The 72,089-nt window shown below is 38.5% G+C and overlaps 1 protein-coding gene across 1 annotated transcript; it reads right to left on the bottom strand.

The window, feature by feature from the left end:
- Positions 1-57,350: 57,350 nt before the first annotated feature.
- On the bottom strand, positions 57,351-62,038 carry LOC104249945 (root phototropism protein 3-like). The gene is made up of 3 exons (XM_009806480.2): positions 61,736-62,038; positions 60,940-61,457; positions 57,351-57,985 (listed from the first exon to the last, which is right to left on the bottom strand). Exons 1-3 carry the CDS (start codon positions 61,950-61,952, stop codon positions 57,428-57,430), a joined length of 1,293 nt encoding a protein of 430 aa, XP_009804782.1. The 5' UTR covers positions 61,953-62,038; the 3' UTR covers positions 57,351-57,427.
- Between the last annotated feature and the right edge of the window lie 10,051 nt (positions 62,039-72,089).

Here is a 72,089-nt window from a genome sequence, read left to right as displayed (position 1 = left end):
CATGGCCGAACGACGCCCCATGATAACCTGCGCGAGCTGGCTGAGCACGCATGAATGGACGGCCTCAGCCGTGCTGAAATTGACCTCTCGAAGGAGCACCTCTATAACTACCAGAACCTCGAGGCCTCTTGGCCTCCTTCTCCTCTCGCTCCTGCCAATGAATAGACTCAATCTCACGAGCAATGTCTACAACCTCCTCAAAAGTAGCACCAGTCACCCTCTCCCTCGTCATGAGAATACGAAGCTGATAAGTGAGGTCATCCACAAACCTCCTAATCCTGTCTCTATCTATCGGAACCAACCAAATAGCATGACGAGCTAACTCGGAGAACCTCATCTCATACTGCGTCACAGTTATCTCTCCCTGACGCAACCACTCAAACTGCCTGGAAATGCGATGCGTTTTCAGACAAAGAATGACGAGACAGATTTTTTTGATCCGACACTATTTAGAAAGACCAAAAACTAAATAAAAGGAGAATGTGACCGAGCCCTAGTATTTGAGCTACCTACATATCCTTGGCTATAAAGGAATCATGCCACGTGTAGTTCAAAAGTAGGAAGAGTGACAGAGTTTACCGAGGTGGAGAGCCGATTAAGATGTCGTTCCGTTGAGGTTTCGGTTCACGGTCCTGTTATTACATCAAAATCAAAAAATGAAAAAGACTAACTAAACCTGTCAGCTATGAGTTACAAGATTCCTATCTATAAGTTTTCTGAAGCTTGACCTTGAGTCTTGAATGGTTCTTCATGTGGACTTTGATCTGAATCTTGATGCTTATTAGTTGCGGGTGTTAGTTCATTCTTCCACGGCTTCTTCGGATCAAGACCGGACATGCAGTTCTCGTGACTTCAGCCTTGTCTTGAGCTATTAAGCAACTCACATCTTTCATCTTCTTCTGCATTTGGATTCACTTCCTTCTTTTTTCTTTTCTTTCTTTTTCTTCAATTGAGACTTCTTCTTTGTTCATCTCAAACCCATGTGCCTCGAGTTAAAAACCTTATTCTTCAAACAACTTGTTCTACCTACGATTTGAAACTTGAAATGAATTCTGAAATGACTTCCCCCATTCTATAGGTAGGTGCCTGCTACTGACTGGAAACTTGAAATAAATTTTCTTGTTCTTCAGGTGGGCGCCTGATGCTTAACTTTGAGATAAATTCCCTTGTTTTCCAGGTGGGCGCCTGCAACTTAAACTTGAAATGAATTCCCTTGTTTTCCAGGTGGGCTCTTGATGCTTTAAACTTGAAATGAATTCCCTTATTTTCCAGGTAGGCACCTGATGCCAAAACCTGAAATGTATTCCCTTGTTTTGCAGGTGGGCGCCTGATGCCAAAACTTGAAACCTATTCCCTTATTTTCTAGGTGGACGCCTGATGCCAAAACTTTAAGTGTATTCCCATGTTTTCCAGGTGGGAGCCTGATGCCAAAACTTGAAGTGGATTCCCTTATTTTCCAGGTGGCCGCCTGATGCCAGAACTTGAAGTGTATTCCCTTATTTTCCAGGTGGGCGCCTGATGCCAAAACTTGAAATGTATTCCCTTGTTTTCCAAGTGGACGCCTGATGCCAAAACTTGAAATGCATTCCCTTGTTTTCCAGGTGGGCGCCTAATGCCAAAACTTGAAATGCATTCCCTTATTTTCCAGGTGGGCGCCTGATGCCAAAACTTGAAATGAATTCCCTTATTTTCCAGGTGGGTGCCTGATGCCAAAACTTGAAATGTATTCCCTTGTTTTCCAGGTAGGCGCCTAATGCCAAAACTTGAAATGTATTCCCTTATTTTCCAATTGGGCACCTGATGCCAAATCTTGAAGTATATTCCCTTGTTTTCCAGTTTAGCGCTAGATGCTTATACTTGAAATGAATTTCCTTGTCTTCCAGGTGGGCGCCTGATGCCAAAACTTGAAATGTATTTCCTTGTTTTCTAGGTGGGTGCCTGATGCCAAAACTTGAAATGTATTCCCTTATTTTCTAGGTGGGTGCCTAATGCCAAAACTTGAAATTAATTCCCTTATTTTTCAGGTGGGCGCCTAATGCCAAAACTTGAAATGAATTCCCTTATTTTCCAGGTAGGCGCCTAATTCTTATACTTGAAATGAATTCCTTTGTTATCCAGGTGGGCGCCTGATGCTAATATTGAAAATGCATTCCCTTGTTATCCAAGTGGGCGCCTGATGCTGAACTTTGAAATGAATTCCCTTGTTCTCCAGGTGGGCGCCTGTCATTACAACAAAACAGACAAAACAAAAGAAACTTTTCTGCCCCAGTTTGATACTGGGAACATCTGTGAGTGTTAACCGAATCATGTTATCCAAAAAATCTATAAGAATTTAAAATCATAAATCCCTTTATCCAGGAGGGCCCTTGAAATTAAATCTTATTATCTATGAAGGTCTTAAAAACTTAAAACTAAACCACATTATCCAGGAGGGTCCTGAGAACCTGAAACTAAATCCTATTATCCAAGAGGGCCCTGAAAACCTGAAACTAAATCCCATTATCCAGGAGAGTCCTGAACACTTAAAACTAAATCTCATTATTCAGAGGGTCCTGAAAAGCCGAGAATGAACTTACCTGAGCCATGCTCTCTTCCTGGAGGATCTCTGTAGAACGAACAAAATTCCTTGCCCTCTAAACCATGCTTTCCTCATGGAGGGTTCCTGCATATCGAATAAATTTTTGTTCCCCTTCTCAAACCGCCTTTGTGCTGACAAAATTTGGGCACGACACTTGAAAAATTCAAGCTTCCAAGTTTTGATTTGGACATAGTCTTCGTCTCTATTTCAAACAAAGAAACGTGTGAGTTTAAACATGGTGGTTGGTTTGTGGCCTTGACTTTGATGGCGATTGCTCCTTCACTTCCCATGATAACTTTTATTTCAACTCAAAAGACCTTGCTTGTTTATTGACTAACCACTTTCTCTATCACCCTTATCACAAAAAATACCTCTGATCCGTTCAAAACCAACACCCTCTATCTGTTGCATTGTTCATGAATTGACATATACCGAGCCTTTGTATTTCATATGAATTCCAAAGCACGTTGATTGTTACCAACTCAGTGCACATACTATTTTTTCCTGACGTATGCCACTTTGATGTGCTAGCCAGATTCCGTTTTGTGCAATTGGAAAGCTGGTAGCAAATTTTGAAGTCATTTCTCACTTGTTATGACCAAACAGACTCAAGAAGAGGAAGTAAACAATATAAAAGGAACAGAGTAAAGGACAATGGAAAGAGATGATTCCTAACAAGAAAACTACAAAGTAGAAACTTATCAGATGTGGATACCAACTCTAATAACCATGACAGGCACCTTTGGATTAAGTGGCCTAATCTGTCAAGCAAGTCTAATATTCAACTCTCGTTGTACCTCTGAGTCGTGAAACTGGGCTTCCATGCTGCGATTATCCTATTTGATTCACGGTCCTTATTTGACTTGTAGTGCCTGAAGGGTTTTCACCATCAAGCCTCTCTCATTTTGTTCTTTCTCTCAACTTACCGTCGCCTTATGGTGCCTGTGAAGGTTTTTACCGATAAGACTCTCTCATTTTTTTCTGATTCTGCGGATAACAAGGCATTAACCACGATAGAAATATCATATGCTCCTGGCATGTCTGACTCGACACTCTCAAAGATTATCAAGGAGGTCTTTTTTGGACTATAATATGGCTTTTGGACAAGGTTAGAAAGAAAGGATATCATAAAGGCTCAAAAAAACTAAGACAACGAGGTTGATTTATTTACAACTTTTGGAATCCATTCTAAAAACTTTACCCCAATTTCTAAAACAATGGAATTTGATTCTCTTTTTTTCTATTTTTATTTTTGAAATGTAATTTCTAAGAAAGACTGCTCCACTCTCGACTTCGTGGGATTATGAAATATTTTATTTGGTGCGACCGAACCGTAAGGCTGCCTACGTATCTTGTGGTGACAAGAATCAGGTCGAACGTAGTTCACAAGACTACATTTATTTACTATTTTCCTTTTTTCTTTTTTCATTTTCCTTCTTTTTTCTTTATTTTTCTCTTCTTTTTTTTTAAAAAAAAAATTTCCTTTTGGAATGAACTTTCTAAAATAAGCCTATGGGGACATGAACTTTTTTTCGTATGACTCTAACTTGATTCCAAAAGAGGGGAGGTCAAAGAAATCAGTACAGGCTCAAAAGAGTATCGAATGGTATATGTATTTGGGTAGCTGAAAGAGGGCCTCCCAATCCCTGAAAATGCCAAGTACAACACATGCAACTCGAAATGAAAAAGGAAGAGCACACACAACAATTCTTTTACAGCTTCGGCATTGATATCACTGATATACTTTTCACTCTTTTTTAGTGCCTTGTCAAGTACAAAACTCTCGTTGGGTAATTTCTTCTTCATAATGGATACCCTCCGTCAGTTCAGAGCAAACTCCCTTGGCTTTACCTTGTTACTTGCAGTGCACTTGAACTTAAAACTGCTCGCTTCAAATTGTCTAGGATGCACTCTCCTTTAACGAATTCTTATCATCCTATTGACTTCCCAAATTATCTACCCCAGTTTCACACAGTTCGGACTTCAAATGATCTCAAAATGTCCAAATCTGTACTTATTTCCCTCAAGTGTCCCGGTCATCTTCAAAATTATTCCATTGCTTCATGATTAATCTAGCTTTTAAGACCAGGCTTAGAATTATGAGTGCATGTCATATCACTAGAGCCAGAATAAAAAGAACTATAAAAGAAAAAGGGAACTAAACAAAAACTAACTAGAATAACAGAAAACAAGAAATTGCTTTAGACAGACGGTGAAAGGGTTGAACAACAAAACAAGTAAAATAAACTGGGGTTACAACCACAGAACAAAACTAGACAACACTAAACGAGCTACTACGACTAAACAAACTAGGCAAAATAAAAGGATAGAAGGATTTGAGTCACAAGACAAAATCCGGATTACAATCCTGAAATAACCCGGACAACAGAAATGACAACAAAATAAACCACCAAAACTCATCCCTGACTAGCCAAGGAAAGAGTGTCTTTCCAATCACCAAACTCAACATCTTAACCACTGATTTCCACATCACTATCACCGGGACCTTCACCAACTTCAATCACATTGTCTTCACCAAGTGGCTCATTGACTCCTTTGACCAACCCTTCGTCATTGCAAACCATCCCAATAGTTTGTGCGTTGTCATGTACCTGTAGAGGATTATGTGTGACACTTGGGGTATTACTGCCTTGGACCACAATTATTCCTTCTTGAATTATCCTTTCTATTTCCCTTTTTAAAGCACGACAATCTTCAACATTGTGCCCATGGGTATCGGAATGGTATTCACATATTTTAGCAGGGTCAAATCTTCTCGCACGTGGGTCTATATAATTTGGAGGAATAGGTGCAACCATGTCGTAATGCTTTAATTTCTCAAACAAGCTTACATAGGACTCATCTATTGGTGCTCGTGCTCGCTTTTTGGAGTGACTCAGTGGTTGGACAAATGGCCGAACGTTGTTCGGAGGATAATACTGGGGTGGATTATGTGGAGCTCGAGTATATTCTGGGGTCAGTATTGAGGCTAAAAGTGATTAGCAGGAATGCCCACCGGATCCTTTCATTGGTGGGGCTCAACAACATCTTTTCTATCAATCGGGGGACTGACTCGAGCAACTTGTTCGTTCCATCTGATCCAAAACTCCATAAAACTTCCCTCGGGTTTCTTTTCCATTTGAGATAAGGAAGAGCAGTCTGGGATAATGTCTACATTATACCGATAGTGCCGAACAAAATCTTGAGCCATGTCATCCCATGCATGTCACTTACTGATATCTTGACAAGTATACCACTCCAAGGCTTCCCCACTAAAACTCTGACTGAAATACGCCATCAATAATTTGTCCTTCCAACCGGCACCTCTCATCTTACTGCAGTAGCCTCTCAAATGGGCCACAGAATCTCCATGTCCGTCACACAAATCAAACTTTGGCATCTTAAACCCAGCAGACAGTTGGATGTCAGGAAACAAGCACAAGTCTTTGTAAGACATGCTTATTTGGCTCCCTATACCTTGCATGTGTCTTAAATACTGCTCTAAGATTTTCACCTTCTTGGATATCTCATCTAGCTCCACTATCTTACCGGGCTTTTTAGTTTCACCAGGAGGCTCAAAATGAGGAGCGTGAGAGTATGGAACCAAGAACTTGAAAGTTGATTTTGGAGCACAGTGTTGGGCATTAGGGATTTTGAACACAGTCTCGCTATAGGATCGAGGAAAGGTAGTTGGTGGATGAGCTACAAAAACATGAGTGGTCGAAGGAGCGGGATATGAGGTGGTTTTGGGGGTGGAGTGTGAAAAGGTTATGGGGAGATATCCTGGACTTGTGGCAGTGGCGGAATGGTGACAAGGCTTTCAGTGTAGTTAGTGGGAACTGATGGTAGAGGACGCCCACTAATACAAGCTTGGTATATTTTGGTCATCTGTCCTTTAACCTAAAGACCCTTCTTTCAACTCAGATTCTGATTCAACAATTCCCTTAGAAGGATCAATAACCCCTGTGTCCAAGTCTTTGCTAGCCATGACTACCTTGCTCTTTGACCTTGTATTGTATGGATGAGTTACTTAAGAACCATAAACCAACCACCCTTCTTCAATGAAGATAACAAAAGGAACAAAATGGGGTCATCCTGTTAGCATTAGGGCATTTAATAGCTAAAAATATCACATCACGTGAAATGCACCTAGCAACAATTAACAGTTCTAGAATGACTTCGAGGGTCACAAGGTCACTTGGCATCATCCCAATTTTGTTCATTTCAATCTTCTCTTTTCTTTCTTTTCTAGCAATTCTTGGTTTTCTCATTTTCCTTCCTCTTTTTTCTTCTAATTATCACTCTTTTCTTTCCTCTCATTTCTCACATCCCATAATTCCACTTCTTTTTTTATTTTTTTCTTTTAACTTAAAAAAATTATTTGATCGAACCCTATGTAGGTTGCCTACGTATCATGACGCCGCATGAATCAGATCTTTGCGTAGTTCGAAAAAGTAATGGATAAATTAAACTAAAAAATAATAAAATATTTTTGGATTATTCGTTACAACCTTTTTTTTAATTTTAAAATACAAAACAGGAAATATGATAACGAGAGACTCAACTTAATTATACTATGACAAACTCCGACACCAACTAAAAGAATCATTACTAATGGACATGACTATAAAGTACAAGACAACATAAAAAGAAATAGACTCAAAACATAAAAAAACTCCTTAAGCAACTCCTGGATGCAACGGTTCTGTCCAGATGATCCTGGGGTAAATAGATCCACACCTGTATGAGAAAACTGAAACCAACACTATGTGAGACAATAACACTCCCTACTTGTGACGACCCAGCCAGTCGTCTCATGAGTTATCGCCCTATTTCCCCCATTTCTACTCTTTATGCTTTGTTATCAGTGTTCTGCGGTGTCGGGTTGGTCAGATTGAATCCAGAATGATTTTGGTAAGGTTTGAGATACTTAGTCTTTTTTAAGGAAGCTTAAGTTGGAAAAATCAACCGGATATTGACTTATGTGTTAGAGGGCTCAGATATGAGTTCTGATGGTTTGGTTAGCTTCGGGAGGTGATTTAGGTCTTAGGAGCGCGATCAGGATGAGTTTTAAAGGTTCGGAGTAGATTTAAGCTTGAATTGGCGAAGTTGATATTTTGGCGATTTCCGGTTGGTAGGAGAGATTTTAATATAGGGGTCGGAATGGAATTATGATAGTTGTAGTAGTTCCATTGTGTCATTTGGAATGTGTGTGCAAGATTTTAGGTCATTCGGACGTGATTTGGTTGGATTTTTTACCAAAAGCGTAATTTAGAAGATTTTGGAAACTTAAGCTTGAATCCGCTGTGTTTTGGTTGATTTGATGTTATTTGAGGTGTTTTAAAGATTTGAACAAGTTTGAATTAGGTTTTAGGATATGTTGGTGCCTTTGGTTGAGGTCCCAGGGGCCTTGGGTGAGTTTCGAGGGGTTGAACGGATCATTTTTAAGTTAAGAAAATTGCAGATTTTGGTTTCAGCTGTTGCAAACATTTTGGTCATTGCGTTCGCGAGTGGACCCTCGCGTTTGCAAAGGGTCAGGAAGGGAGGCGTCAGGTATGGTCTTCACGTTTGCGAAGGGGAGTCCCGCGTTCACGAAGGGTCGGAATGGTAAGCATCACGTTCGCGATGGTGAGGTCGTGTTTGCGAAGAAGAGTTTTGGTCAACAGAATTTTTGTGCTTCGCGAACGCGAGACGTTGACTGCATTCGTGAAGAAGGAATTAAGGCATGGGCAGAATGTTTTAATACTCGTCTTTTCCGCGATTTTGGAGTTTATTTCCTCCATTGTTGGTTGTTTTTGGAGCTTTTTGAAGGGGATTGAAGAGGGATTCAAGGGGAATCACTTGGAGGTAAGATTCTTGGACTTAAAACTCGATTCTAATGTGAATTTCACCTAAATAATCATGGAAATTAAGCCAAAATTGAAGAACTAGGGCTTGGAAATTTAGACCTTTGATTGAGAATTTGAAGGACCATTTGAGGTCGGATTTCAGAACTTTTGATATGTATGAACTTGTGGGGAGATAAGGAATCTATTGATGTAAAAATTATCGAATTACGAGACGTGGGCATGGGGGTCGGGTTTTGGTAATTTCGGGATTTATGTTGTAAATTGATTATTTTTGCTTGGGCTTCGTTCCCTTGGAATATTTTGACGTCCTTGTTCTGATTTTGGATAGATTTGATGTGAGGGGAGGCCGATTCGAGGGGCAAAGGCATCGCGAGCTAGAGATTTGACCGGTTTGAGGTGAGTAATGATTGTAAATGATATTATGAGGGTTTGAAACCCCGGATTGCACATCGTAGTGCTATATTGAGGTGAGGCACACGCTCGATGACGAGCGTGGGTCGTGCACTATTGGGGATTGCGACTTGGTCCATCCCGATTGATGATTTTACCGCGTATTTGACTGAAATCTATTTGCTATCATCATTATTTGGGCTGAATGCCATATTTGGGCCTTGTGCCAACTATTTGAACCCTTCGGGGATTTTTACTAGTATTTTCTCACTGTTTTGACTTTATACTTGAACTCAATCATGTTATATTTTACTGTTTTCGTACTCAGCCATGTTTACTGTGTTTTAAACACTTACATGATCTTTCAAATGATATTTTTGCGCTGAAAATCATGTTTTACTATTGCACGAGTGGTTTGTGATGATTTTGACTGAGTAAGGCCGAGGGCCTATGTTGTGAGGAAATATTTGATGCTGATTATGAGGCCGAGGGCCTAGTGATAATGCCACGAGGTGACTTGATATTGCGCTTGGGCCGTAAGGGGCCCCTCCAGGAGTCTGTACATCCCCAGTGAGCGCGGGTACCCATTGTGATGTGAGATTGAGCTCGAGGGGATGGTATTGTTCTAAGATAATGCCCGAGGGGCGGTTTTGTGGATATAGTGCCCGAGGGGCAAACCTTGACGTGTTTATTTTCCTTAATTGCCTGTCAGTTTCCTGTTAAATTGTTGAAAAAGGGCTTTTTCATGAAATTACATTTGAGTTAAAGGATTTTACCTGTCTTTCACTAATTTACTGCTTTGAAATGGTTTTACTGCTTCATTATAGAATGCTTTGTGCCTTACGAGATTTCTTACCTTCAGTCTTTATTTACATTTATTACTCACTGAGTTGGAGTACTCACTTTACTCCCTGCACCCTCTGTGTAGATTTAGGCATAGCTGGTCCCGTTCCCGGGTGCTGATCATTCCAGCTTTGAGCGGATCCGAGGAGTCTTTAGGTAGCTGTTGGCGTTCTCAGCCCGGAGCTCCTCCCTATCTTATCTCTTCATGTCTTTAGTTTTTGTATTAAACTCTATAGTTGCTTTGGAGTATTCCATGTCGTTAGGTGCTCGTGACTAGTGACACCCCGGTATCGAGCTGTGTTTGGGTTGTATTTCACATATTATACTATCTTTTGCTTAAACTTTGGTTTATTTACTCAACTTAGGATATTTATTACTGATTAACTATTTTAAAAGTGAATTGGGTTTATTTGGTTGGCCTTGTCTTCACAAGAGGCGCCATCACGACCGGGTTCGGGTTTAGGGTCGTGACACTACTGGACACATGCAAGACATGATTGAGGCTGTTTTGCAAAACGGCTTATGTGGCCAAAAGGTGACTAAAAGTGCAAACTCGACAAAAGTGACATCTAAGACATGGAAAAATTACTTTGCAGAAATGACCCATTTTATAGAAATGGTCTATGTGGACAAAAATGGCTAAGCATGCAAATTCAACACAATGGACCTTAAACAGAGAGAACATCTTATTGTAGACTTAGAACTCTAAAGCATGAGGCTATGTTATTCTAGGTTTAAAACCTGGGTGTATTGTTCTAAACCTGGCTTACCCGAGCGGACAACTTGAGCCGGGGGAGGGGGGAGTGGGGGCAGCGTACCGATAACCAAAAGATCATCCGGCTTTGCAACTTGTCCTAACCTCGTTCTAGATAGGGATATGACACTAAAAGAAAAGAAGTCACGCCAGTGTGCACTTCCCAGAAGATTAGAAGAGAGAGGTTTCGCAGTAGTTTATACACAGTTCAAATAATATCAAAGCGGTAAAAAGTGGCATTTAGCACATTAGGCCCAAACACGTAAAAATCAGATAATAAATAAAAGCTAACTATAACAGTTATTCTAAGCTCGAATTCTGAACCCTGAACTAGAAGTTCTAGGTTCTTTGCCTCAGCAGAGTCGCCAGAGCTGTCACACCTCCTTTTTCTACACCTAGAGGGGGTATATGGGAGTTTTTCCAATTTAAGTGACAAAAGTCGAAACAAGATTAATTATTCAAATTCAGAGTCGCCACTTGGGATAATTTATGTAGTCCCAAGTCACCAGCTTAAAATCCCGAATTAAGGAAGTTTAACTCTTATTTATGGTCTGCGTACACAGAAATTCGAGTAAGGAATTTTGTTAACCCGGGTGAAGGTGTTAGGCATTCCTGGGTTCCGTGATTTTAGCACGGTCGCTCAACTATTATTATTGGCCTAATTATCTGATTAATTGCATGTTTTATACCTATTATGCATTTTTAGCTTTTGACCACTTTTAATTATTTATGGAATTATTCTGGGAGAAGTTACGATTGTCGTACATTCGTTTGGTTTGGACACATTGCGAATAGCGTCACGGGAGCCGTACCCACGACCTACAACATGTTTAATTTTTATTATTATTAGCTATGATCGGGTCACATGAAATTCACACCCGAATTTGGAGTTATGTATCATGACTATGCCATGGGAACCGTACCCATAGTCAAGATGATTACTTACGCGCCTAAAACGTTTACCTATCTAAGTATGGTCGGCCTAAACATGCTCCTAGATAACAATGTAAAGAAATAAAAATAAGCAACTAAGAGAAACTAAAAGAAAAATTCAATTCATGATCAAGTTATTTGTTCACATATTTAACCTGACCCAATTCATAATCATGCAAGGCAAAATTTAATAGCTAAAGAGATCGTTCCTTTCCTATCCCCACAGTCCATGTCAACCAATGTTCATTCAAACAATTTTATATCAACAAAATAAGGCATCCAACAAATAACGTCCAAGCCATTTAAAGAATATGGGGAACTAAACTAAACACTACTAGAATAGAGGAAATGTGAATTAAAGTCAATAAGAAAAGCCAGTCAAAGACTACTACCCCACACCAATTCCTTCCTAGCATAACGAGTCAAATCCTAGAACTAAGGGTCAAAACTAAACTCAAAATTCAATACACTTTTTATATGAATGAGGACGCTGAGACATGGGAAACCAAATCAAGACTATGGCATTGAATGCATGACATATTGGACATAAATAATTTACTCAAATTACCACTCTGGAAAGACCTCACATTTGTATTGTGAATTTTACTCTGAAATATGTAGATTCAGTAATGGAACTCACTTTGGACCAAAAAAATATTTTAAATATTACCCGATGTCAAAATTTCTTGAAACTACTAAAAAGCTAAAATCAAAAATATTGTAAGTCTCACTTTCTGCTCGTTCTACCCTTTTATGATGAAGAAACTAATATGAAAATCACTCGTCGGCTTCTTTTCCTTTTACCTCTTTTCATTGTATTTTATCGACAATAACAAAGACAAGAAACTAATTCAAACCAGATGAAATCAGATTCAAAGAATCAAACAACTGAAAATCAACTCACAAATGTACCATAACAATTATATCACCACATAAACATATGTAAAACAAACTCATCTTAACATAGCTCTTTGATACTTAAATTCACAACAAGAAAATCGAGGAAGATGAAATAGTGAGAAAAAGAATCTGTTTAAACAAAAATTTCTTTAATATTGGTAGAAGAATTGTTAAGTGCCAAGTTTCAACTCTAATTCTGAATGAAATCATTGGCGAAAACCCGGCAGAAACCGCGGACCTTAAGCGGCGGATGGAATCGAACTCATAATCCGACGTCGAACCTCAAACGGTCTCCATTTTTACAATCAGGAGTTGAAATTCAAAAACCAAGAAAAAAATAGAACTATCTTTTATACTTTTTCTGATTTTGTAACTTAAACTAATAGAATGATAGGAGCTAACAATTTGAATAAAAGCCTTCTTCCCTAAAATCACTTGTCCGTTCTCTCTACTTTGTTCTGTCTTTCCCTCTTTTGCCTCGTTTTGTTAGGGACGGTGAGATCGCGGCGGCAGCTGGCTGTAGGTGTAGATGAATGGGGTGTGGTTGTTGGGTGCTGGTTTCCGGCGAGCTTTGTTAATGGGAAGAAGCAGAAGGGTTATCGTTTGGTGTGAGATGAAGGGCTGGTTCGTTACTTATATTTGCAGTTGCTCCTCCTTCTTTGTGAAGTTGTTTCGTATTCTTCCAAGCTAAGTGAGAAAATCTATTGGTCTTGTGAGGATGGGCGACTGGTCCAGCTTGAAGAGGAAATTGTTTGGGGTCAGGTCTATTGTTTTTGGATAAGAAGAAGTTCGTGCAGGGGGGCTCTTGGTATCTGCGGCTGATGCTTCTAGGTAGGGATTCTAGGTTTTTTATTTTAAAGGTGGAGATGAAAGGGGTTTTTAGGTTTGGGGGTATGGGCTTATGGGTTGGAGAAGACAAAAATTGGGCTTGGCCAAATTTTTGGGCCAGAAACAACTTTTATTTAAGAATGACCCTCTCTTGGACCTTCTTTTGATTTTAAAATCAAGACCATGTCCATTTTAAAATTAATTTGGTTTTTTTCTTCTTTTTTTTAAAGAACAAATTAAAAATACAACTATTACTAATTCATGCTAATTAAGTAAATAATTATAATGCAAAAATACTAAAATTACATGTTGAGGTAACAAATAAAACTATTTTTGTGTTTTTAAATTTTATGAAAGGTAAATAAACTGAAAGTAACAAGATAAAATATCAATTAGCTAAATAAAGAATTTTTTTTTTTTTGTAATTTTTATTTTTGTGACAAATGAAGTAAAAGAGTCAAAACTAATTGAAACAACGATATTATGCCTAAACTAAATATTTAAGCTAAAAATATGTAAAATCTCAGGGAGGGGCAAAAATTACATGTCTACACACCTCATGCATTATTAATAATGCAGCATTCTTCTATTCAATCAATTATTTAAAAACCTACCATATTCAATTTCTTGAGGACAATTCAAGAATAAATCGCACTCAAGCCACTTATTTTCTAAGTATAACAAAGTATCCTCTAGGCGTTACATGCTCAGGATAGCGATCGATTAGCACTAGCGGCCAATTATACACACATTGTATTTGTAGACTATGACAAACCACTCTTTGCGCACAATTTCATAAGTTACATCACATTCTAGCCAACACAAACCAACATGACCAAAATCTCAATTGTTCTCATTCAAACAATTAATCGAACATCTAGAATGAGAAAGAGGAGAGGCACAACTACACACATTATCAAAGTACAATCTTGCCCAAAATCAACCAATCCAAGAGCAATCACACCCTAAAAACACCCCTACCAACAATGCACTAAGGCAAATCATTACTGTTACGCCCCATGTTTTCGTACGCAAAAGTATGTTGTAAGTCAATTGATGTAAGGTCAGAAATGAGATCATCCTTGAAAGTACATAAAATAAGTTAATCATGTTATCTTGGGGGTTAAAAATATATAAGATCATGAATAACAAGTACCAAGATGGTTGGAAATGTTTAGAAGCTAAACAAATTGAAGAAAATAAGTTGCGTCGAAACTCGATAAGTTTGGAATGTTATAACATGCACTTTGGGGTGATACTACGGTTCTTAACATGATAAAGAGGTTATGTTATAAGTTATTTTAGGTTTATGATAGTCGTGTGTTACTTTTTGAAGTCAAGCGAGTTGTGGAACAAAAGTTGACAAAGGTCATCACAAGTTACATTCATAAATGTGCTGAAAATTAGGTCAAATAAGTGTAGCTTTTCTCCCAATATACTTAGAATTACGGGATGATACACATATCAAATTGAATATCTATAAGCATAGATTTTATTGGATTAAAAGGTTTGTCGATACAATATTGCAGTAGAGAGATATTTACAGCTTTGCGAGACTGCACAGACTGCATAGGTGACAAGTAGGTGTGTCACTAAAGCTTTTTGAGCAATATATTTCGTATATTATATGAGGTCTTTTTGGGATATATTATATACCAAATTGAAGATCTTGTAATATAATTTCCAACACTCTTACCGTTCATTCATATGAAACCCGGATAAAAAGTTATAAGCATTGGAAGAAGGACCAATGCTAGGATGCCAAGTAGCACCTTTTCAACTTTTCAAAAAAAATTATATTTATATCCTTATATCGTCTCTTTCTTCAATTTTCCAGAGAATAGGGCCAAATAAGACCCCTAACTTTAGCCTCAAACTTTCCACAAGGGTTTCCAACAAGATTATTTTCGGGGGTACGAAATCAAGTAGCGATAACATTAAAACGATCCCTACGACGTAAGTATCGCTATATTGCCTCTCTTTTTCTTTGTAGTTTGAGTTTTGGAAGGTATTGAATAGTTAATAAAATACCTTCGTTTTGTATTTAAGCTTATAAATATGAATGAAGGTTGATAAATTCGTTTCCTAATAGTTAGAACTTACGGGATGGTGATCGGAAGTCATGAGTTCGAGTTATTTGACTTGTAGTAGACTGTTTTGTGGGCCGTTTCGTGTTGTGTTTGGTCTGTATATTTTGACACTGTTTAATGGTGTTTTTGAGGATAAATGGTATGGAGAAACACCACATAATAGCGATATGGTGGGTGAGTCGTTCTTGTAACATTTTCGGGGTGTTTGACACTATTATAATTGTCGTTTTGGGTATGAAGTGATTGGGGTGTGTTGGGCTGTTGTAAGCTAAATATAACATGGATTTTGAATTGAATCCACTGTAGGAAGTAATTATATTGTGTTATTGCTTCTTCTTAAGGTTATCTTGACATTAATTAAGTTAAATGGATGGACTAGACATGAACTAGTGAATAAAGTTTCTAATTGAGGATAATTGGAGTTGTGGATTATTTTCCTTGTTATAAATATATGGTATAAGGCTGAAATCACTGATGAATTAATTCATTATCATGTTAATGATACTATTAAGTTAAATTAAGAAGTCTATAAGGGGTGACATGGGGTATACAAATTCCAATTAGAGCTTGCCGCTCGTCGTGAAGTAGTTATGACTTCTTGTTATTTTATGGTGTCTTGTTATTGATAATTATGTATTTATGGATTTCTCTGGTCATTTTTGTTGGTATATGGTACTGGAGGAGGCTCTTGTTACCGGGGAGATGCTGCCCAAATTTACATAAACAAGCTACTAGTTTAATTTGCGGACTTAGCCTTCACTCAACACTGATTTTGAATCTCCTTATGCTATGGTAGATTGAGTTAAGTTGTTTGAAGAATTTCTTGGAAGGTATTAAGGATTCAATGAAGTTAAGGTATGTTAAGGCTATCCATTCTTTCTTTTTGGCATAATCCATATGATACAAATGAAACGTGCAAACGCGGAACATTCATAAATGACTCTATTCATAGAAGTACTAGGGGTACCTATGTTCTTGATTCTCCATGTGTCCTACTATTATATCTTCTGTTCATGGGTCTAAAAAAATACGCAAGTTTCTAAAGATTATCCGAAGGCATATTGATCTTATGCCACTCCGAAAAATCTTACTGACTTACTTCATTATGCATTGCATTCATTTACACATGTACATTGACCCATGACCAGATGACGTTATATACACGTATATTATATGTATATGGGATATGGGAAAAGGTTATGGCGTTATATACGCACCACCACCTGATCAGCTGGTATTCGTTGATGATTTCTTCCACAGTGGCTGAGATGATATGATGGGATGTCCTCAGAGGCTTGATGATGTTATGTATGTATATACCTATGCATGGTATGTCATTTATACACACATGCATGACATTATAAATTTTTCATGATTCACAGAGCTATTCAGAATTACATGTTAAGTTCTTTACTCCATGTATCTTTTATGTCTTTTATATACTACTGTCATGCCTTACATACTCGATACTTTATTTGTACTGGCGTCTATTTTGCCTGGGAATGTTGCGCTTCATGCCCGTAGGTCCCCATAGACAGGTTGACAGTCGTCCTAGGAGGCTATCAACTCAGCGGAAAGTGTTGGTGAACTCCACTTGCTCCGGAGTTGCCTATTTGGTCAGTATGACTTGGGCATGTATTGATTGGTATGACGGGGCCCTGTCCCAATCTTTATGACGTTTATGTATGCTTAGAGGTTTGTAGACAGATGTCATGTATATGTTACTAGTATGGCCTTGGAGGCTAATGTTTTGAGTGTAGAAATGATCATGTCGGCCTTATATATGTCACATGTATAAGCTTATATATTATGTTGGGTCGTCCTATGTCTAGTATTTCCTTATGTTTTATTCTGGTTATCTTATGATGACCCTTTTGGCCTATTCCCCTTTTGGAAAATTCGTCCTCGAATATTGGCTGTTATGCTTAACAGTCTCATAACCTATAGCTTTTATGAATACTTTAATACTATACTTGCCATTTAGGAAACTGTTTTGTGAATAAATTCAAAGGACAGGGCATTCCCCCCTTTAGGCCTCTTTCTCATTGCCATAAATAAATTTGTGCAGTGACATTAACAAGAGCATGCTCCAGTACCATATACCAATAACAATGACCAGAGAAGTCCAGCAATAAATAATTATCAATAATAAAATACCATAAAACAACAACAAGTCACAACTACTACTTCATGACAAGCGGCAAGCTCTAATTGGAATTCGTATATCTCATATCACCCCTTATAGACTTCTTACTTTAACTTAATAGTATCATTAAAATGATAATAAATTCATTCATCAATGACTCCAGCCTTATACCATATATTTATAACAAGGAAAATAATCCACAACACCAATTATCCTCAATTAGAAACTTTATTCACTAGTTCATGTCTAGTCTATCCATTTAACTTAATCAATGTCAAGATAACTTTAAGAAGAAGCAAGAACACAATATAATTACCTCCTACAATGGATTCAAGTCGAAATCCATGTTATATTCAGCTTAAAACAGCCCAACACACCCAAATCACTTCATAACCCAAACGACAATTATAATAGTGTCAAACACCCCGAAAATGTTACAAGAACTAATAACCCACCATTTCGCTATTATGTGGTATTTCTCCAAACCATTTATCCTCAAAAACTCCATTAAATAGTATCAAAATATACAGACCAAACACAACACGAAACGGCCCACAAAACAGTCCACTACAAGTCAAATAACTCGAACTCATGACTTCCGATCACCATCCCGTAAGTTCTAACTATTAGGAAATGAATTTATCAATCTTCCTTCATATTTATAAGATTAAATACAAAACTAAGGCATTTTATTAACTATTAAATATCTTCCAAAACTCAAAACTACAAAGGAAAAGAGAGGCAATATAGCGATACTTACATCGTAGAGATCGTTTTAATGTTATTGCTACTTGATTTTGTGCCCCGGATGATAATCATGTTGGAAACTCTTGTGGAGGCTTGAGGATAAAGTTAGGGGTCTTATTTGGTCGTGTTCTATGGAAAATTGAAGAAAGAGACGATATAAGAATATAAATATCCATTTTTTTGAAAATCAAAAAGACGCTACTTGGCACCCTAGCATTGGTCCTTCTTCCAACGCGTATAACTTTTTATCCGGGTGTCATATGAATGAACGATTACAAGCATTGGAAACAAGATTCCAAAACCTTCAATTTGGTATATAATATGTCACAAAAAGACCTCATATAATACACAAATATATTATTCAAAAAGTTTTAGTGACACACCTACTTGTCACCTAAGCTCAAAAAGCTTCTTGTTTTTTTGAATAAAATCTCCTAACAATGACTACACAAAAAGAACCAAAAAGAGAGATAATAGGATACCCGGCTTCAAAAAAGAGACAAAGGAGGAAATTAAGGGAGATGGGTGGGGAACGAGAGAGAGGAGGATCTTGGGGGGGAAATGGTTCATTTTATTTTTAGGGGTTTTGGGAGAGAGTGAGGGAGGGGTCAGCAGGTTTGTGTTGATTTTATTTTGTTTTTCTCTTTTTTTTTTTCAATTTAAAAAAAAAACTTACCTGGTACAACGTATGCTGTGTCGCATAGTGAGTGCATTAGTGCATTTTACCATCTGCCAGCTCTATGAAGTTTGACAATTGTTTGATGAAAATATGTGCTAATGCGACGCATAGCGTGACATGGAGTGCGATGCACTAGTTCATTCCGTGGTCTGCCAATTCTCTAATTAATTTATGAACTCTGACGATGAATTGTACTAATGCGACGCCTTATATGTAGCACTGAGCGATGCAGGAAATGCAAAAACTTTGCACAATTCTCATTTTCCTGCTTCTTGACTACTCCCTCATGCTCGAGCTTCATTCTGCGTCAAATTCATTTCAATAACTCCTAAAATATAATTATTCTTAATCTATAATCAATTAAACTATTCTAAAACAAGAAAAAAGGTTTAGAAGTAATTCTGAGTTATAGTCGTCAGCTTGACTCCGTCACTTAGGCTCATTTGATCACGATGCTAGAGAATTGCTTGTCAAATCCCCCAACAAGGTACGGTTTTAACCTTTGCCCATTCACTTTAAAGCTATCATTCACTTCCTCATCTTGGATCTCAATAGCTCTATACGGTGATACATGTTTCACCACTTACGGACTTGTCCATCTTGACTTGAATTTTTTAGTGAACAACCTAAGTCTACTATTGTATAGTAAGACTTTGTCCCCTTCATGAAACTCCTTTGGCTTAATCAAGCAATCATGCCACCTATTTTTCTTCTCCTTAAAGATTCATGCGTTTTCTTATTCGTCCAGTCTAAACTCCTCCAATTCATTCATCTACAACAACCTATGTTCACCTGCAAGACTAAGATCAAGATTAAGAATCTTAATTGTCCAATAAGATTTATGTTCTATTTCAATAGGTAGGTGACATGATTTACCATATGATAGTTTGAATGGTGAAGTCCTTATGGTCATTTCGTACGCAGTTCTGTACGCCCATAGATATTCATCCAACTTTATAGACCAATCCTTACGAGAAGCACTAACTGTCTTTTCAAGAATTCGTTTAAATTCACGGTTAGCCACTTCAACTTGCCCACTTATTTGGGCATGGTTCGGGGTTCCTGTTTTGTGTGTGACCCCATACTTGGAAAGCAGTACAACAAGCTGCTTGTTCATAAAGTATGGCCCATTGTCACTAATAATCACTCGAGGTATCCAAAAGTAGGTAAATATGTTCTTCCCCAAGAACTCACAAGCACCCGAGCACGTTGGTCCTAGTAGGGATTGCTTCAACCCATTTAAAGACGTATTCAACGCCTAATAGGATATAGTTATAAGAATGCCACAATGGGAACGGATAAATTCCCAAACATAAAAAAATTCACATACCAGAATGGAGTTTAGCGGCATCTCATCCCTCTTGCTAATGTTACCTGCCTTTAACACTTGTCACATGCAGCTACATATGCTCGTGCATCTTTGTACAAAGTAGTCCAGTAGAAACCAGCTTTTGTGACCTTTGCTGCAGTGCAATTTCCACCATAGTGCCCTCTAGCTGCTCCATCATGACATCTCTCCTTCAGTCACACATATTCGAATCACACCATCTGCACACAGTTTAAGCAAGGAAGGTTCATTCCACAAATAACTTTTCGTCTCACCTTGAAGTTTTCTTCTTTTATCATAAGAGAGGTCGCGAGGAAACCATCCACTAGACAAAAAGTTGGATACATCAACATACCAAGGCGGCCTTTCGGAGACCGCTAGCAATGGAGAAAATTTGCTCATCAGGGAACTCTTCCCTTATTTCAACTATTTCAACTGGAGGTCTCTCAAGTCGAGATAGATGATCTGTGACTTGATTTTCTATGCCCTTCCTATCTTTGATCTCCATGTCAAACTCTTGGAGCAACAACACCCACCGCATCAGACGCGACTCAGACTCCTTCTTACTTAATAGGTATTTCAAGGCTGAGTAATCAATGTGTACAATCACTTTACTCCCCACCAGATATGATCTAAACTTGTCAAAAGCAAAGACCATAACAAAGAACTCTTTCTCAGTAGTGGCATAGTTGACTTGAGCATCATTCATCGTCCTTTTTGCATAGTAGATAGGCCTAAACATCTTATCTTTTCTTTGCCCTAGAATTGCCTCCACAACTACATCACTAGAATCATACACTATCTCAAATGTCTAGCTCTCATCAGGTGTCACAATAATAGGAGCACTCACAAGCTTTTCTTTTATCAATTCGAATGCTCTTAAGCGCGCCACAGTGAAAACAAATTTGACATCTTTCGCTAGCAATACAGTCAACAACTTGGTAATGCAGGAAAAGTTTTTGACTGGACCACCTATAGAACCTAGCATGTCCCAATAAACTCTGTATGCTTTTCACAGAAATCGGTGATTACATCAACCTTAGCTCTATCAACTTCAGTGCCATGTGCAGTCATTTTGTGGCCCAGGACAATTCCCTATTTCACCATGATATGACACTTCTGCCAATTAAGAACCAAGTGAATGGCTTCGCAACGTTCAAGCACAAGCTCCAAATTCTTCAAGCAATCCTCAAAGTCATAACCAAAGAGAGTGAAATCATCCATGAATACTTCTAGACACTTCCCCTTGAGATCGGAGAATATAGACATCATGCACCTCTAAAAAATGGTTGGTGCATTACACAATCTAAATGACATCCTCCTATAAGCAAAAATTCCTGATGGGCAAGTGAAGGTAGTCTTCTCAACATCTTCTAGGGAAATAGGTATCTAATTGTAGCATGAGTACCCATCTAAGAAATAGTAGCATCCATGTCCAACCACTTTCTTGAGCATTTAATCAATAAAAGAAAGTGGGAAGTGGTTCCTCCTTGTTGTATCATTCAGCCTTCTATAATCAATGCACATTCTCCACCTAGTGGGTGTTCTTGTTGGGATCAATTTATTGTCTTCATTATTCACCACTGTGATGCCCTTCTTAGGTATGATTTGCACTAGACTAATCCATTGGCTATCAGATATGCGAAAAATCACTCCTGTACCTAACAATTTAATGATCTCCTTGTGCACTACCTCCTCTAAATTTTTGTTCAACTTGCGTTGGGTTTCACCACTGCTTGCTATTTTCTTCCAGAAGAATTTTGTGCATGCAAATGGCTGGACTGATTTCTTGAATATCAGCTATACTCCAGTCAATGGCCTTCTTCTACTTTTTCAGTAGCTCCATCAGCTTTTGCTCCTATGTACCTGTCAAGCAAGCAAAAATAATCATAGAAAAATTGTTAGTTTCAAGAAAAAGCATATTTCAAGTGAGTAGGGAGGACTTTCAATTCCACACTAGGCTTAGAAGCCTCCTCTTTTAGTTCATCCTCATTAACCACTTGATCCTCAGTTTCAAGAGCTTTAGCCTCTTTCCTTATTTCAGGATCTTCATTCTCCTCTGTGCCAAACTGAGTAATACACCTCTCTAGAGTATCCCCTACAAGTTTGTCAAACTTGTATTTTTTAGCTAATTCCCCAACAATATCTAGCTTTAAGCACGAGTAGGAAGACGCCTCATCACTAGGGTATTTCATCATCCTTTTCATCTGGAACACCACTTCCTCATTTCCCATGCTAAGCATAACCTGCCCCTCGTAGATATCAAGGATAGCCCTGCTTGTACATAAAAATGGCCTCCCTAGAATTAGAGGCTCCTCCTTGTTCACCTCCATATCCACCATAATAAAGTCTACGGGGATACAAACTTGTCCAACCGAACTAGAATATCCTCAATGATTTCCTCTGGAAAATGGTGGTCTAGTCAGCCAGTTGTAGGGACACTGGTATTGATTTGATCTCTCAATCCCCTTCCAGTTTCTTGAACACAGACTAAGGCATTAGCTTTATAGATGCACCAGAATTACAGAAGGCCTTGCCGAATGTCTCACTCCCCGATGAGCAAGGCATGGTGAAGCTTCCCAGGTCCCCACACTTTTGGGGAATTTTATTTTGCAATATGGCACTGCAATAGGTATTCAGCTTGACCATTGTTGTCTCTTCCAATTATCTTTGGCTAGACAGGTTTTCCTTCAAGAACTTTGCATAAGCAGGCATTTGAGTGAGTACCTCTGTGAAGGGAATATTCACATAAAGTTGCTTGAGCATCTCCAAGAACCGCCCAAAATATTTGTCAAGTTTTTTTCGCTTCATCTTTTAAGTGAATGGTAGAGCTAGCATATGTCTATTTTCTTCAATCTCCTTTTGTACCCTACTACTCTGACCTTCCTGCTCTTCACTCTTTTTCTCTTTCGGTATCTCAGTTTGCTTGTTCACCACCTCGGGTCTAGCTTTCACCACTGTGTCAGCCAATGTTTTGTCAGTTCTCAGAGGTACAACTTTGATTGTTTCCTTTGGGTTCTTGTCAGTGTCAGAGGGTAGAGTCACAAGAGCCCTCTTAGATAACAAATTTGCCATTTTTCTCATTTGCCTTTCTAAATTCCGGATAGTCATGCCCTAAGTCTCAAATTTTTTATCTATTTTGTTGATGAATGCCTTCATGAGATCTTCCATACTTAACTCATTTGACTGTTGCGGCTGGTATTGCTGCCTCTGCTGGTTCTGAAAACCTGGTGGTCCTTAACCCTGGGTCTAGGATTGTTTTGCTGCCATGAGTTCAAACTCTCACTAGGTGAACTCCAAGAAAAACCTGGATGTCTTTGACCCATAGAATTATAGTTGTTCACATCTTGGTAGTTTCCTCTATTATAGTTCCCCGCAATATTGACTTCCTCAGCTGAAGTTTGACATTCATGTATAGGGTGTCCCATTCACAAAAGTCGCATGATACTTGTGGATCACTCTGTACCTTGAACAATGTCAGCTTTCTTATCTCCTTGGCCATAGTGTCTAGCTGGGCTTGCATGGATATGTTAGAGTCCACCTTGAATCCCAACTAATTTTCTTATGTCATTACTCTCAATAGGACACTGGTTTACATCCTCAGATAAATCATCAAGGATTAAGACAACCTCTTCCGGAGTTTTTATATTAGTGGACCTCCAAATGCAGTATTTAGAGTTCGTCGCGTGGAAGGTGTCAGTCCATTCCAAATATTCTAGAGTTGTATCCACAAATAAACTCCATTGTGCTGACAGTTTCTAACTATCTCCTTGAATATTTCCTAAGCTTCGAAAACTGTTTCTGTTTCCTTCTGGCAGAAATTGTGGATTTTCCTTATGAATTTTCCTGTTTTTGCAGTTGAGAAGTACTTGTCAAGAAACTTTTTGGTCATCTCATCCCATGTCTTAATCGACCCTGTGGGTAATCTGCGAAGCCAGTGCTTCACGTCATCTTTCAATAAAAAGGGGAATACCCTCAAGTATATCGTATCTTTTGATACTTCATTGTACTGGAAGGTGTTCATGATTTCTTCAAAGTCCATCAAGTGAGTGTTTGGAACTTCATTCATTTTCCCTCTGAAGATGTAATTGTTTTAGATGGTTTGAAGAAAGTCTTGCTTCATCTCGAAGTTGTTTGCTGCTATGGGTGGAGGCCTGACACTTGACAGCCCTTGATTGAGGATTGGTAGGCATAGTCACCCAATGATTTTCCAAGCATGGGTACTGTATTCTCAAACTAGTCTTCAACCAAGGGTCGGTTTAGATTGAATCTTTGACCCCCACCATCTTCGATAGTCTCCTCAGTAACTGTCCAAGCTGCTTCAGCTGCTATCCGTGCAGCTTCTTGTTGTGATGCCTCTCTTGCAGCTAAGTCCACTCCATCAATCTCTTTGTTTGCCATGTTATCTTGAGTCGAAGTATGACAAAAGAAATTTTCTGTTAATTCTCTTTCTTTTCTCAGTTGTCGCAGCTATTTCTCCAACCCTGCTTCGTAGGGTATCATTTCCTTTGAAGAAGATCGAGTCATACACCAGAGAAATCAACTATGTATCCTGTACACAAGTGAGAAAACGTGAATACACTAAAATAAAAATTGGTTCCTGAATTAGTACTTAAAACTATTTTAAACACTATTGATTGCCAATCCCTAGCAATGACACCAAAATTTGACGAGCGCAAAACATAACAAAAAATTATTGCTCGCTAGTCAAAGATAGTATAGTTAATTATCGTCTCTATAGAGATTGAATTTAAACAATGTTTGAATAATCTTCAATTGATTACTATCCATGAAAATTAATACGTAATTTGATGACTATTACTACGATTAACTACTAAAAATTAAGAATTGATCACAGAAGACAGCAGATGAGCAACGAAGAAATATCAATGAGAGAAATAAGGGTAATTAACTAGACAGGTGCAAGATAATTGTCTCGGGATCCAATTCTTGAGTTAGTTCACTCTATAATACTATTGATTCCTATAAATTCAACAGTTAATCATATTATACTTGAAATTAATGTTCCTCTTTCGATTAAATTTTAATTTCAGTACTAATCCAATTGAAGCACGATAAACAATTGCAACAATAAAATGATGGTTATGATCTAAAGGGTAACTTCTCACAAATATTTCCCTATTTTCTAGTTCGATTAATAATTCAAGAGGCACTTTCGATTACCTTTGAATCACAATTTAAGATAGAGCATAAGATATAGAGAAATTCAATATAAAACTCATCTTTCAATTAAGCAAAATAAGAAATAACTCCATAATACAAATTAAACTCTAACAATTATCAAGAATCGAATCCCTAATCAAGTTATCAGAACACCGTATATGTCACCACCCTAATAGAATTTACTCCATAGGAATGGAATGAGTCATCTTAATAAGGTTTAAGAATAAGGAAATTATCAATGCTAATGATTCGATACAAACTCACGTATTGCACCGATCGTTGGTTGAAATCTTGATGAATTCTTGAGTCTTCTTGCCTTAGTTGGTTCTCAAATCTTTCCTAGGTCAAAAGTCCCTCACAAATGTGTTTCCACTGTATTTATACCAAGCAGAAACAAACCCGGACGAAACTACCCGCTTTGAGCTGAAGTGGGAAACCCAACAAACTTTTTACACTTCACGCGTCACATAATGCATCGCAAGCTACGTCGCATCAGTGTAGTTTACTCAGTTGCAAATTCTCTGAACTCCACGCGTCTGATAGAATTTTGCATTAGTGCTTCGCAGGTCGTGTCACTGTAGTACATTTTCTTGTCAGACAAAAAAAACAATCTCTAAACTTGTCAAACTTCTGACACTTATTTGCACTAATGCATCGCACGCTGCTACGCTTTGTGCGTCACATTAGTCCATTTGTTCTGGCCCTTACACTTTTTTCCCGCTTTCCTATGCAACGCCTGCCCAAAAGCCTTATATGTGATTCCGGTTTAATTCTTTGACTTTTACTCAGACTTCAAAGCTCCAATTATTGGATTTAGCTCCAATTTATCCTTCTAACTCATAATCATTTCCTGCAAGGTATAAAACATGTAATAAGTGCAAATCACCATCATTTAAGCTCAAATATATGTAAAATGTAGTAATTTATAGTGTAAACTATAGCTAAAACACGGGTTTCTAGCCTACCATCACAACACCTTCAACCTGAGTAACACCCCTTATGACAAGCCTAGATTTGTATCTCTCAACACTGCCATCAGCCTTATATTTGATTTTATACACCCATTCACACCCTATAGGCTTCTTCCCAACAGGTAGAGGAATAGTATCCCATGTCTGATTGGAGTCTAAAGCTTCAAATTCCTTTCTCATGGCATCCTTCCATGTTGGAACTAAAGCAGCCTGAGAGTAATTAGCAGGTTCAGACTCTAAAAATTGTGAGGGAGAAAGGTTTGTAGTGAAAGATGGAAGTTAACAGACATAATCCTTCAAATAGGAGTGAGTAGCATGTTTTCTAGAAGACTTCCTAAGAACAAGAGAAGGAGAAGAGGAAGGAGGGGAAGGTATGTTAGGATTGAAAGGTATATGAGATGGAGCACTAGGAGAAGAAGTAGAGCTAGTAGAAGAAGAAGTAAAAGAAGGGGAAGAAGAAGGAGGAGGAGAAGAATCAAAGGGATGTAGAGGAGAAGTAGGAAAAAGGTATATCGCTAGGAGGAGCAGGCATGACAGTAGGCATAGAAGGTACAAAGGAAGGAGGGGAAGTGGCAAAAAGAAAATAGTGCTCATGGAAAATAACATCCCTGAAAACAAAACATTTCCTAGTAGTCAAATTGTAGAGCTTTTAATCTTTCTTGGCAAAAGGATAACCTAGAAAGACACATGGAATAGCTCTGGGCTGGAGCTTATCCCATTGGGGAATAGGAATAATAGAATAAGCTAAACACCCAAAGACCCTTAAATGAGAATAGTTATGAGGCTTCCCATAAAAAACCTCATAGGGAGATCTATCCTAAATAAGTCTAGATGGGATCCTATTAATCAAGTAGGTAGCAGTTAAAAGACAATCCCCCTCCCCCCCCCCCAAAAAAAACTAACTAGAAGTTTAGACTGGCCCTACTACTTCAACAAGGGTCTTGTGTTTTCTTTCAACCACACTGGGAGGACAAGTAGTTTGATGAATGATCCCATGCTCAGCAACAAAAGAAGAAGTAGCATGGCTAGATCCCAACTCCAAATCGATTGACACTCATAAAAGTTTGGACTGACACATTCACTTGTGTGTGAACCATAGCTAAGAAGGCTTTTATTAAAGAGAAAGTATTACTTTTAGAGGCTAATAAATGCGTCCAAGTGGCTCTTGAGAAGTCATCAACAATGGCAAAAAAATATTTAAAACTAGAAGATGTAGGTGTGTGATAAGGACCTCATATATCAATGTGTATCAGTTGAAAAGATCTAGTGGTTTTAATGGAGCTGTCCGGAAAAGCAAGCCTAGTCTGTCTAGCCATAGGACAAATAGAATAAGGAAAAGATTATCTAGATGGCATAGAAGTAGACAAACAAATATATTTTTTATAGCAGTAAAAGCAATATGTGCTAGCCTTTGATGCCAAACATGATCCATATTCTTTTGAACAATATTACATGACAAAAGTTCATCAGTGGAATGGGAAACAATACTACCAGATTCACTAAGAAATATTGCTAGAATTATAGGAAGAAATATTACTGCATGAAATAGGAACAGAATGTAAAGAAAATAGTACTGAGTCTACTGGTCTCTTCCAAGATTGTTTGTATAAACCAGCTTTCTCTTTACCAAGTTCCAAAGGCATCTTCAGAGAAAGGGTATGTAGCATATGTAACAGACAGGAAGTGAAAATGAATAGTACTATACAGTGCAATTATTTTATCAACTTATGAATTAAAATTAACTTGTATTGGAAAGAAGGAATGAAAAAAATATTTTGTAATGTAATAGAAGGAGTCAAAGCAAAAGATCCTATTAAAGTCACTTTTACTTTGTACCCATTAGAAAGGGTGACAAGATAGGTTATAGGTAGAGGAATAATATTAGTAAGTCCTTATTAGAAGTCATATGATCAGTTGCCCCTGAATAAATTATCCAGGTGACAGAATCAATGTGTGTAAACATGCAAAGTTTAGAACCAGAAATAGGACTCTCAGTTACCATACTAACAGTAAAGTTAGCAGAACATATAAGATTGGACGAAGGATTGGTAGACTCTCCCAAATTTGAATGTTAGAACAGACTCATCAATTGAGCATACTGCTCTTTGGTAAACCCTGGAATGATTGAATTCTGAGTCTCAACAGCAGGAGCAGCAGAGTTAGGTGGATACCTTCAATGAAATTAGGGGCATACTCATGACCATTGAACTAAGGATTACCATGTTCTGAACCAGCAACACTATGAGTACCAATTCTCTTTCCCTTGAAGACCTTAGATTTTTGTGGATATCTATGAAGTTTAAATCATTTAACAATTAAATGTCCAGACTTCTTGTAGTATTTACGGAACAGGTTCACCCTATTTTGGTCAAAATTACCCTTTGTGGATAATGACTGAGAAGAGGGGGATTAGGATTAGTATTGAAGGTTGGGACATGACTGACACTAGGATTAGGATCCACCTTTGCATTAGTATTTACATTGAAAGATATTGATTCAGGGTTGAACTGGAAATTATATTGAACTTGTCTTTTCTTTTCATCATTAAGTAGTATATTATAAGCATTGTCAAGACTTGTTGGAGGCTGAATTATAAGTAAATTGCTCCTGACACCGACATATATCTTATTTAAACCCATTAAGAATTGAAAAAAATTTGTTCTCCTCATCCTCCTGTTGAATACCAGGCTTAGCAGCACAAGTGCGCCTTTATGCATGATTAGTGCAATTGACCCCTAGTTCATCCCATAATTTCTTTAATTTATTAAAATAGGAAGTTATGTCCAGTGCTCCCTAGGAAGTATAGGCTAATTCTCGTTTAAGTTCAAAAATCTTTGCCCCATTTGTAGTCCCATGTCTAGCTTGGAGCTGAGTCCAAATACTTTGAGCAGTTTTAGAGTATTGTACACTTTCTGCTATTTCAGGGGAAAGGTAACTAGTCAGCCAGGAAATTACCACATTATTGCACCTATCCCATATTTTTTTTTTAGATCCAATGGTACTTGGCCTAGTACATATACCACCAACAAAGGCAATCTTATTTTTTGATAAGGCAACTATCATCCTCCTCTTTCACCTCCCAAAGCCACTCCACGAAAAGGGAACAAGAACTAAAGAGATTTCGTGAATGTCAAGGGAATGGACAAACAAAGGACTAGAAGGATCGGGGGGAAAGGTATAAGGTCTTCCCATTGCAAAGCTCAACTAATATACAACTAGTGAAATAAGAAAATATTTCAACAAAAGGAAAATGAACTCTGCTCAAACAAGTTTAGGAAGAGAGGAACGAGTTTACCATCCTTTTTCACTATCGGAGAAGAACGACCTACAGAGAAGATACTATCACCCGGTCAAGGTCGATAAAAACCCTAACACATTCACTGTGGAAATTAGGACCAAATCGGATAGCATACATTGGAAAATGACCCAAACATTAAGATGAAAGTCCACAAATTGATGAAAAACAGCAAAAAACAAACAGTCAACTCGAATCTCAAAGAAAACAACGATGGCTGGAAATTTTCCAAACGTCAACGAAACGAATGCATAAGATCGGACAATGGGGAGCCATGAATCAAGTCAGAAACACCCGCTTTGATACCATGATAACATTCTAGATCAAGCGATTTGGGAAAATTTGGTTCGGCATGTTTTCAACACACACAAAGAGAGGATACTTCCATCCGAGAAAAACGAAATAAGAGAAAAATGCCCAATGGATCCTTCTAGATATAGCACTGTATATTTATATAGTAGGCCTCAGTCGAGTTCTCAATGCAACGCAATCTTCCTCCTAACTAATACACTAACTAAAACAAGCTAAACAATTTTACAAAAATAGCCAAAATAAATACAATGGTCCATTACATGACTAGCCACTAAGTTTGTGTTTGGGACTAGAAGCTAAATACTCCATCATGTCAACAGAAAATCTGCACATATATAATTGTAGGATAGAAAAATTGATTATCCAATGCTGATAGTAAGGAGGTCGTATTATAGTATGCACTTTAAATTATATCATTTTAAAACCATTGTCTTCTATGAAAATTGCTTAAGAAAAATCATCTAAATCGCCATTTATCCAATTGTTTAAACTAAAAATAGTCGACGAAATTATAATATATGTATAACTCATGAATAATATGTATATAACTGCGTATAATCAGTTATAATCAATGTATACCAGCTAGAAAAAATAAATAATGAATCGTGTCGGCTACTTGTGTAAAGTTCTCTATTTTTGAAGCATAAAATTACATTAGAGATTTAGCCTCTTATTATTGGTCTAGCGTAGAAGTTGCGAACAATTGGGTTATGACATGAATTATTTTTCGAAACACACCCAGCCTTTTCTTGAAGACCAAAATAGCTCGATGTCTCACTGAGTAACAACATAAATTATTCTTAGCTAGACAATGCTCATTTGACGCAATGTAATCTGTTAAATTTCTGCTACATACTAGAATTAGTGATTAATACATTGGATAAGCGAAAGTGCAACGATAGTGTTATCAAGAATGGAATTTGTTTACCCTCAAAATCGGATAACAATTAAGTTTGTAAGTGGTTTTAAGGATACGCGGACTAATTTGATACAAAGCGATAAATTGAATTAGAATGAACAAGTAAAGGTATAGTAAATTCAAACCATACGAGAAGAATAATCTTATCCTAAGTGTAACCTTCACCCTCGATCCGGGCTCACAGTGACCAATATTGATGAACAAGAAAAAGAGCTTTGATAACAGTAAAATAATAATGTATTGCTTTAGAATGTGTGTTACCATATGTGTCATGAATTATCAGACCCAATTTATGTAGTAGGGGAGTTTCACTTTAGGTGCAACTCTATAAAAGATAAAAAAATCTTCTGATCAACTGATTGTCGGTTCTTCATAGATACGTGCCGAGATCTTCGCCGTGATATTCGACCAGTCACGAATAATACAACCTTCTGTTGGTCATGCTTGATTGCTCGACAATGTTCTTCGAAGTCATTCAAGGCTAGGACCGATCCCAAACCATGACCTCGATATTCTCGAGGGTGGGTGTCATGCCCCCAGATTCTGACTCGATGAGACCTTTGCCTCGATTTCGGTCCTTTGTCATTATGTCTCGAGCTTGGCTTATCTTATAGGAGACCGGGGTGTACCTTGAGCCCAGTTTTACCCGTATACAAATAGTTCCCTCGTTTTTCAGAGAGTAAATGACGAGAAATGACATGAACTCTGAAGTCCTACTTCGATATGTCATGACAGAAACGACAAAACACCAGAAACGTCTCGTCATTCATGTCATAATGACATTAGATGCATGCCAGCCGCCGGTTGGCTTTCCATGGACGCAAAACATCGCTGAACTCCTATAAATACCCCCTCTTTCATTCATTTTTCACTTTAAGTTAAACCTTCTACCCTTGTACCCTCAAGATTTCAACATTCTCTAGCATTTTTACCTCTGTCACTCAAGGTTCTTCAGTACTTTGCAAAACAAATTACTCATTTCCTACTTAACCCAAGAAGTCTAATCCTTCAACTTTCAATTTTTCTCCATCCTTTCCAAGCTTTTCCTCTATAACAATGGCAAAAATCTCAAAATCTGTTCCTCAAAAGGATGTTCCTTCTTCTTTGCGGCTGACCACTGAGGTCGAGTAGACCACTCCTGAAGTGGTTGTTGATGAACCGGCGGAAGAGGCCCCCTTGAAAATGTTCATTCTCGGGGGTTGTTTGGTCACCGAAGACTTCAAGGTTGAGAAGCCTTCTTCGGTACAGGGTCGGGGTGAGGAGGCCTCGAGATACATTTGCTCAATTACTGAAGAGGTCCTCCCCTCGGTTCGAAAAGACTGCAACTAGGACGACAAAGACATAGTGGTCCCCTACTCCGAGGAAGCCATTACTACCCATGTCGAGGGATATCTAAATGTTTACACTTATCCTTTTACATTGGGCCTGGTGGACCCGGTCATCTTAGACTTCTGCAGAAGGTAAAACTTATGCCTTGGCCAAATTCATCCATCTCTGTGGAGGATCGTGATCCTCCTCCGATTTTTTGTGAACAAAAACGATGGACGCTCGTTCACCATCGATCATCTACTCCGATTGTACAGTTCTTGAATCTTCTGAGAAAGACTGATAAAGCTTGTATGCTATGCCATCAAAGCCCCATTTTCAAGCATCGACGAGGACTGGGATCGGGGTTGGCAATGACACTTTGTCTAGGTGAGGACCGCCGACCTGGTACCTGCCGAGTGGTGGCCTTTTCCCGAGAGGTGGAACGTATCATATAAGTATAACTCCTTTTAAGCATTGATTTCATGCTTTATCTTCCCTTTTCTTATCGGTGTTCATTGTGGTGCTGCTCTTGCTCGAGTTCCAAATGCTATTCCTCGACTCAAGGAGTGGGTCAAGGGTATTGTGTCACAAATGCCCTATTCTGAGCGTTCATGGCACAAACTTTCTAAAGGTTGTTGTGAGGACCGTTCCCATGGTAAGGTTCCTTTCCAGAGCAAGTCACATTGAATCCCCTAGCATCACGTTCTTACTTCTTTTATTTCCTTTTATAGGTTTGCCTAAGACCGTCAAGCTTAGGCCTCATGTCAGAGATGAGGGATTTCCCATTGAGTCTCTTGCTCTAGGACTGGCCAGAGAAAAGAAAAAGAGGAGGGCTCCAGGTTCCTCGGGCTCGAAGAAAAAGAAAACGAAAAGGAGGCTGGTCCGTAAACTAAAGGAAACCTCTAGCTCCTAGGTGCTCGACTCGGACTCACTCCTCCAAATAAGGGATGAGCCTGAGGAGGAGGATCTCTTTATGGTCCACAAACCATTTGTGCTCGAGAAATGGGAGACAGTCGAGGGGGAAATGACGGAGGCTAATCCCTCTTAAGTTTGTGAGACTGGCACAGTAGTGAGGGTCGAGAACCCTCAAGATGCCAGTTCTGCCCTGCCTGGTGTTATAAACATTATAGGATCACCATCATTCACAGAATCAATGTTTGATGAAGCCCGGATGACGAAGGAGCAATCCAACGAGGGAGTCCATGGAGCGGACGATACGTTTCGAAGCTTTTTTGACGGTATAGACTCGTCCGCCCCTGAGGATTTCACTGGTTTCGGCGATTTGGAGGTACCAAGGAAGAGTATATCCTTGGATGTTGGTGGGCTCAAGCTTAAGGTTGGTCAACCGGTTTTTGGCTCCGAACACGGATACCGGCCAGAAGTGATCCATCATTATCACCATCCCTGAGGATGCCCGGATTCTTTTCGCCCCTGTTGGGGCAACTAGTTATCTTCGATTCCTAGTAACCGATGAAGACTAGGCAAAAATGAATGAGGTGGATGCGCCATTTCTGTTCAACGAAGCACAACTGGCACTGAACTGGGTAAGGTGTTGCCAAACTATTTATTTTTCAATTTTAGTTCTTGATGATCCTAATATTTCTTCTCATATTTGCAGGCCTCGATGCTTTACCATGAAACCTTCCTCTAGTATCAAGATGAGCTAAGCCAACTTGAGGCCGAAGTTAAAGAGCTTGCTGAGAAGAGAGACATGTACAAACTTCTCTGCGAGCAACGTGAAGGAGAGGCCGAGAACTTTCGAGCCCAATTGGATGCGGCTCAAAAAGAACACGCCGTCCTAGTGGAATAGGTAAAAATCTTTGAAGTTAGTGATGATAAGTTTGACACGCTAACTAACGGTCAGAATCTGTAGATCCAACTGAAGGTTGATCGGGTCGACCAGCTCCAGGCCGAGATGGACGAAGTCAAGGCAATGTATGAGGAGTGGAATGCCAAAATGGACAAATTGGCTTCGGAAAAGTAGACTACCCGGGAGCAACTGGCCTTGGCTAAGGCCTAACTTTGAATGATGAGGGATAAAGTTGAGGCCCGGTCTCAAAAGGTCGAAGACCTCCAGTCTCAACTAGGTTTAGTTGTCGCCGATCGGGATACCCTTGCCAAAGAGCTTAATGCAGGTAAGTTAGTGGCGTAGATAACCAGGGTTGATGCCGAGGAGATGGTGGACTAGTATAAAGCTGATACTGAGGCAACCCAAGACCGCCTGAAAGACATCATTGACTACGTGAAATGGCAGTCCCGAAAAGAATCCCTCGAAGAAGTTCATACTCGGGGTTTTGACTTATCAGCTGAAATTGAGAATGTTAAGAAGCTCAAGGTCGAGGACAAGAGGTCAGCATATCCCAAGGACGAGGAAGGTTCCAAGGGTTCCGGTGGATCTGAGGGCGGAGAAGTCTTCGATCGTTCCGGTGATGAGGCGAGCTCCGGTAAGGACTGGACCACTTAGGTGCTTTATAGAATTTTCTTTTGTTTTTGTACTTTTGTAATTTTTTGTTGAGTCCGTTTGACCTTTTATAAATATATATATATATATATCCCTTCGACAATTTTTGAGCTTTTTTTTTCCGTATGATTGCAAAGATTTTGAATACCTTAGCACGTAATACTTAGGTTTTGTTTGGAGGTTCAAACAAGGCTCGTTCTTGATATCGTTTTACTTAGGACTCGCGGGGCTTGGTACGACTAGAAGCTTTCCCTGAAGCATTTATTTAGAATATTTTTTTAGATTACAATTTTGCCGAGGGCAGCCTTTGAACCGGTTTAGAAATTTTAAAGGACTTAGGTTTTGGTTACAGATCTCGGACGTCTCCGAGCGGTTATAAGATGGTCGTAGCCTTTTGAGTTTGGGTATTCTCAATTAGGCTTATTACCCCGGGCTTTGATACCCGAGCCATCCGGTCTTGCCCTGGACGACAGTCCCCGAGTGGGGGCGGTCATAGCCTCTAAGTTTGGGCACTACCTAATAGGTTTTGTGCCCTTAGACTTTGACATCCCGAGCCGTCCAAACTTTCCTTAGAAGATAGTCCCCGAGTGGGGGTGATCTCTTGAATCCATCTAGAAGTGGCCCTTGGGCCCGATATCCTTAAGGAACAAAATGTAGTAGTTCTTTAAGAGACAAAAAATGTATCTGCAAGGTGGAAACTTTCTTTCATTTCTGTGTGCAACATACAAGATTGCAAATGTGTACAAGCTCCATATTCTTGCTTAAGTGGTCTATGTGGGCACGGTTCACTTAACTGTTTAGCTCTTACAATAAATCCTATCCACCAAATCTAGACTTGTTTGAGCACAAAGTTTCCTTTCTTGCTAAAATTATTATTCGAGGGTGATGACCGCCAGTATTCGAGGTCGGTCATAGAGTGGGCTCGGATACTGCTGATGTCATCCTTGACTCCGGTTTTTGGTCGGTCTTCAATCATAAGTTAGCACGATCCACTGTTGCCTCATTAAAAACCTTGCTGGAAAAAGCATTTAGGACAAAACCGATTCAAAGAAAAAAGAGTGCAATGCATGCTTTCAGGCCTAAAAGTTGCATTATTCCTTGACCATTACCTGCTAGTGTTAGTCAAATATATAAAGAAAATAAATGAATGGGGTCGTACCTCAGCAGTAGTATCATTTTAAGTGGGTCACGTTCCAGTAGTTTTGTAGACGCTCATAGTTCATTGCTTCGAGTTTGTACGATCTTTTGTCGGTGATCTCGATAATTTAATATGGACCTCCCCAATTCGGCCCTAACTTTCCTTCGTTCGAATCCTGGGTGCTTAGTGTCACCTACCTTAGTACCAATTCCCCAACACTGAAGTGTCGAAGGGTTGCTCTCCGATTGTAATACCTTTCGATCTGTTGCTTTTGGGTGGTCATCCGGACGAGGGCGGCCTCACGCCTTTCGTGTAACAGTTCCAAGCTCGTATTCATTGCCTTATCATTTGACTCTTCGGTCACATATCGGAACCTGAGACTCGGTTCTCCTACTTCGACCGGTATTGGAGTTTCGTTGTCGTAAACCATTAAGAACGGTGTGGCCCTAGTACTGGACTTTGATGTCTTACGATATGCCCATAGGACTTCGGGCAAGATTTCCTTCCATTTTCCTTTGGCGTCGGTCAACCTCTTTTTGAGGTTTTGGAGTATGGTTTTGTTTGTGGACTCCGTTTGCCCGTTCCCACTAGAGTGATAAGGTGTCGAAAGGATCCTTTTGATCTTATGGTCTTCGAAAAACTTGCTCACTTTGCTGCCGATGAACTGCTTCCCATTGTCACACACAATCTCGGTCGGCATTGCAAACTGACATATTATGTGGTCCTAGATAAAATAAATAACTTCCTTCTCCTTGACTTTCTCAAATGCCTGGACTTCCACCCATTTATAAAAATAGTCAATCATAGATAATATAAATTGAGCCTTACCGGGTGCCGATGGCAGGGGGCCGACAATGTCCATCCCCTACTTTATGAACGGCCAGGGTGAAAAGACCGAATGCAGTAGCTCCCCGGGCTAATGAATCATCGGATCATGCCTCTGACATCCGTCGCATTTTCGTACGAACTTCTTCGCATTACCGATCTCATGAGTTGTATGATCATCCCCGAGTTGAATTCATCGTCGTCAACCGACGATCCTAGATTATCAAGAGCATTGGCCTCACTGTTCTGTTCTCAAGGTACATGTTGCAGAGTCCACTCCTTGAACCGATGTAGGGTTACCTGCACTTCGACCACATCTGCCCTAGGCTTTTAACCAGTTTGAGACCTGCAATCATGGCCTCATACTCGGCCTCGTTGTTAGTCAATTTTACAGTCCTAATAGATTGTCTAACTACATTACCTGTTGGTAGCTTCAACACGATGCCAAGTTCGAACCCCTTTGAGTTCGAGGCACCGTCTGTAAAGAGGGACCAAACTCCCGAGGAAGTCCTCGAGTTCAACAATAGCTCCTTTTTGACCTCGGGTATCAGGGCCAATGTGAATTCGGACACAAAGTCTACCAAAATTTAAGATTCGATGGCAGTTCGGGGTCGATATTCGATATTGTACTCTCTAATTTCCACGGTCCATTTGGCCAATCATCCCGAGAGCTCAGGTTTATGCATTATTTTTCTTAATGGGTAAGTAGTTATGATACATATGGGATGGCATTGAAAATACAATTTTAGTTTTCTAGAGGCGCTTAGCAAAGCGAACACTAATTTTTCTAAGTGAGGATGCCTTGTTTCAGCCTCGCCTAGAGTTCTGCTAACATAATAGATAGGAAAATGCAAACCTTCTTTTTCCCAAACCAAGAATCCACTTACCGCCACCTCGGATACTACTAAGTACAGGTACAACTGTTCGTCTGCCTTTGGAGTGTGAAGTAAAGGTGGGCTCGAGAGGTACCGCTTAAGTTCCTCCAAGGCTTGTTGGCACTTCGGGGTCCATGAGAAGTTATTCTTCTTCTTCAATAGTGATAAGAACCGATAGCTCTTGTTGGAGGACCTCGAGATGAATTGACCCAAATCGGCTATGCGTCCGGTTAATCTTTGTACGGCCTTGACGTTGTCCACTACGATAATGTCCTCTGTGGCCTTGATTTTATTAGGACTAATCTCGATCCCCTGGTTGGACACCATGAATCCCAAAAATTATCCGGATCCAACTCTGAATGCACATTTTTTTGGGTTCAGCGTCATATTGTATTTCTTTAATATATTGAAGATTTCCTGGAAATACTTCAAATAATCCTCTTCTCATAGGGACTTAACTAACATATCGTCAATATAAACCTCCATTGATTTTCCTATTTGTTCTTCAACATCCAATTTACTAGGCGTTGTTAAGTGGCACCGACGTCTTTTAGTCCAAATGGCATTACGTTATATAAGTAGGTACCGTATTAGTGATGAAGGACGTTTTTTCGTGATTGCCTGGGTCCATCCGAATTTGGTTATACTTGGAATAGGCATCGAGAAAACTGAGGTTCTCGTGGCCGGCCGTCGCATCAATCATGCGATCGATATTGGGCAGAGGGAAAGAGTTCTTCAGACATGCCTTATTCAAATCCTTATAGTCTACACACATTCTTAATTTATTCCCTTTTTAGGGACTACCACTTCGTTTGCTAACTAATCCAGGTACTTAATCTCCAGAATGGACTCTATTTGAAGGAGTTTAAATACCTTGTGTTTGATGAATGCATGCTTGACTTTGGATTAAGGTCTCATTTTCTATTTGGATGGATGGAACTTTCGGTCCAGGCTCAACTTGTGAGTGGTTATTTTTGGGGAAATCCCTGTCATATCAAGGTGGGACCAAGTAAAACAATCTACGTTAACTATAAGCAATTTAATGAGTGTTTTCCTGAGCTTGGGACTTAACCCCGTTTCCAGGTATACCTTACGATCGGGCAAATGCTCGATCAATATGACTTGCTCCAGTTCTTCGACCGTTGATTTGGTTGTGTCCGAGTCATCGGGGGCTATAAAAGACCTGGGTACCCCGTAGTCATTGTCTTCACCCGTCCCTTACTTCTATGATTGGGTCGGGGCCGGTGTTGGTAAATGCTATTAGGGTTCTTCCTTAGCGACTGAACCTAGACTTTTTGGTGTTGAAAGTGTGGATATTGGGATCACCTCTTCTACTGCAAACATCTGCTTTGCGTGTGGTTGTTCTCCGTAAATTGTTTTAATCCCTCCTGGCGTTAGGAATTTGAACACCTGGTGCAGGGTCGATGGCACTCCCATCATGTTGTGAATCTAGGGCCTCCCAAACAGATCATTGTACCTCATATCTCCTTCGATCACATAAAACTTGGATTCCTGAATCGTTCCGGTGGTGTTCACCGGTAATGTTATCTCCCCTTTAGTGGTCTCACATGCCATGTTAAATCCGTTTAGAACTCAGACTGCAGGCACGATTTGGTCTATAGACTGAGCTGTTCCACGACCCTCATCTAATGATATTGGCCGAGCTACCTGGATCAATTAACACATGCTTAACTCGAGATTTATTTATGAGTACAAATATTACCAGTGCATCGTTGTGGGGCTGCATGATGCCTTCAGCGTCCTCATCGTTGAAAGACAAGGTTCCCTTTGGCACATAATATCGAGTCTATTTCTCTCTTGTGATGGATACTTTGGTGCTCTTTAACATCGACCCCTTGGGAATGTCAACCCCATCGATGATCATGTTAATGATGTGCTGGTGCTCCTCCTGCTCGATCTATTTACTAGAATCTCTATTCCTGAAATGATTCTTGGCTCTATCGCTCAGGAACGCTCGGAGATGTCCGTTGTTGAATAGTCGGCTACTTCCTCTCTTAATTGTCGGCAATCCTCTGTTCTGTAGCCATGAGTGCCATGATATTTACACATTAGGTTAGGATCCCTTTGGGATAGATCGAACTGTAGAGGTCGAGGCCACTTGGTATCTTTAATGCGTCCAATGGCAGATACGATGGCAGGATCATCGATGTTAAAGTTGTACTCCGATAACCTTGGCGCTTCCTTAGGCCCGACTGGCCAGTAGAAACTATTTTTGCTCATGAGTCCCCAGTTGTTTTGATCTCGATCGCTCCTCCTTTCACTTCTTACAGGGTTTTGCCCAGACCCATTACCTCTTCGATCTCCATTGTATGGCTGATACCGATCCATGTTCGATCTTGGTTCACGATCAATGTCTCTCTTGACTCTGTCCACAGCTCTTACAAGATATACGGACCTAGAAGGGGCACCAAGCTGATCATCTTTGACCCTAATTTTTGATTGATACCGATTATGTGCATCGACCCTAGTAACAGCCAGATATTCTACCTGATTTTGTTTCAACTGCTGTGAAGCCAATGAGCTTCGAACATTGAGTCTTTGGATAAAGGCCTGAACGGCCTAATTGTTTATGACCGGAGGAAGGTCCATCCGTTCCATTTGAAACCAGGACACGAATTCTCTGAGCATCTTATTATCCCTCTGTTTCACTTTAAAAAGGTCTGACTTCCTGGTCTCGACCTTAATAGCCGACGTGTACTTTTACGAAGGAATCTGCAAGCATAAACGAGTCAATAGAATTAGGAGGTAGGTTGTGATACCATATCATAGCTCTCTTTGACAGAGTTTCCCCGAACTTTTTCAGCAGGACAGACTCGATCTCATCATCATCCAAGTCGTTCCCTTTGATGGTGCACGTGTAGAAGGTCACATGCTCATTTAGGTCGGTTGTTCCGTTGTACCTAGGAATCTCAGGCATGTGGAACTTCTTAGGGATCGGCTTCGGATCTGCGCTCAAAGGAAAAGGTTTTTGAACAAACTTCTTAGAATCCAGACCTTTTAATATTGGTGGTGCTCCTAGGATTTAGTATACCCTGGAATTGTAGGTTTCATCCTTTTGGTCATTGGGTTAAATTTTCTTTTCTCCCGATTCTACCCGTTTTGTCAGCTCTCGAGCATCTTTATGATCTCGAGGTTGGTCCCTAATTCATTTTCATTCGGCCTCTCCATGACTGGTTCATTTCTGTGGGTGATTTCCTGGGATGGCTCAGTCTCAATTCTACTTGGCGCGCGGCTTTGGTTCTGTAACTGGGCTATCGCTTCCTGTTAAGCCTATAACATTTCGAAGATCATCCACAAGTTGATCTTATCACCCTCACTGTTGTGCGTATTTTGGTCAATCGATCGGACTTCCTTGCGGACGCTGTTCTCAGAATCGGTGGGCAAATTTGCATTGATAGCCACATGCGAGCTAGTGTCGATGGGGTGGAACTCCAATGAGATCGACGGGGGACACCTCGTTACCGGGTGCTACATCGTTATTCTCTCCATGGTGGTCGGACTCAGCATCCACGTTGAGAGGGGCAGACTGGGAGTTCGACATTTCAAACTTTAACCTGAAACTGAAGACACTCCAAAGAACAAGTGTAAAATAGGGTGTGTTATGAGAATTTGTATCAAATTACCACTATTATCCTTAGCCCCACGGTGGGCGCCAAACTGCTTACTCTTAAAATCGGATAACAATTAAATTTGTAAGTAGTTTGAAGGATACGCGGACTAATTTGATACAAAACGATAAATTGAATTAGAATGAACAAGTAAAGGTATAGTAAATTCAAACCACGCGACGAGAATGATCTTAGCCTTAGTGTAACGTTCACCCTCTATCCGGGATCACAGTGACCAGTATTGATGAACAAGAAAAAGAGCTTTGATAACGGTAGAATATAATATATTGCTTTGGAATGCGTGTTACCATGTGTATCATGAATTATCAGACCCATTTTATATAGTTGGGGAGTCCTACTACAACTCTATAAAGGGTAAAAAATCTTCTAATTAATTGATTGCCTGTTCTTCATCGATACGTGCCGAGATCCCTGTCGTGATGTCTGGCCGGTCACGGATATTACGGCCTTTCGTTGGTCGTGCTTGATTTCCCGACAATGTTCTTCGAAGTCATTCAAGGCTAGGACCGATCCCGAACCATGACCCCGATATTCTCGAGGGTGGGCGTCATGCCCATGGATTCTGACTCGATGAGACCTTTGCCTCGATTTCGATCCCTTGGTATCATATCGGAGACCGGGGTGTACCATGAGCCCGGTTTTACCCGTATAATAAATTGTTATCCCTTTGACAAAAGAGAAAATTCAGATACACATATCTTTATTAATATAAATACAATAGTACCCCCCCCGGTCCCCCGTCTAGATAGGAAGAAAAAACAATGACTAAGCTTATGAATCTTAGTAGTAATAATTGTAAGCATGTGATTTTTGCCCTATGAGAGAATTACTCCCAAAAAATTCAAAATAAAATAATTTTCCTTTTGTGTGCAATTTTTGTATTTTTGTGGTATTTTTGTATAATTATTTGTATTTTTGTCTGTGCATGCTTATTTGTTTAAATTAATAAAAATACAAAAATATGTCACATTTTGCAAGTAGGATTTAATTCTACAATTGTTAGTAATTAAGTTTGTTATACAAAAATTGAAAATTACAAAAATAGGCATCTTTTACATTTTTAGCATTTAATGTCCAAATGTACAATTTTATGCTTAATTATTACTTAATTGTGCGTTAATTGTTATTGGGAGTTAATTTGCGCTTTTATAACTTAATAATAATTTAAGGATTTTTAGAATTTAGTTTTAGAAAAATAAAAGAAGAAAAGAGAGCAAAAATATAAAGAAAATCGGAATTGGGCTCTTCTTCAAATTCAAGCCACAAGCCCAAAAGAATACCCAACCTTCCCCATGACCCGGTCCATTTCAAACCGGGTCGACCCGGTCCATAACCCAAATACCCAACACCCCCTATCTTACACAAAACAAAACAAAAAACCAAAAAAACCCTAAAAAACCAAAACCGAAAACACTACCCATCCGCCACCCCCCCTCTTTTTCTTTCTTCTTCTTCAAGCTCCAAACAAGCCATCCATGGCTTCCCGGTTGCCATCACCCTCACACCACCAACACCCTCAACACACACACACACACTAGTCGTCGAACCTCTATAGCCATACCAAACGACCCTGCTGCCATTGCTTCATCTTCTTCGTCAAGCTCGAAGCTTGCTCGACACCCATGGCTGCTGCTATATTTTCTCCTCCATTGAGCTCGCTTTCGTTGAGCTGCCGCGACTGCTTCTGCTTCACCCGCTACGTCCAAACACACCCTGCTGCTGCTGCGTTTTCTTCTGCTTCCTGCTGCCTCCAGCCCCGCCAAGCAGTTGGTTCGAAACCAAACCCCATCGCCACTGTTTCTTCTTCTTCAGTCGACAACCAGCGACCCCAGCAAACGTAGCTGTTGTCTCGCCGTTTCTTCAGCTTTTCCAGCAGCTCCCTCACGTCCAAACGACCGCCTGCAACGTCCATCGCTTGCTTCTGCTGCGTTGTTACTGCCACGACGAGCAGCTGTTTTGTTTCAGCTGTTTTGCTGCCACCATTTCGTTTATTCGAGTTTTGGTCAAGGTCATCGATCGTTGTTTTGAGTTCGTCAAGGTTAAAAAGAAGGTGAGTTTGTCGCTGAATTCAAGATCCGTTAGGTCGTTGGCAGTCTTGGTGCGATAATCCTTTTCGGACAGATTTGTTCTCATTCAAGTTCTTCGTCGTTTCGATCCGGTTAGTGAGTTTTGAGTTTCACTTTTGTTCGTATTTTGTTTTTGATATTTTTGAATCTAAAATCGGTAAATGTTTGATTTTTATTTTGTTCGTATTTGTCGTTTTGTTAATTTTTTCGGTTTGTTCATGTGAAATTGTTAGTTTAATGTCGTTAGATTCAAATTGAAATTTAATTAATTATTTCTTTAGTTTGTTTCATGTGTTTTATGTATTTTTCAGAAATTGTTAATATTGTTAGATTCAAGTTTAAATTCATAATTGTTTCTTCTTCGGTTTTGTTTTTTATTTGTCTAAAAGAATTTAGTTGTAATAGGGAAATATGTTGGTTTAATCATTTGAATCCGTCATGTTTGTTATTTAATATGGATTTAATGCATGTTCATTCTTTGTTTGAAGTTCATTTTAATCCAGTAATTTAATTTGAGTTTGTTTTGGTTTTTGATTTGTTGATTTAGTTTGAATCATGTATTTTGTTGTTGATATTGTTGTCTCTTTGCTCATTCATTTTTGGTCTAAGTTAACCAGGATTGGTTCCCAATATGGTTAACTTATTCCCATTAATTTGAAGCTGTATGATTCAATGTGTTCATGAGATTTGTTGTTGAAAATTATTTAGAAATTGGTCATATTTGCTGTATTTTGGTTGAAATTGATTAGGTGAATTGGTGATAGCTGATGGGGGTAGTTTGGTAATTTGCAGTACATTCAGGGGTAAAATGGTGATTTCAGTAAGGACGGAGGGGTATTTTTGGAATTGAGCATTTGAACAATTATTTAATATAATAGGGGACAAGACATAAATTAGTGGGGAAATAATGTAATTCTTTATGTTAAGCATGGGGGGGACAAGATGTAATGGGGTGGGGGTAAATAATAATATGCTAATCGCTTTAGGCACGATTTAATAATAATACATTCTTAAACATGGGTGCGCATTTATGCGACCCAAATCCAAATCCTAAAACATTGAATAAAAATACGTTCCGGATCGCGGGTGCATTTTATGTGACGCAATCCAAAGACATGTTTTTAAACGATGTTCACATTCTTGTAAAAATAATAATAACAATTATGAAAGCGGTAAAAAGATAAAATTTGCACATAAGTTCATATTTGTATAAAATCAGATAATCAAGCCGAATATAACAGTTGAGCGACCGTGCTAGAACCACGGAACTCGGGAATGCCTAACACCTTCTCCCGGGTTAACAGAATTCCTTATCCGGATTTCTGGTTCGCAGACTGTAATACAGAGTCATTCTTTTCCTCGATTCGGGATTAAAATTGGTGACTTGGGACACCCTAAATCTCCCAAGTGGCGACTCTGAAATAAATAAACAAATCCCGTTTCGATTGTCCTTTAATTGGAAAAAACTCCTTCACCCCTCGCGGGGACGGAAAAAGGAGGTGTGACAGCTCTGGCGACTCTGCTGGGGAATAAACCCAGAACCACTGGTTCAGGGTTAGAAATTTGAGCTTAGATGAATTGTTATATTTGACTTTATTTATTATTTGATCTTATTACATGTTTTGGCCTAAATGTGCAAAATGATGCTTTTTACTGCTTTGATATTATTTGAACTATACATATAAATTGTGCCGAAACCTTCTCTCCTTACCTCCAGGGATGTGCTTACTGGTTAAGACTCCCTATTCTATTAGTGTCATACTCTAAATAAAAGAGGCTCAAAAAGTTTCTAAGTCGGCTGGCCTTTTGGTTCCCGGAAAGGAGCTCCTTCCTCAACTCGAGTTGTCCGCTCGGGTACACTGTCTAGAACACCGACCTAGGTTTTGAACATAGAATAACGTGACTTCATGCCGGATCCCTAGTAGGAACACTTATTTGCATCACATTGCATTTGACTTAGGGGACTCAACACAGGGGTTGGGTCCGTCGACTAGCAACTTGATATGAAAAGACCATCCTGATGCATCCTATTTGTTTTCCGTGCATTTATTTGTCTCGCGTCCGCATGCTGACCGGTTTTTGAATATTAGGAATATTGTGAAATTGAAAAAAAAAAAAGAGAAAAAGAAATAGCGGTTAGGGAGTTAATTGTTTATTTTTGAAAATCCCAATGCCCAAATACCGTCGAACTCTGCCAAAATTTTGAGAAAATAATAAAAAAAATGTTGTATTAATTTGTTTTACTAAAAGCAAAGGAAAAATAGAAAAAAAAATCGTTGTTCTGTCTTGTTTTCAAAAAATAGAAAAGGAAAATAGTTTGTCTGACCATGGAAAATGAAAATGAAAATGAAAAAAAAAGGGTCTTATTTTTTAAATAGTTTTTATTTTTATTTTTATGAAAATGCCCAAAATCGAAAAGGAAAAGAGTCGTGCTTTGAAAGTGGTTTTGATATTTGCTGCCAAAAATGAATGAAAAAATAAAGTTTAAAATAGTTTAGTTAATTTCCCGAACTACGCGGGTTTGATTCTCACCGGATGTGAGATACGTAGGCAACCCTCATCGGGTCCAACCTCCCTTTTTTTTTTGCTAAAATAGCCAAAAACAAACAAATAAATAAATAAATAAATAAAAACATGTCAAAATTTTAATTTTGTCATAAATAAGTCGAGTGATGCTGTTTTTGTCAAAAATAGCCGAATGTTCTCGAAAGGGACGTCGGAGACCTGACTTTGTATAAATAGCCACCTTGGGTCATTTTTTTTTAGGATTTTGGTCCAGTTGACCCACACAACCTTAAAAATCTTCGTCCCCGAGGTGCTGAAGGGCCGTTTTGCAACACCAGGTTTTTATTGTAATTTGAAAAAAAATAAAGAGTCAGCGGTCAGGTGAATACCGTTTGGATTTTTAGTCAAAAGTAAGCCGAGCCAGCTTCGACCGCGTCTTAAACCGTTCTTGCCGAAATAGCCTTAGAGTATCTTTCAGTTGTCGAAAGGCTATTTTCGTAAAAGAACGGACAAGTTTGTAAAGTGTCATAAAATAATCCTCCCCGACCTCAAAATTCATGTGAAATTTGGAAGGGGCAACATTTGCAAAAAAAATAACCGTTTGGTTGCATTTGTCAAACGGAGAAAGGGAGCTGGCCTTTTATTTTTGAGTTTGTAAATCTTTTGATTAGAATATGTGGGTTGTTTGATTTTCGAGTTTTTAAGTCATCTTTAAACCTTTGAAACCCAGTTTGTTTATTATGAAAATTGATAAAGAAAAAAAAATGTTTCATTGTTGTTACCTTTCATTTTGGCCGAACTACGCAAGGTCTGATTCATGCGGGGTCATGATACGTAGGCAATCTCCATAAGATTCGACCACAACAAAAAAATGAAAAAAAGGGAAAAAGATATTGTTAATAATGAGGACTGACTGAGTCCATTCTAACCTGTTCTGTTTTGAATCGCAAAGAAAGTTAAGGTGGTTGGTTTGTGGTAAGCCGGAAACATAGATCCAGGAAACCCTGATTGTAACCTAAGACAATGACACCCAGAATATCGCGCAGAATCCTTTACCTGTACATCATGATGCACACTTTATGGGGATGAGGCCTGATGACAGAAGCACTCGAATCCTATTGGGAATTTGTTGACCGAGGTTGATGATATTGAAGTTGGTAATGGTCTGGGCAATACTGATGCGAAGCTCAATGGCTAAGATGCCAGGTTTGACAGAGTGGGAGGACGCTCCGTTCCTTGGTTAGCAAGAGAGAAGCTTTTGGTGGCTTATTTTGTTGTCATTTCTGTTGTCCAGATTATTAGGGTTGTAATTCGGATATTGTCTTGTGTCAAACTTTCTTATCTTTCCATTTTGTCATAGCGGTTTGTTTAAGTTTTGTCCAGGTTTTTTTAGGATTTTATTCTGGTTTGTTTTTGTTTGTTTTGTTATTCAAACCATTTCACCGGTAGTCTAATGCAAAATCCGGTCTTTTGTTATTTTCAGTCATCTTTTTGTTTAGTCCTTTTATCATTTTTGTTCAGCGCCGATTCTAGTGACATGACATGCGCACACAGTTTGGGACTAATCTTAAAAGTTAATCATAAAACCCCCGAAAGGTGACCAGAACATTTAAAGGAAATAAGGACGGTTTGAGATTATTCGGAGCTCGAGTCATACGGAACTAGGGCAAGTAAAACACAAAGAAAACCGTTAAAAGCAAGATTCGCCTTTCATGATAATGAGGGTGAGAGTGTCGCCCGACGGTGCTTTAGAAATGACAAATGAAAAAGCAAATGTGTGAATATAATTGTCAAGTCCAGCTCCCTCAGAAGAGGCTACAAATCTTTGTGTTGTTTACACTTGGGATGTTTTGAAGACTGGAATGACGAAGGCATTTTGTTCTGCTACCTAAACACTTTATCCTTCGTTACCCCTTTTGAGCGTTATTTGTTTTTCTTTCGTACCCCTCGTTCGGAATCAGTAGCAACGACTAGAAAATACGAGCATGGAAGGTAAAGAAAAAGAAAAGAAAAAAAAGGAAAGAAAAGAAAACAACAAAATGACAAAAGAGAAAGGAGAAATGAAAAAAAAAGAAAAATGATAACGAAAACAAAAGAAAGTCAGAAGAAAAGAGAGGAATTGGGAACTACGTTCGACCTGATTCCTCAAAGAGGATACGTAGACGCCTCACGGTTCGGTCATGGTGTAATAAAAATTAAAAAAATAAATAAATAATCCCCAAGCAAGAAATTGGGACAAGGGTTGCGCTTGTTGTAAACAAATATGGTTCTGAAGGTTGTAATTTTGAACCTCAAATTGATTTGTTTTTGAGCCTTTAATACCCTTTCTTTCTAGCCTGTCCAAAACCCACATTACGGTCCAAAGAAAGACCTTCTGATCAGTCTTCAAAAGATGCCAAGTCAGACAAACGAGAGTCTTATCGATGAACATAACACTCTGATCCACAGCAGAAAGGACTCTAATCCCCAGCAGAGAGAGTCATATCGGCAACACTCCAAAGTGATACAAATGAGAGAGTCTTATCGGTGAAAATCTTCACGGACACCATAAGGCGATGAAAGCTGAGAGAAAACCAAAATGAGAGAGGCTTGATAGTGAAAACCCTTCGGGAACTACAAGTCGAATAAGATTGAGAATCAGATGGGGAATCGCCAAGCGAAGATCTTGAAAGACGATTGACGGCAGAGGATAGGCCACATGCGCATGTCATGACCATTATAGTTGGTATCTGCGTTTGATAGGTTTTTATTTATAGTTTCTCTTGTTAAAGAGTCATCATTTTCCTTTGTCTTTTATTCGGTTCCCTTTTTGTTCATCTTTCTCCTTTCATAGAAAATTCCCCAGTAGAGTCTGTTTGGTCAGAACAAGTGAGAAATGACTTCAAAATCTGCCATCAGCTTTTCAATTAGGCAAGACCAGATCTGATTAGAAGATCCAAATGGTCTAAGTCAGGAAGGAACAAGCGCGAGGCCAGTGTCAAGAAAGATATCCCCAGCAAAGGGAGATTGACAAAAGGATTCACGAGTGTCAAGAGGGATATCCTTGCCAAAATCAAAGGTTATTAAACCTCAAGGCCAAGGCTCGTGGACAAATCAAGGAGAGCAATGAGCATGATTTGGGAAATTCATGCGAGACTAAAAGGTCGGAAAAATGACAGTTTCCGAACTATGCCACAAAAGAAGAGGGATATCCCCAGCAGAAAGGGATCATTCCCAGCAAATAATATCGTCCCCAGCAAGTTTTTGGAACGCAGAGCAGGGAAGGAGAAAGGGAAAATCCATCCCCAGTAGGAGTATCACAACCAACCACCACAGTCGAATCTTAAAAGGAAATGGCATTGATGGGCGAAAGACATGCCATAAGAGAGATTGTCAAACTGGGGCAGAAAATTTTCCTTTCATTTAGAAAATTTTCTGGAAGTCAGATACCCATTCGGGGAAGAATAAAGATAGCACCAGTCTCAAGGGAAGTGGTCTTTGAACCAGTTTTACCCCCAGCATAACAAGTTTTAATAAAGGAAGTTGTTCCCCAGCGGACAGAACAAAAGGATGAAACTTGTGCTCGGAAAAAGCAAAAGGCCAGTATCATTCCCATCAGCCTTCAGAAGAGTGAAGCACTAGTTTTGAAGGAATCAAAATCTCCCAGCAGTGTTATCCTCAACAGCGTTATCCCCGGCTGATAACATTTTATCCCCAACAATGTTGAGAGAGAAAAGTTTTGAAGGAAGTAGCTTTGGAGAAAAGGAGAAGAAAGGAGACTCCCAAATAATATTATTCCCCAACAGGTAAGTAAATAATTCCCCAGCAGTGTTATCCCCAGCAGTCTCGGGGAAAGACAACACGAGCTTTTAAAGGAGAAAATCATCCCCAGCAAGGCCACAAATCGGCCACCATTTTAAAAACTGATAAAAAAAAATTTCTTGAGAGTTGAAACATGAACAAAGCAGTGCAAGGGAAAAAGAAAAGAAAAGAAGGAATTACAAAGGTAAGTTTCTCAAACCTTTGATCTTTACATTTTCCTCCTAGGATAAAAGTCCTAGTCTGATGAAATATTCTCCTGAGATATCAAATCTTAGTCCGATGAATCTTCCTCCAAAGCTCGAAAGGAGCTTGATTTATTTTTAAAGTATTAGAGTTGAAGTCAGGAGCCCGCCTGGAGAATGGAGGTGTTAAAATTTAAGAAATTGTTAAAGTCAGGAGCCCGCCTGTAGAACGGAGGTTGTTAAATTTTAAGTTGAAGAAGTCAGGAGCCCACCTGTAGAATGGCAATTTAAATTTCAAGTTTTGAAGTTAATACATTTCAGTCTTTGCATTTAAGTTGAAGAAATTGGGTTCATCCGCCCTCAAATAGGATTTTATTTTCAAAGTTGTTGTTGAAATCAGGAGCCCGCCTGAAGAGAGGAAAGACGTTTCATTTTTAAAAGTTGTTGAAATCTCGCCAGCCTAAAGAAAGGAAAGGCGTTTTATTTTTCAAAGTTGTTGTTGAAGTCAGGAGCCCGCCTGAAGAGAGTAAAGGCGTTTTATTTTTAAAAGTTGTTTAAATCTCGCCAACCTAAAAGAAGGAATGACACTTTATTTTCAAAGTTGTTGTTGAGGTCAGGAGCCCGCCTGAAGAGAGGAATGGCATTTTATTTTCAAAGTTGTTGATGAAGTCAGGAGCCCGCCTGAAGAGAGGAAAGACGTTTCATTTTTAAAAGTTGTTGAAATCTCGTCAGCCTGAAGAAAGGAACGACATTTTATTTTCAAAGTTGTTGTTGAAGTCAGGAGCCCGCCTGAAGAGAGGAAAGACATTTTATTTATTGAAATCTCGCCAGCCTAAAGAAAGGAATGACATTTTATTTTCAAAGTTGTTGTTGAAGTCAGGAGCCCCCTGAAGAACAAAAAGGCGTTTTATTTATTGAAATCTCGCCAGCCTAAATAAAGGAATGACATTTTATTTTCAAAGTTGTTGTTGAAGTCAGGAGCCCCCCTGAAGAACAGAATGACGTTTTATTTTAAAAGTTGTTGAAATCTCGCCAGCCTAAAGAAAGGAATGACATTTTATTTTCAAAGTTGTTGTTGAAGTCAGGAGCCCGCCTGAAGAAAGAAATGGCATTTTATTTTCAAAGTTGTTGTTGAAGTCAGGAGCCCGCCTGAAGAGAGGAAAGGCGTTTTATTTTTAAAAGTTGTTGAAATCACGCCAGCCTAAAGAAAGGAATGACATTTTATTTTCAAAGTTGTTGTTGAAGTCAGGAGCCCCCCTGAAGAACAGAAAGGCGTTTTATTTATTGAAATCTCGCCAGCATAAAGAAAGGAATGACATTTTATTTTCAAAGTTGTTGTTGAAGTCAGGAGCCCCCTGAAGAACAGAATGGCGTTTTATTTTAAAAGTTGTTGAAATCTCGCCAGCCTAAAGAAAGGAATAGCATTTTATTTTCAAAGTTGTTGTTGAAGTCAGGAGCCCGCCTGAAGAAAGAAATGACATTTTATTTTCAAAGTTGTTGTTGAAGTCAGGAGCCCGCCTGAAGAGAGGAAAGACGTTTTATTTTTAAAAGTTGTTGAAATCTCGCCAGCCTAAAGAAAGGAATGACATTTTATTTTCAAAGTTGTTGTTGAAGTCAGGAGCCCGCCTGAAGAACAGAAAGGCGTTTTATTTATTGAAATCTCGCCAGCCTAAAGAAAGGAATGACATTTTATTTTCAAAGTTGTTGTTGAAGTCAGGAGCCCCCTGAAGAACAGAATGGCATTTTATTTTAAAAGTTGTTGAAATCTCGCCAGCCTAAAGAAAGGAATGGCATTTTATTTTCAAAGTTGTTGTTGAAGTCAGGAGCCCACCTGAAGAAAGGAATGGCATTTTATTTTCAAAGTTGTTGTTGAAGTCAGGAACCCGCCTGAAGAGAGGAAAGGCGTTTTATTTTTAAAAGTTGTTGAAATCTCGCCATCCTAAAGAAAGGAATGGCATTTTATTTTCAAAGCTGTTGTTGAAGTCAGGAGCCCGCCTGAAGAAAGGAAAGGTGTTTTATTTTTAAAAATTGTTAAAATCTTGCCAGCCTAAAGAAAGGAATGGCATTTTTATTTTTAAAGTTGTTGAAGTCAGGAGTCCGCCTGAAGAGAGGAAAGGCGTTTTTATTTTTAAAAAAAGTTGTTGAAATCTCGCCAGCCTAAAGAAAGGAATGACATTTTATTTTCAAAGTTATTGATGAAGTCAGGTGCCCGCCTGAAGAGAGGAAAGACGTTTTATTTTTGAAATCTCGCCAGCCTAAAGAAAGGAATGGCATGTCATTTTCGAAGTTGTTGTTGAAGTCAGGAGCCCCCCCCTGAAGAACAGAATGGCGTTTTATTTTAAAAGTTGTTGAAATCTCGCCAGCCTAAAGAAAGAAATGGCATTTTATTTTCAAAGTTGTTGTTGACGTCAGGAGCCCGCCTGAAGAGAGGAAAGGCGTTTTATTTTTAAAAGTTGTTGAAATCTCGCCAGCCTAAAGAAAGGAATGGCATTTTATTTTCAAAGTTGACGTTGAAGTCAGGAGCCCGCCTGAAGAAAGGAAAGGTGTTTTATTTTTTAAAAAGTTTTTGAAATCTCGCCAGCTTAAAGAAAGGAATGACATTTTATTTTCAAAGTTTGATGAAGTCAGGAGCCCGCATGAAGAGAGGAATGACGAATTTATTTTCAAAGTTGTTGGTTGAAGTTGGGAGCCCACCCATATAATAGAGGAATACATTGCAAGTCAGTAAAGCAGAAGAATCCAACAGGAATCCCAAGCGGGAAACAATAAAAATCCCCAGCACCGGAAAGCGGAAGGTTTCAACAAGAGATCCCAGCGCAAAATCAAGCGCATGAGTCAAAAGGAATAAAAGACGCATCTTGAAAGAAACGGCCTGTGAAAATTGAATTATGCCCAGCATAACAAAGCTTAATGAAGAAAGCCATATCCCCAGCGGACCGAACCAGACAGTGAGAATTGGTATTCAGAGTAGCAAAAGGTCGGTGTCACCCCCGTCAGTTCTCGGAAGAAAGAAGCACCGGAATCGACGCAAGCCGACAAGAAAACAAGGCATCAAGAACAAATGGAAGATAGATGGGATATTGTAATCCGTAGTCTAGCCTAACTTCTTGATTTTTCTTTTAAGCATGGTGTAATAAGGAGGTCAGCAAACAGTAAAAGTAGCATGCAACAGCAGCAACATTGCAGTCCCACAGTAGTTCCAGCTACCAAAACTTCCCGATCTACATTAACCTGATTCCCTTTTAGCCAGGGATATGTAGGAAACCTTTGAAGAAAAGGTTCGGTTAAACTTTTTTTTCAAAAAATGCTTCACACGGAGTACTCGGATGGGCAAAAATCGCTCACTTTATCTTTGCACGAAAACCCTTCGTGTCTTCGGGCAAAGAGGGGCAGCTGTAAGCACGTGATTTTTGCCCTATGAGAGAATTACTCCCAAAAAATTCAAAATAAAACAATTTTCCTTTTGTGTGCAATTTTTGTATTTTTGTGGTATTTTTGTATAATTATTTGTATTTTTGTCTCTGCATGCTTATTTGTTTAAATTAATAAAAATACAAAAATATGTCGCATTTTGCATGTAGGATTTAATTCTACAATTGTTAGTAATTAAGTTTGTTTTACAAAAAATGAAAATTACAAAAATAGGCATCTTTTGCATTTTTAGCATTTAATGTCCAAATGTACAATTTTATGCTTAATTATTAATTAATTGTGCATTAATTGTTATTGGGAGTTAATTTGCGCTTTTATAACTTAATAATAATTTAAGGATTTTTAGAATTTAGTTTTAGAAAAATAAAAGAAGAAAAGAGAGCAAAAATATAAAGAAAATCGGAATTGGGCTCTTCTTCAAATTCAAGCCACAAGCCCAAAAAAATACCCAACCTTCCCCATGACCCGGTCCATTTCAAACCGGGTAGACCCGGTCCATAACCCAAATACCCAACACCCCCCTATCTTACACAAAACAAAACAAAAAACCAAAAAAAAACCTAAAAAACCAAAACCTAAAACACTACCCATCCGCCACCCCTCCCCCTCTTTTTCTTTCTTCTTCTTCAAGCTCCAAACAAGCCATCCATGGCTGCCCGGTTGCCATCACCCTCACACCTCCAACACCCTCAACACACACACACAAACTAGTCGTCGAACCTCCATAGCCACACCAAACGACCTCGCTGCCATTGCTTCATCTTCTTCGTCAAGCTCGAAGCTTGCTCGACACCCATGACTGCTGCTGCGTTTTCTCCTCCATTGAGTTCGCTTTCGTTGAGCTGCCTCGACTGCTTCTGCTTCACCCGCTACGTCCAAACACACCCTGCTGCTGCTGCGTTTTCTTCTGCTTCCTGCTGCCTCCAGCCCCGCCAAGCAGTTGGTTCGAAACCAAACCCCATCGCCACTGTTTCTTCTTCTTCAGTCGACAACCAGCGACCCCAGCAAACGTAGCTGCTGTCTCGCCGTTTCTTCAGCTTTTCCAGCATCTCCCTCACGTCCAAACGACCGCCTGCAATGTCCATCGCTTGCTTCTGCTGCGTTGTTGCTGCCATGACGAGCAGTTGTTTTGCTGCCACCATTTCGTTTATTGGAGTTTTGGTCGAGGTCATCGATCGTTGTTTTGAGTTCGTCAAGGTTAAAAGGAAGGTGAGTTTGTCGTTGAATTCAAGATCCGTTAGGTCGTTGGCAGTCTTGGTGCGATAATCCTTTTCGGACAGATTTGTTCTCATTCAAGTTCTTCGTCGTTTCGATCCGGTTAGTGGGTTTTGAGTTTCACTTTTTTCCGTATTTTGTTTTTGATATTCTCGAATCTAAAATCGGTAAATGTTTGATTTTTCTTTTGTTTGTGTTTGTCGTTTTGTTAATTTTTTCGGTTTGTTCATGTGAAAGTGTTAGATTAATGTCGTTAGATTCAAATTGAAATTTAATTAATTATTTCTTCAGTTTGTTTCATGTGTTTTATGTATTTTTCAGAAATTGTTAATGTTGTTAGATTCAAGTTTAAATTCATAATTGTTTCTTCTTCGGTTTTGTTTTTTATTTGTCTAAAAGAATTTAGTTGTAATAGGGAAATATGTTGGTTTAATCATTTGAATCCGTCATGTTTGTTATTTAATATGGATTTAATGCATGTTCATTCTTTGTTTGAAGTTCATTTTAATCCAGTAATTTAATTTGAGTTTGTTTTGGTTTTTGATTTGTTGATTTAGTTTGAATCATGTATTTTGTTGTTGATATTTTTGTCTCTTTGCTCATTCATTTTTTGTCTAAGTTAACCAGGATTGGTTCCCAATATGGTTAACTTATTCTCATTAATTTGAAGTTGTATGATTCAATGTGTTCATGAGATTTGTTGTTGAAAATTATTTAGAAATTGGTCATATTTGCTGTATTTTGGTTGAAATTGATTAGGTGAATTGGTGATAGCTGATGGGGGTAGTTTGGTAATTTGCAGTACATTCAGGGGTAAAATGGTAATTTTAGTAAGGTCGGAGGGGTATTTTTGGAATTGAGCATTTGAACAATTATTTAATATAATGGGGGACAAGACATAAATTAGTGGGGAATAATATAATTCTTTATGTTAAGCATGGGGGACAAGATGTAATGGGGTGGGGTTGATATAATTGTTTAATATAATGGGGGACAAAACATTAGGTAGTGAGATTAAAAGGGGGATTAGTGGGAAGATAGTGAGTTTTTATGTTTAAAATATGCTTAAAGATGGTAATAAAGGGGGGGACTTGATCAGATTTTTGGAGAAGAAAGAAAAAAGAGATAGGGAGAGAGAAAAAAGGGGAGCTGAATTTTAAAAGAGAGAAAAATTTCGAAAATACTAAGATTCCAAAAATAAAAAGAAAAACATTCTGGAAATTCAAGAGAAGAATAGTATACACCTGATATACAATTTAAATATTCTGATATGCGGATTCAGAAATTAAGGGTTGAACATTAATTAGTCTTTCAAATCTGAAAAGATTCCCTTGACTTCTGTCCGTTGATTGTTGTTGGTGTTTCTGGATTTTTATCTTGAGTTTTAAAATCCTTCACTGGTTTCCCATTGCTGGTTGCTGGGTGTCGTTGTTGTTGTATGCTACTGAATTTCTGCTGATCTCACTTTTCTTTTGCTTCCAATATCAGGTACATAACTGACACATTGATTATTGTAAACTGAAACATGAAGCATGTATACGAAAATGAAGAGTTGAAGTTCTAAATTTATTTTAATTATATTCTGAATTTTATTTGTATATATAAATTATTTAGCTTACTCTAATCAGAATCATGTAGCTGTTTAATATATATAGTGGAACATCTGACGATAGCTTAACGGACGAACTATCTATATATTGCCTAAAAATAAATAAATGGTGTAGTAACTTCGTCTAGTTAATTCGTTAGTGTTGGATGATTACCATGTCTCAAAAAGCACGTTAGTTCATCAAGCGAATAGACCATTTTGGAACTTGTAGGAATATTGTTTAGTTAAATACTATTGGTTAATTTCAGCATGTAAATGGTTTAGAATTAAAATTAGATTGCTAAGTTTTTTTTAATTTGGCAGACTGTGAACATGCCTAGTATAATGTAACTAGGTAGTAACATGTGAATAAGATGACACAGGTCTAGTTTATGCCATACACGTTGGGTCTGAGCCCGCATTGGCAACGGACTGTCCTGTTTGCCTCATTTTCAGATTTTATGAATCATATTCGAAATCCATCTATAACAACTCAAGCATGTAAATAAATTAAGACATTTTCTCTTTTATTTTGTAGAGACAAATTTAATAGAGAAAAATGTAGGCATTTTAGGACTGTCCTTTAAAAATAAATGAGATGAGCCTCGCCCAATAAAACGCACCAATTGTGGGGCCCTCAATAAATGTTTAATTGAATATTTAGAATTCGGGATGGACTGTTTAGTGAATTTCATCGCCTTCCCCACAGATAATAACACGTTAGACTCTTTAGGCGCGATTTAATTAATCTTACCTTCTTAAAACTCGGGTGCACATTTATGTGACCCAAATCCAAATCTCAACGGAATCGAAATGTGTCTCCAATCACGGGTACATTGATTGTGACGTAGTCCGAGATGCATGTCCATGACGTTGCAAATTCCTTAAAAAATAAGACTGAGATGAGCCTCGCCGAATAAAAATATAAAAATTGCGGGGCCCTCGGTAAATATTTGTTTTAAAATTGCTTAGACTTCGGGATGGACTGTTTGGCAAAATTCCACGGTCTTACCCAGAAATAATAATACGCTAATCGCTTTAGGCACGATTTTAATAATAATACATCCCTAAACTCGGGTGCGCATTTATGCGACCCAAATCCAAATCCTAAAACATTGAATAAAAATACGTTCCGGATCGCGGGTGCATTTTATGTGACGCAATCCAAAGACATGTTTTTAAACGATGTTCACATTCTTGTAAAAATAATAATAACAATTATGAAAGCGGTAAAAAGATAAAATTTGCACATAAGTTCATATTTGTATAAAATCAGATAATCAAGCCGAATATAACAGTTGAGCGACCGTGCTAGAACCACGGAACTCGGGAATGCCTAACACCTTCTCCCGGGTTAACAGAATTCCTTATCCGGATTTCTGGTTCGCAGACTGTAATACAGAGTCATTCTTTTCCTCGATTCGGGATTAAAATTGGTGACTTGGGACACCCTAAATCTCCCAAGTGGCGACTCTGAAATAAATAAACAAATCCCGTTTCGATTGTCCTTTAATTGGAAAAAACTCTTTCACCCCTCGCGGGGACGGAAAAAAGAGGTGTGACAATAATTAGTTTTAGTTTTGCATTGATTGATAACCTGCACCTATTCCAAATTCAACACTAAAATTTTCTCTTCTCAGGACAAAGATTTCCTCCACTTGTTAGGAGCTCTGCCTCGAACAAGCCTAGTCTTCATATCCACAGGAGTTTGTCTTCCAATAAATCCCACATCAGTTTCTCTATCAACCTCTCCAAATTTATCATGCTTCACTAACGAAGGTACAATAATCTTCTTCCAACTGAAAAAACTGCTACCTCTTTTCTTTTCTTGTAACTTCTCAATCTGTGCTTGCATTGCCATACACTGACTCTGTAGCCTAAGAACATCTTCTTTTAGCCTCTTTATCTCCATCTGCTGAACGTTCATTTCGCGCTTTGACATACACCGAGCTGGAGGCTGATCATTAATCCCCGCGTTGGGGCTTCGGGTGCCACTTATAAAGGAACCACTCCAATCAATTTGCTGCTTGTTATTGTTGAGCTTGGTTTGTTCGGATAACAATACTTGAATTACTGCTCGCACAGGCAAACGTTCATTTTGTGCTGCATGTAGAGATGCCTCTGGCGATAGCTTTCTGCTATCAATCAATCTACATAGACCTTTCCTTTCTTGTTTCGTCACCCCGGGATGCGCCTGTCGATATAAATAATTTGCAGTATCAGTACAACTTATAGCCCGTTTGGCCAAAACTTCTAAAATCAGCTTATTTTGAGAAGTGTTTTTCTCAAAAATACTTTTAAAAAATGGTAAAGGGCTAAATATACCCCTCTACTTTCAAATATTGTTTACATGTACTCTTCGTTATACTATTGGGCTATCCATACCCCTACCGTCATACTTTGGAACAAAAATACCTTTATTGTCATACTTTGAAACAAAAATACTCCTATTTTGGATGGAGTGCCACGTGGCAACACCAAATTAAAGCGACCCATTTCTTTTTTTACCTGATCCGTTTTTAAAAAACCCACAACCCGACCGCTATTTTCATTTTTTTCTAGTTTTTTTTTAAAAAAATTAGTTTTAAAAAAACAAAAATATTTTGCTAAAAAACAAAACAAAAAAATTCTATTTTTACAAATTTATTTTTCCAGTTTTTACAAAACAAAATTCTTTTAAAAAACTGAAAAAATGAAGAAAAAAATATTTTTCAAAAGCGAAAATATTTTCTTGAAAATAATGTTTTCAGTTTTTAAAAAACGAAAATATTTTGTTATAAACTGAATTTTTTTTTTGTAAAGGGTTTTAGCTTCTTTGGGTTCTATAAATAAAGGATTTTTTTATAAGGTATATGAAATTTTATTTAACATATGAAACGAAAAAGAAGGAAGAGAGTGGTGGGTGTGGGGGGGGGGGGGTAATTTTGGGTAATATAGCAAAATTAATGTTCTATTTTTACAAATTTATTTTTCCAGTTTTTATAAAATAAAATTCTTTTAAAAAAATGAAAAAATGAAAAAAAAAATATTTTTCAAAAGCGAAAATATTTTGTTGAAAATAATAATTTCAGTTTTTAAAAAACGAAAATATTTTGTTATAAACTGAATTTTTTTTTGTAAAGGGTTTTAGCTTCTTTGGGTTCTATAAATAAAGGATTTTTTTATAAGGTATATGAAATTTTATTTAACATATGAAACAAAAAAGAAGGAAGAGAGTGGTGGGTGTGGGGGGGGGGGGTAATTTTGGGTAATATAGCAAAATTAATGTGTATAAATATGGGGATAAAAAGAGATAAAACAGAAAAAAAAAATATTTTTCGTTTTTTAACAAAATATTTTCGTTTTTTAAAATCTTAAAACATTATTTTCAACAAAATATTTTCATTTTTTAAAAATATTTTTTTTCCAGTTTTTTAAAGAATTTTGTTTTGTAAAAACTGGAAAAACAAATTTGTAAAAACAGATTTTTTTTTTAATTTTTAACAAAATATTTTTGTTTTTTAAAAACTGAAATTTAAAAAAAAAAACTGGAAAAAAAATGAAAATAGGGGTCGGGTTGTGGGTTCTTTTAAAAACGGATCGGGTAAAAAAATGGGTCGTTTTAATCTTGTGTTGCCACGTGACACTCCATCCAAAATAGGGGTATTTTTATTTCAAAGTATGACAATAGTGGTATTTTTGTTCCAAAGTATGACAATAGGAGTATTTTTGTTCCAAAGTATGACGGTAGGGGTATAGATAGCCCAATAGTATAACGAAGGGTACGAGTAAACAATATTTGAAAGTAGAGGGGCATATTTAGCCCTTTTCCGTTTAAAAAAAGTATTTTTGGTGAGAATAGTTTGTATTTGGCTAATTAATTAGAAAAGCACTTTTGAGCAGTAATTAGTGTTTGGCCAAGCTTTTGAAAATTGCTTCTAACTTTATTTTTTTTCAAAAGTGTTTATCAGAAAAGTGCTTTTGGAGAGAAGCTACTTTTTTCTGATTCTCCAAAACTGCTTCTACTTCTCCTCAAAAGCACTTTTTTTCTTTCCAAAAGCTTGGCCAAACACCTCAATTTTTGGCCAAAAGTGCTTTTGGCCAAAAAAAAAAAAAAGCTTGACCAAACAGGCTATTAATATGTTATAGCAGGTTATACCTTATCAGATTTGATATAGTACTTGTTATTGTAGATCAACTTAACATACAGACAGTGTAAAAATTATTTACATCCGTTTGTGCACAAAACATTAGCTTTATTTTCAGTACTATATCATTTAGGTACTAAACAATGTGTAGTTAAGCGCTAACAAACTATTAACACTAATTTATCTCCGCGACTTGGCTTGTACAATTTAAAGGAAAACATTTTCTTCCATGATTCATGACATAGACTGAAACAATAGAGACGTTCTAAAATTAGAATTACTAAAACAAGTGAAGATTATTGCTTCATTTTTCTCCTCAAACTCCAGGCAATACTTTTACCAAAGAGGTAATGAGCGGACACAAGAAAAGCCAAATTTAGGATAACAGTGGTGGTTCTGACTTTCTGTTTTGTGTGGAGAAATATCAACAATACTTGCACTGTTGTACCTTCTCTACTTGGACTTTTTGGCATTGGGAATCTCATAGTAGGGACAATGCCAAAACTCGTAACCTAATCTAACCAAATAGCTACTCGATCGGTCCTTTTCCTTTTTTACAACTAATAACCCACCTCCCCCACCATGCACTTTTGGTTGGGAAGAAAAATTCTTGTGACCAATTTATACTAATATAGTAGTAAGTCACTACAGCTCTTGCATATACAGCTACAAAACGCACTTAGCTAAATATGAAAAAAAATAATCGTGACTACACATTTTAGCCACAATAACTTCTTACATGGCATGTCGTAGCAAGAAATAGCGACTTACATGTTCCGTGCTAACGACTAATAACAGAAATTTTTGGGATGCAGCTATAATTGCCAGAGTCACCAAAAAGCCAAAATATTCTATCTATAAGGTAGATTAAGGTCTGCGTACACACTACTCTCCTTATACCTGATCATTTATGAAATTATACTGGGTTTCTTGTTGGTGTAAGAAAAAGCCAAAATAAGTTGTGATTAAAGAATTAATGGTCATTAATTAAGGGCTAAGCGGAAGAAGATTTGGTACTTACTTTGAGATATGTGTCAATAGCTCTGTACAAGCCATCATCTGTAGCCCGAGCATGTTCAGGAAATGCACCAGCAAGAGCAACAAACTCCGACAATGTCAAGTTTGCATCAACAGCAGCTTCAGCTAAGTAATTATCCACAAGTTTTGCTACCTTAATTTGAGCTGTTCCACTTCTCACAGCTTCATCCAAATTCATAAACCTCTTAACCAACCTAAGAACAAGCTCAACATCTAGCAATGTCCCACACGTGTGACTAAATGACGGAATCATTAGCTCTTTCAAAGTAGCTTGGTCAAGTTGCCACGATATCCTTTTCTCCAGCTCGGCTCTGTAACTGGGTTCGACCTGAACCATGTTGGCAACCCTCAGCAGCCGCAAGAGGAAATTGCAAGGGATTGAATCTTTCTCCGGCGGCAGAATTCCTACCAAAGTTTCCACAAAGAACCTTTTTTTCATCCATAACGCCGTGACACTTTCCGGTGAGTCTTCGAAATTTTTTGGGCTTAACACTTCTGAACCTGTTGCAAAAATAAACTAAATTCATCGCAAAAAATGGATGAAGGGAGAAAGAGTGCAACATATACTTTCAGTATTAGCAAGGATCTTTAGCAGTAATACCTTTTGAAGTATCTTGCAAAACCAGAATTAAATTGAGCTACATGTACTAACTGGCGAAATCAGGAATGAACGGCGTTCAACATTAATATATATGTATAAAAAGTAGTACTGTAATACTTATTTGACATACATCACAATATGTACTAGACTAGGTACATGTGAGAATTGTTATAAATACCTTCTCCAGTAGAAAGGTCAGGAAGCCATTTAGAAGCATAGTGAGTAATAATTGAGCCAATAAGTTCAGGACGAACACCTTTGGCTTTAATGCCGGAAAGTGTTTTGACAAAGTAGTCCATGTCGAGGATACATGTGTCGTCGAACCAACATTCGGCCGAGAAATGAGTAGATTTGCCCGGAAAATTTATGGATTCCGGCAATGTTAGCTTCTTCATTTTTAGAGTTTATGTGGACAATGGAGTAATAGTAGCTGGTAATTCATATAGATGAAGAAAATTTCTGACCAGGGATTTTTTTCTTGTTGTTACGTGAGGTTATTACCTCTAGTAGATAAAAATTTGTTAGGGGTGACACCACCACATAATGTTGACAAGGTTGATTTTATTAGTTTTTGACAAGAATACCCTTGGATGATGGTTTGTTTGATAGAGATTTGTGCAGAATTGTTCTTTACCTTTAGTGCCTTGAACATGGGTGACGAGTGAGAGGTAGAAAGGGAGGGATAAGAAATACTTCATCTGTTTTTTTTATGTGAAATGCTTTCTCTTTTAGTTTGTTTTACAAAAATATATTTTCTCCGTCCCAATTATGTGGCTGAGTTTGGATTTCGAGAGTCGAACGAGTTTTTATTTGACCCTAATTTTTTCATACGTCTTTTAGATATTTTGAATTGTTAATTATTGTGACTTATAGTATTTTATACATAGTTTTCAAATATATAAATTTTATTTCAAAAGATTTTATGTTAGAATTTACAGTCAAAATTAAGAAGTTTGACTTTCGAAATCAGAGCTCTGCCACATAAATTGGGACAGTGGTGGTATTAATTTTTATTATATTTGAAATAATTTACTTTAATATTCTCATTTTAACCTTAATATATAATATACTTATATTGTCGCATAATTATCATAGCATGTTAAAATTATAAGTACCAAAAATCTTTTATTTCTTAAATTTGTTATCCAATCAAACATGTCATGTAAAATGAAACCAGAGAGCAAGACAGAGAGATTATTGAAAAGAAATACTTAGATACATAGGTTCATGTCATTTTCCTTTCTCATGTGAGAGTTTTATGAATTTTGTTCTCTATGCAGCAGAGAAGTAACCATGATATGTCACTACCCAACGGAATATTTGCATTAAATTTACTTGTCTTCCTTAGCTATCCCCACACCCTTGGCTTCTTTGTTTCTTTCTTATTTTGCTCGCTGGAAATTGGATATGATGTGCAAAACAAAGATTATAGTGATGGGAAGAGTACTGCGGCAATAATAAGTGGGGCTGCTGTTGATAATTAATATGATGTGAGAAAATTGAGAGCGATGAGGAACGAATGGACAATTATTAAACAGTACAAGGGGAGGTATCTACGTCTGCCTCATTTAGGACTATACGATGGTTCCAATCTGTATTCTGTACGAACAGTTTTGAACATGTGAAAACTTTTTTTTGGTTTCTTACCCGGTATTTGGTATCCGCATTGGAGCTCGACTATATCTGGATTCGCGTCGCATAGGGCCCCATTCGGAAGAAGCGCTCCCTACCAAGGATTTTTCCATACCTAGAGCTCGAACCCGAGACCTCTAGATACTGATTAGTGTTGTGACTGAAATATTGAGTTTTAGTATTATTTTTTTGGGAACATAAGTCATCAAATTTTTAAGTAGTTCACGTTGTTATCTTCGCACAAGTATTCTGGTTCTAGTTTAGAAAAGGAAAGGAAGTTTCTAAGTTAGTTCACTTGATATCTTCTCACAAATTTACCGATGTGACTAAACTTACAAGTGCAGCAGTAAAATTGGATGGTAATCCTGCTATACAACTTCTTGAAAAATTCTTTAATTTTGTCAGACCGTTGCTAAATCAAAAAAAAATGGGCACCCTGTTCATTAAGCTATCACTGTGCACGAGATTCGAGGAAGAGTCGGATCACAAAAGTCTATTGTACATAGTTTTAATGCAAGAGGCTATTTCCACTGTCACACCTCCTTTTTCTACACCCCCGTAGAAGGGAGTATATAAGGGAGTTTTTCCAATTAAAGGACAATCGAAACGGGATTTATTGTTAAAAGATTCAGAGTCGCCACTTGGGAGATTTATGGTGTCCCAAGTCACCGATTGAATCCCGAATCGAGGAAAAGATTAACTCTGTTTAACAGTCCGCGAACTAGAAATCCGAGTAAGGAATTCTGTTAACCTGGGAGAAGGTGTTAGGCATTCCCAAGTTCCGTGGTTCTAGCACGGTCGCTCAACTGTTATATTCGGCTTAATTATCTGATTTATGAACCTATGTGCAAATTTTAGTTTTAACCGCTTTTATTTATTTTTAAAAGAAAATTGCAACGTTATTAAAACACGTCTCGAACCACGTCACATAAATGCACCCGTGGTTTTTGACATATCTTAACATCGTTGAGATTTGGATTTGGGTCACATAAATGTGCACCCGAGTTTAGGAAAGTAAATTATTAAAATAACGCGCCTAAAGCAACTACGCGCTTCAACTTTGCGAGGGCCATGAAAATTTATTAAATGACACGCCTTGATTTCTAAGGATCATCACAAGATTAATTAAACGAGGGCCGTGCAATTATCATTTTTGTTTGGCACGGCACACCTCAACTCTAATTTGAAGAGAAAGAGTTCAAATTATATTTCGAGGGCCACGAACTATTTGTGTTGTCTAATGTGGCTCGCCTGAATCTATTCGTGAAGAGTCTAGCTTAATTAAAGAAAGAGCCTGAAAGGACTCAAATGTGTTTTACGTTAAAGTTAAACTCAAGAACGGAGTAAGTAAACAAAAGTCCATTTCCATTTAAAAAAAACTGAGCCCGATTAACTAATTAAAACGATTTGGAAAAGAGAGGCCTAATTTTAAAGTAAAACTCAAACTTGGTTCAAAAAGCAAAACAAACAACAAGATACAAGGTCCAGCCTTTATTTGGGGCTTGGGCTTATCATGGGCCCAGTGGTCCTGTAGCGTTGTAATACCGCTGATTGTAAGCCTCATAGCAATTCAGCTCAGGCCCAACAAAAGCAACCCAATCTCAAGGAGTATAGCAACATTTCCAAAATTGGAGACTTAAAATCGAGAACCATTCACAACATAAAAGCATACAATTTAGATTTATAACAATAGCTAACCCACGACAGGTCTTAACTAAACAAGTAACAAAAAAGTGTCACAAAATCAAGGCATCATCTGAAGTAAAGAAAAATTCTGATTAAGTCCGATTAGCTCGATGACAACAGATGTACCACATTTCCTTCTCTATTCAAGGCTCAAACTATCTTATGATCAGCCGCCAACTCCGTTCCTGAAAATTAACAAGTACCCAAAATCAATTGAACACCAGTCATGCAGCAAAACTATATGAAACAAGAAACTAAACTGACAATCCATTTCATTTCTGAATTTGGCTATCTAAACATGTATCAAATAGTGGGGCATTCTGATGGTCTAAAACACTCTTTTCAATTGAACACATGCTCAAAAATGGCTTAAAATCTGCTTCACCATCCATGTCCAAACAGAATGCTACTTAACTAAAATTACAGCAAAACTTAATGAACTAATACGCATAGCAATTCAAGTGCAGCACATTGCCATTACATTAATTTATAAGATCTGATTCTCAAGTTCAATACCATGTTCAAATTGCCAACAACTAACTAGGAGAAATATAAAACAAAAAGAATCAGAGACCACAGAAATAAGGCCAAGCTATGAACAAATGACTTAAAGTTAAGCTTCAAAATCCCATTTCCATTTCACTCTTCGACTTGAATATCACATTACAAGTTTCAGAACATGTACCTGAAATTGGCAAGGAAAAAGAAGTGAGGAAGCAATAAACAGCAGCAGCTCAGTAATCAGGAAACAAAGCAAGGAAAACCAGCTTGATTCAAGCAATGGAACAGTAAAATCAGACTCCAAACAACTTCAAACCAGCTTTCCAAAACCAAAAATCAAGCCATTTTCAACCAGGCCCAGAATCTAAGCTCCTAGGAGTTCTATTTCATGAACGGGATCAGAACTTCAACACTTAAATAGAGTTTTGAGCAATTTTTCACCGAGAAAATGCAGCACAATCAGTGTTAAAAAAAATTATCCCAGCCAGCTCAATTTTTATGATTTCCAGAATTTTTCCTCTCAAAAATCTCTGCCTTGAAAGGCAAGAAAGACTGACTTTATAGGCAAGGCAAGTAGGGCAGCCTTAAGGGATCAATTTTTGCACTTAAAACCTTCTGAAATTTTCATTTTCGCTTAGGTATCCCTCTTTTAAATCTCAAAATATCAAAATAGTCCCCCTCCCCAACTTCCTAGAAGCTTCCTAGTTAGTTAGAACAAGATTCCCCTAAGCCAAATTCCTAAGCCACCCTTTTAAAACTCTGTTATTACCTCTGAAAACCATATCCAAAAAATGGGTCAATAACCCAAACCAATTTGGACGGGCTGCTCTTTGCCAAATGGACCAGAGACAACCCAAAGCCCAAACGAACACTTATCTACTTGAAGAGAAAATCTGCAAGCCATGATAACATGAAATGATTTCAAAGCAACCGACTTAAATTACTGATCAATTAACACGACTAGGACGGGAATTAACTAAGTTGAAATAACCTAATTTAAACTAACTTGGGTGATTAAACAGAAAGGAAAGATCGGAGAATTAGCCATGTTATTAACACGACGAACTAAAGAAATCAGAAAACAGGCTTTCACGAAGAAGAGAAAAACAGTAAACAGAAGACCAATTTAAACTCGAAAGATTAATCGAGTTTCAGCCAGATTAGTATAAGAAAACTAAGCTAAAGAAAAAGGGAAGGAGAAAGAGAATAAGACAGTAAAAGAAAGAGAAGACAAGAGGAGAAAGGAGCTTACCGATTCAGACTCGAAATCTATCGGAGACACAGGACCTAACAGAACTAATGCCGATCGTTTGAATCCAAACTTCAAAACTCGAAGAACCGTGTCCTATGACCATGCATGTACCAGGTCCGATAGAAAATGATTTTTGAACTTTCAGGGCTCGAACTCAGATTTGGGATTCAAGAAGCTCCGGCAAGATTTGAGGGAAATGAAGTGAGGATTTGGCATGAGGGGGTCGTGGTGGATATGTGGTGTTAATTTGGGGTCATTCGGGTGAGTTGGAGTTTTGGTCTGCCTCTTCGATTCAAGATTCGAAGAGTTCTGTTGGGATTCGAGGGAGGGGTTTTGGAGATTTGGGAAGAGGAGAAGGAGGGGAGTCTATGGCATTAATTTGGGGTCAATTGGAGTATCGCCGGCGGCGAAGACGATTTTCGGCGGGCGGTTCCGGCGGAGGCGATGAGGTCTGCGAAGGAGATGAGAGGGGTAGGGGGAAAGGATTCAGACATTTTTATATCAATCAGAACCCACTTCCAGGCTGTTAGATCAAATGCAATCAACGGCCCAGATCTCATGGTCATTTAAACGGGGTCGTTTGGATAAATGGGGGGAAACCGGACCGGGTCAGGGTCGGAATGGGCTGGTTTGGGACGGGTTAAAGGGAAATGGGATTGGGCTTTGGAAATTTTCAATGCCTTGGCCCAAATCTGGACTCTTTCTCCTTTCTTCCTTTTATTAACCTCTTTTTCCTTTTAAAATTCAAATTAAAAACCTCAATTAATTCTTAATCAAATTATCTTATCAAATTAATTCTAAATAACAATTATCACAAATAATTAAAACCAATTAAAAGGAGAAACTAATAAAATTCAAAAATTGAAAAAGTGCAAAGTAAACTATTTTTGTGATTTTTCCATTTTTGTAAAGTAACTAAATTACTAATTAATTTTTAAGAAAATGCAAAGTTAAACTCTAAATGCAAATTCAGCATATTTTTGTATTTTTCATTAACTAAAATGCACACACAAAATGCAAACAAATAACGGAACATGTCACGAAAATCCACAAAATTGCGAACACTGGAAGAAATTATTTTTTTTTTTGAATTTATGGGAGTAATTCATATAGTTCAAAAATCACGTGCTCACAGTTGCCCCTCTTTGCCCGGAAACACGAAGAGTTTTCGTGCAAAGATAAGTGAGCACATACGAGCGATTTTTATCCGTTTGAATACTCCGTGGGAAGCATTTTTGAAAGAGTTGACCGCACCCTACTTCTGAGGTTGCCTACATATCTTTGGCTAAAAAGGAATCAGGTCAGTATAGTTCAGGAACGTCTGATAGCTGGGACTACCATGAAGCTGTGATTTCACTGTTGCTGTTACTGCTACTACTACTTACTACATCCCCTTATTACACCACGATAAAATAAAAAGTAACTAGACTATGTTATGATCTATACACTACAAAATCCTATCTGTAACTTTAGACTTGCTCCTGTGGTTCAAGTTGCCTTGTTGACTTGTACTCTCCTGATGCAATCCCTTTGTTTCTGCTTTGACTTGTAATCTGAGATGTTTTCCGCTTCTCCAGGTGGATGCCTGACTGCCAGCTACGCCTTGATGATGTTTTTCCTTTCTCCAATTGGACGCTTGATTGTTGAACTTGAATGTATTCCCTGCTCTCCAGGCGGGCTCCTGATTGCTGAACTTGAAATGTATTCCCTGCTCTCCAGGCGGGCTCCTGACTTAAATTTGAAATGTACTCCCTTGTTCTCCAGGCGAGCTCCTGGCTTCGACTTGAAATATATCCCTGGTCTCTAGGCGGGCTCCTGACTTCAACTTGAAACGTATTCCCTGCTCTCCAGGCGGGCTCCTGACTTCAACTTGAAACATATTCCCTGCTCTCCAGGCGGGCTCCTGATTTCAAAATAGACAAAGCAGAGGATTTGAAGGTTAAACTTAAATTGTACTCCCTTGTTCTCCAGGCGAGCTCCTGACTTCAACTTGAAATGTGTTCCCTGCTCTCCAGGCGGGATGCTGATTGCTAAACTTGAATGTATTCCCTGCTCTCCAGACGGGCTCATGATTGTTGAACTTGAAATGTATTCCCTGCTTTCCAGGCGGGCTCCTGACTTCAACGAAATAGACACAACGAAGAAAATTTTCTGCCCCAGTTTGGAGGTTGGGCACAGATGTAAGTGTAAGACGGATCACATCACCAAATATCAATACGAACTTGAAAGCTAAAACTTTGAATTGTAATCCCTTGTTCTCCAAGCGGGCTCCTGACTGCTAAACTTGAAAGTATTCCCCGCTTTCCGGGCGGGCTCCTGACTTCAACTTGAAAGTATTCCCTGCTCTCCAGGCGGGCTCCTGACTTTAACTTGAAAGTAATCCCTACTCTTCAGGCGGGCTTCTGACTTCAAAATAGACAAAACAAAGAATATGAAAGCTAAACTTAAATTGTACTCCCTTGTTTTCCAGGCGGGCTCCTGACTGCTGCGCTTGACTGTATTCCCTACTTTCCAGGCGGGCTCCTGACTGCTGACTTGAAATGTATTCCCTGCTCTCCAGGTGGGCTCCTGACTGCTAACTTGAAATGTATTCTCTGCTCTCCAGGTGGGCTCCTGACTTCAACAAAATAGACAAAAACAAAGAAAATTTTTCTGCCCCTGTTTGGTAGCTGGGCACGTATGTGAGTGTTAAACTGAATCATATTACTAAGAATTTGAAAGCTAGGTCCCATTATCCAGGGGGGTCCTGACAACTCTTAATTAAACGACAATTTTAAATCTAAGTTATATGTTTTAAAGACATGACTTCCGCTAAATCTTGTTATCTAAGAAGGTCTTAAACTACTCTCCATTATCCGGGAGGGTCCTGACAACTCTTTACTAAACGACAATTTTAAATCTAAGTTATATCTTCTAAAGGTGTTACTTCCGTTAAATTTTGTTATGCAAGCCAGTTTTAAACTACGTCCCATTGTCCAGGAGGGTCCTGAAAACTCCTAATTGAATCCTATCTCAGACATGCAAACTCACAAGCTAACTTATATTCCTTTTGGGGTACATTTATACTAGATTGTGCTATTTCTGAACTTTAAACTATGTCTCATTTTCCAGGAGGGTCCTGAAAGTTTGCGGTCAAACCTGTCTGGTGCTTGCTTTTCCTTGCGGAGGATTTCTCCGAAACAAATGAAATTTTCTGCCCCTGTTTAATCAAAGAAAAATCTTGTCAGTTTTAAATATGGTGGTTGGTTGATGGCATTCTTTGCTGAAGGTCTCTCCGCTGCATTGTTTTGTTTTGACTGCTTCCCCGAACTGGCCCTGAACTGCTTGACTTTTCGACTGACTCTTAAAACCCATAACTTGAATGACCCGAGTGTTCTATCCCTGAACCGTTGTTTCACATCTCTGACCCTTTTAACTGAAGCTTTGCATCTCCCATGAAATTACCAAATCATTTTGCCGATGGAACTCTTGCTGGCATTTTATCCCCCTTTACATCATGCTATCTTTGGTATGCTTTGGCCGCACTGTGCTTTGTAATCTTGAAGCTGGTAGTGAGCTTTGAAATCCCTTCTTATTTGCTTAAACAGAACTGACATTGGGAATATCTTAGAGAAATAAACCCAAAGAAATGAAATGCAATGACTTTCAGAGTTAAGGATAAGGAAGTCCAAAACTGGAAGACTATCTGAAGAGAAAAAGAAACCAGACTTATCTGAGTGGAACAGCTGGCACCAATGATCATGACATGCAATTTGGATTAATCGGCCCAATCTGTCCAACCAATCAACTTTCAGTTGCCATACTTTGTTGCCCCAGAATTTCCATAACCTGATTTCTTTACCTCAAATCTCGACCTTGTTCATCCTGCGGTGTCTTGAAAAGTTTTCACCAGCAGACCTCTCTCATTCCTTCATCTGTCAACTCACTTTCGCCTTAAGGTGCCCGTGAGGGTTTTCTCCAATAAGACTCTCTCATTTTGATTTCTCTCAGCTCCCGTCGCCTTACGGTGCCCGTGAGGGTTTTCACCAATAAGACTCTCTCATTTTGATTTCTCTCAGCTCCCGTCGCCTTACGGTGCCCATGAGGGTTTTCACCAATAAAACTCTCTCATTTTTGAGTTTTTTTTTTCCGGTTTGGACTAAAGCGTTGCCCCTGACATGAATCACCTCTACCTGCTTGACTTGGCATTTCCCGAAGACTGATCGGAAGGTCTTTATTTGGACCGTAATGTGGCTTTCGGATGGGTTTAGAAAGGAAGGGTATAAAAAGCTCAAAACAATTTGATTGGGTTCAAATTTACAACATTTGGAATCAGATTTCTAATAACAACCACAACTTCTGCCCAAGTTTCTTGTTTGGGGACTTTTGGATTTTTACTTTGCTGGAACCAAACCGTGAGGCTGCCTACGTATCCTTAAAAGGAATCAGGTCGAACTTAGTTCATGACATAGGAATTACTTTGTTGTTGTGATTTTCTCTTTTCTCTTTCTTTTCTTTCTCTTTTTTGCTTTCTTTTTCTCTTTTTGTTGTTTTTCTTTCTTTTTTCTCTTCATTCTTTTCTTTCTCTTTTTTTTTCTTTTTTTTCTTTCTTTCTTCTCTTTCTCTTTTCATTTTTTCTCTCTCTTTTCATTCTTTCTATCTTTTTTCTTTTCTTTCAATTTTTCTCTTCTTTCTTTACTTATCTTTTACGCTTGTGTTCCTGATATTTGTTACTGATTCCGAAAGAGGGGTATGAAAGAAAACAAATAAGGTTCAAAAGGGGTGACAAGGGATAAAGTGTTTGGATAGCAGAATAAAATGCCTTCGTCATCTCAATATTCGAAACGTGCCATATGCAAACAAGTACAATCAAAGAAAGAAATCATACATAGTATCTCTTGACTGCGTCAGAATTGATAGCCATTTCTACACATTTGCCTTCTACATCTGTCAAATACAATGTACCATTGGACAACACTCTAGTCACAACGAACGGCCCCTGCCAATTTGGGGCGAATTTTCCTTTTGCTTCAACCTGATGAGGAAGAATATGTTTCAATACTAGCAGCCCCACTTCAAACATTCGTGGAGGCACCGTCTTGTTGTATGCTCTTGCCATTCTCTGTTGATACAACTGGCCATGACAAACTGCTGTCAGTCTCTTCTCATCGATCAAACTCAATTATTCTAAGCGGGTTTTGACCCACTCCTCATCATCGATCTCAGCCTCCGCAACAATTCGAAGGGATGGAATTTTCACTTCTGTGGGTATCACTACTTCAGTGCCATACACCAACAAATAAGGAGTCGCCCCTACTGAAGCACGGACAGTAGTGCGGTAACCCATCAATGCAAACAACAGCTTTTCATGTCACTGCCCAGAACCTTCCACCTTTTTCCGAAGTATTTTCTTTAAATGCACAAAATCAACCACCGCCTTCCTGGTTACAGACTTGAATGTTTTAGCCTCTACCCACTTGGT

Source organism: Nicotiana sylvestris, chromosome 3 (genome assembly GCF_000393655.2).
Source record: "Nicotiana sylvestris chromosome 3, ASM39365v2, whole genome shotgun sequence".
NCBI lineage: Eukaryota > Viridiplantae > Streptophyta > Magnoliopsida > Solanales > Solanaceae > Nicotiana > Nicotiana sylvestris.
This window is presented reverse-complemented; position numbering and strand designations above follow the sequence as displayed.

Excerpts from the sequence above, each read along its gene's own strand:
- LOC104249945 (XM_009806480.2), bottom strand. The coding sequence starts at position 61,952 with ATGAAGAAGCTAACATTGCCGGAATCCATAAATTTTCCGGGCAAATCT. Across the intron at positions 61,458-61,735 it reads TGACCTTTCTACTGGAGAAG|GTTCAGAAGTGTTAAGCCCA; the intron begins GTATTTATAACA and ends TTTTTGCAACAG. Across the intron at positions 57,986-60,939 it reads CTATTGACACATATCTCAAA|GCGCATCCCGGGGTGACGAA; the intron begins GTAAGTACCAAA and ends TTATATCGACAG.